At 36.5% G+C, this 71,255-nt stretch overlaps 6 protein-coding genes and 2 pseudogenes across 7 annotated transcripts; 3 read left to right on the plus strand and 5 right to left on the minus strand.

The window, feature by feature from the left end:
* The first annotated feature begins 1,276 nt into the window (after nt 1–1,276).
* On the plus strand, nt 1,277–9,031 carry LOC116107447 (transcription factor MYB26-like). The gene is given in 7 exon segments (XM_031393721.1): nt 1,277–1,518; nt 1,596–1,725; nt 2,236–2,890; nt 7,192–7,240; nt 7,348–7,627; nt 7,984–8,113; nt 8,774–9,031. Coding segments are annotated over 7 exon segments (1,455 nt in total). The 5' UTR covers nt 1,277–1,385; the 3' UTR covers nt 8,852–9,031.
* A 697-nt stretch (nt 9,032–9,728) lies between these two features.
* Nucleotides 9,729–12,343, minus strand: LOC116107520 (thioredoxin domain-containing protein PLP3B-like). Its single transcript, XM_031393792.1, has 8 exons — nt 12,250–12,343; nt 11,433–11,507; nt 11,300–11,347; nt 11,054–11,196; nt 10,862–10,934; nt 10,635–10,696; nt 10,190–10,287; nt 9,729–10,119 (listed from the first exon to the last, which is right to left on the minus strand). Exons 1-8 carry the CDS (start codon nt 12,331–12,333, stop codon nt 10,013–10,015), a joined length of 690 nt encoding a protein of 229 aa, XP_031249652.1. The 5' UTR covers nt 12,334–12,343; the 3' UTR covers nt 9,729–10,012.
* A 1,715-nt stretch (nt 12,344–14,058) lies between these two features.
* On the minus strand, nt 14,059–16,633 carry LOC116107489 (pentatricopeptide repeat-containing protein At3g53360, mitochondrial-like). The gene has a single exon (XM_031393752.1). The coding sequence runs from the start codon at nt 16,580–16,582 to the stop codon at nt 14,447–14,449; it is 2,136 nt and encodes a 711-aa protein (XP_031249612.1). The 5' UTR covers nt 16,583–16,633; the 3' UTR covers nt 14,059–14,446.
* A 443-nt stretch (nt 16,634–17,076) lies between these two features.
* On the minus strand, nt 17,077–22,310 carry LOC116107490 (heat shock protein 83). 2 transcript variants are annotated; one of them, XM_031393754.1, is made up of 5 exons: nt 22,010–22,305; nt 21,753–21,894; nt 21,502–21,638; nt 18,999–19,142; nt 17,077–18,666 (listed from the first exon to the last, which is right to left on the minus strand). In XM_031393754.1, the coding sequence occupies exons 1-5, from the start codon at nt 22,145–22,147 to the stop codon at nt 17,122–17,124; spliced, it is 2,106 nt and encodes a 701-aa protein (XP_031249614.1). In that variant the 5' UTR covers nt 22,148–22,305; the 3' UTR covers nt 17,077–17,121. The 2 variants fall into 2 exon arrangements, with proteins under 2 accessions (XP_031249614.1, XP_031249613.1); XM_031393753.1 differs by lacking the exons at nt 17,077–18,666; nt 18,999–19,142 and adding an exon at nt 19,433–21,024 and having other exon boundaries at nt 21,358–21,638; nt 22,010–22,310.
* A 2,353-nt stretch (nt 22,311–24,663) lies between these two features.
* Nucleotides 24,664–38,770, plus strand: LOC116107448 (annotated as a pseudogene).
* A 1,517-nt stretch (nt 38,771–40,287) lies between these two features.
* Nucleotides 40,288–44,812, plus strand: LOC116107478 (mitogen-activated protein kinase homolog MMK2-like). Its single transcript, XM_031393741.1, has 6 exons — nt 40,288–41,224; nt 41,772–41,901; nt 42,519–42,656; nt 43,002–43,334; nt 43,956–44,139; nt 44,242–44,812. The coding sequence occupies exons 1-6, from the start codon at nt 41,049–41,051 to the stop codon at nt 44,412–44,414; spliced, it is 1,134 nt and encodes a 377-aa protein (XP_031249601.1). The 5' UTR covers nt 40,288–41,048; the 3' UTR covers nt 44,415–44,812.
* Nucleotides 44,813–45,099: 287 nt separating this feature from the next.
* Nucleotides 45,100–47,827, minus strand: LOC116107431 (probable polygalacturonase). The gene is made up of 6 exons (XM_031393707.1): nt 47,558–47,827; nt 47,049–47,384; nt 46,405–46,528; nt 46,149–46,323; nt 45,981–46,051; nt 45,100–45,902 (listed from the first exon to the last, which is right to left on the minus strand). The coding sequence occupies exons 1-6, from the start codon at nt 47,591–47,593 to the stop codon at nt 45,202–45,204; spliced, it is 1,443 nt and encodes a 480-aa protein (XP_031249567.1). The 5' UTR covers nt 47,594–47,827; the 3' UTR covers nt 45,100–45,201.
* Nucleotides 47,828–60,848: 13,021 nt separating this feature from the next.
* On the minus strand, nt 60,849–63,385 carry LOC116107449 (annotated as a pseudogene).
* Between the last annotated feature and the right edge of the window lie 7,870 nt (nt 63,386–71,255).

Here is a 71,255-nt window from a genome sequence, read left to right on the forward strand (position 1 = left end):
ACACAAATAACATTATTTCTTGTTAATTAAGCGAAGACAAGAGTTTCAGTCAAACTAATTAAAGAGTATTAGACTCAATGTATTACTATTAAATCATAAACAACAAACTACTTGTCGTTTTTCCCTCTCCCTGTGTAATGATTCTGTTCTCTCTCTCTCAAACTCTCGAGAGATATCTATTATAATTAAATTCACTGTTCATCTGAATATGATTTGATGATATTCACTAGTTACGTGATGCAACCGTCACAAATATCAGCAAAAATAAATAAAAATTTAGGGTTTTTAAATTAAGTCTTGTCTGTAATAGTAAAAAGTTGGATTGATGAGTAATATATTATTATAAGTAAGTATTAAGAAAAATCCAGATTAAGTGATTTCATTTTCACGAGGTCTCCATATGTCCACTAACTGAATAAGAACTTTGTAGTTACAGATACAGTCATTAATTTAATTGCTTCTATGAAAAACTTGGTGTTACTGGGCCTTTAATTATGAATTAATTAACCCTAATTAAACCTTAACCCTCACGGCTAACACACCTTCACCTTCACCGACACAAATATATAAATCCTGCCAATTTTATACTTAAATTCCTCCCATGGTAGCCATCGTCGATAGTAAATGGCGTATGAGTACTAAATTATATGATTGGTAGCAATAAAGGCGCAGCCCATAACTTGATTGGAGGAAAATAGAGAAGCTGCATCATATATGATGATATATATAATGGTGAAAGCTTTGAGAAGAAGAAGAAGATCAAGAACGGCCCCAAGGATCTTCATCTGTATAGCCACACAGATCATTCCATACACATCTAGATTGAGACCCTTTCTTTTTTATTTAATTAAATAAAATAAAAAGGAGAGGACCTTTTCATATAAAAATCATTCCTACGCAATCAATTGATCCCGTGTTTCACTGATGAGCAGTACAAAAATCAAATAAAAAATAATAAAAAATGTACGGTTACTTCTGTGGATGACGTGTTACGTTTTAAACATCAGGCAGAGGAATATTAACAGTGGTGTGTGGAACAACCGGCAAGGTTAGGGTACGTGAAAAATGGTTACGTAATACAAAGTCTACGTAGAGAATGTAGTAACTAGTAACTTTCTATATGGAGAATAAAAAGCCGATGAAATGTCACTTTAGGGTTAGATGAAAATCCGGGTCCATAAGGGGACCCATCCGGTTTTAATGTCGGCTCCATTTGTACTTCTGTTACTTTTAAATGGAGATAGAAAGACCTTCACTGCTTGCAAAGCGTCCTGTTTCAATTAATTCTCTGTACATATATCAGGAAAATCAAAACAAACAAAACCGAAATATACAGAGGACAAGAACAAGAAGAAGAAAAGAAGAGAAATTAAGGTTAAGATAACATGGGTCACCACTCGTGCTGCAACCAACAGAAGGTCAAGAGAGGCCTTTGGTCTCCTGAAGAAGATGAGAAGCTCATCAGATACATCACTACTCATGGCTATGGCTGCTGGAGTGAAGTGCCTGAGAAAGCTGGTCGGTGTGCTCTCTCTCTTAGTCACTCTGCGTGTAATTAATTAAATTTATATATAATTTTGTGAAAACTTTTCCAGGTCTTCAAAGATGTGGCAAGAGTTGTCGCTTAAGATGGATAAATTATTTGAGGCCCGATATCAGAAGAGGGAGGTTTACTCCTGAAGAGGAGAAGTTGATTATTAGCCTTCATAGTGTTGTAGGGAACAGGTTTTAAGCAAACTCTCTTCTATATACATTCCATTTTTCAGTGTGAAGTTGTGTTAGACTATACACTAAATTAAGTATAAACTTAGAATTTATAAGAGTTATGATTAGGGTTCTTAGACTTGAAAAAATAAACAGGAAATTAATTAGACGGATTTGCAATCGATTTCAGAAATTTTAAACAAGCCTCAACATTAATTATCGAGGTTTTTGAATTTGAAAATGGCCAGAAATCTCTCACTGTTTTAGTAGTTGCTGAAGCAGCTATCAGAGGTTGTTAACATTAATACTCACATCTTTCACATTCTAAATTATAATATTATATATTTCTTCTTTTTTAGTTAATACTCAATCATTTAAATATTGTTAAATGTTCATCCCTTCTATATAATACTTTGCTTTGAAAAACAATCTATTTGTAATTAAGTTGTATACATTCTACTCAATACTCATTTTAGAACTTTGCATTTTCTTAAAATTGTTTAATTTCTAACGAGCACGAGGGAATTGTAGATGGGCTCATATAGCAAGTCATTTGCCTGGAAGAACAGACAATGAGATAAAGAACTACTGGAATTCATGGATCAAAAAGAAGATACGAAAACCCTCGGCGCCTCAGACGGCCATGTCGACACCTAGCACCACTACTACTGAGCATTCCCAAATAACTTATGCCTCAAACCAACTAGAGTTAGTGAATCAAGAATTAACAACAAGACCACCAGTTCATGAAACCCTTTTTTCTTCTTCGTGCCCTTTTTTTATGTTTGACCCAACTCCACTGGATGGGATTACTGATAATGTACGAGGGGAGCTGTTTCATGAACCAGCCAGCTTGAATAACGAAACATGGAATTCAAACCAGCATCAAATTCAATCACTTCCACCTTCAACTTCTTTCACAACTGGCATTGATGCTCATTATTTGCCGCCATTAATAGAGAACATGGAAAACATGGTGCCCATTGATCATCATAATCAAGTGCAATCTTGTAGCATGGATGATGAAGGAGAGATAGCACTTGACTGCTTACAGAGGCAAGAGTTGAATGAATGGGTTGAATCTCAGCACTCGAACTTTCTATTCTGGGATAATGTGGAAGGACCACTCGGTGGGGAAGACATTGCACCAGCTTCTTCAAATACGGGAACCACACTGTCTTCTTTCCCTTGATCTCTTTAAATTATTAATGACGGTAAAATATTATCCCTGACCCTCCCCTCTCCTTCTTTCCTTCATTCCTTCCTTACTTTGATTTCCAGGGTTGGGAGAGCTTTCAAAATCTTCCAAGTCTTTTGAAAAGAGTTTGTTTCTTTTTCTTTCCTTTCTGCTTTTTTGACTTTCATTGGTGAGATTGTGAAATGTGAGGAAATATGACATAAAGTATGCAAGCAATGTTTTCTTAATTGGTGTTTGTAAACACAAGAGGAACGAATAAAAGCGATGCAAAATCTAGCAAAGTTTGATACTGATGAAATCATTTAGTTGCCCCACTGTGTTCAATCATAGTACTGGATTTGTTTTAACTTTTCAACGATTTTGAATTATCTAATCGGGAAATTATCAACTGTGTTGACATTGTATGCTATCGGAGTGTAGATCATGGAGTACTATGAGGTGGTCATAACCAGTTGTTGTATATGGGTAATTACGCAACCCTCTATATAATTTTGGTAACTCAATAGAACAAATTAAAATTTCGTTGGTTATGACCACCTCATAATACTTGAAGAGTGATTAAAATTTATTCATGGATAGATCGATATATGGCAGTTCATGGACTATTTCAGTTATTAGTTTGATTGAACGGACATCTTTTGACAGAAACAAACATATGGTGATACGTTATTTGTTAAAGAATTAAATATTATATGGAATTGACATATGATTTGCGTATACATGCATGCAAGTTCTTTGTCATATTGGTGTATATTCAATTTAAATGAAGCTAATGATGAAGTTTTGCTTGTCAAATTTTCAAATCATGGCTTATAAAACTATCAAGTATCGCCTTCAATGGCTGATATATTTCATTTCAGTTATACTGTATATAGAAATACTATTGTCGTGTATATATATATATATATATATATACCCATACGTACAATTGCTGCTAATTGGTATATCAATTAATTTCTTAATTATCTAATTTATCCTATCGTAATCTGATAATAGTACAACTATCATAATAGTAAAACTAATTAGTTGATTTTATACTGAAGTAAAAAATGAAACAATATAAATGATTAACAAAGGCACATGCATCGTCCTATTGTTTTTTGTTTTAGTCCGAGCTATTCATTAATTTTTGTGTTGCTAAATTAATAAGCTCATCGAATGAAGGCTTTTTTAATTCCCTCCAAACTCTTAACTGATTTCCAAAAGGCCACCTTTTAATTGTAAATTAGAATGAAATTCATGCCTTCAATTCAATAATATAAATTAATTAGGACGGTTAGTTTGTCGTTAATCATGCATATAAATACACTAAGTTATATAGTTTTTACCATCTATAATTAGCAACCGAATAGACAATAAAAACTCTTAGGTGTATTATTCAAGAGGTTTTGAGTTTGATTTTCCTCAACTGCTAATAGGAGCGGTCACTGGTCATTAGAAGATTTATCCAATTGTTACCTTCAAGACTTCGGAGGATTAGTTATGATGCACATAAGTTAATCCAAACACCCCGTTAAAAAAAAAAAAAAAAATCTGACTATATATTGTTTTAGATTTTTGCATTTTTATTATCTATACAGTAACATAACTAATTATCTTCTTTTAAGGTATGAGTTAAACACATGCTTCCATAATAAGGTAATTAAAGACATCCTCTTCCAGATTCATGAACCCTAACAGGGATTAAAAAAATCATTTTTTATGTTCCCGCCGCCCTGCGGTTGCTTCTGGGATGTGACATAATGAAACAATTATGGATACAAAAACAAAACTCTGCCGTTTAAAAAATAGGTGAATGCAAAAGGAAAGAGTTGTTTCTTATTACAGATAACAATAACGGACCATATAATTATCCGCCAACTAGAAAGCCATAATCACTTTGTACGGGGGGTAACTGAAATGACAAAAGTTGCTTTTCTACCTGATTATCAGAAGGGGTTGTAATGATCCAATCAAACAGCCTAACTTTATTGAAATGGAAAGACTGTCTCATCGATCATCTTGTCAACCCGTCTCTGTGATTTCTACTCCGACGCCTTTGCCTCTTTCTGAAGCAACACTGCAACTTGAAGAACTATATATAATACATGTATGTTATGTTATGTGAAATCTCTTCACTAATATTATTCTAGAACGATCGCATCAGTCTTTTTCTCCTGATCATATATCAACTTTGCAGTTCTATGATTAATTGGTTTGGTAATCTATTAAGGGCAACTTGATTTAAAGGATGTCCCTACAGACACCAACATGAGAACTCCCGAAGAGATTATTGCTAGAACATTTATAGAAAGATTTTTCTTTTCTCTTTATCTCATTCTTGTCTCACGATCTGCTCATATCAGTAACATCACTTTAGGTGGGGGAGAGCGCTGTCCCCGGCCCTTCTGCATTTCCCGGAATTATATGCTTTAATTAGATCTCCATGTTGTGATGAACTAATGAGGAAGATACGGGACACCTGAATGTCATGAAAGAAATTGATCCAGCAAATGTAATTGATGGGCTACTGTCATTTCAGCTCATCAATTTTTTTTTTTTGTTTTTTTTTTTTAAACCCCAATTTTTGAACGAATAGAGAGATACGAAAATCAAACTAACACTAAACAAGCAAACTACAAACAATAAAGAGAAAGAATAAATATACGTGATTTTGCCATTATTCACTCGATTAACAGGATATGTCCAACTGAGTTAATATTATTGCATTAATGTTTCACCTTTCTTATTTACAATGAATGTAATTTACCTTATTGTTTGCTATCACACTCATATAAGAGAAAAATATGTTTATATATTAGGTTTAAAAGACTAAAACCTAATATTACAGGCTCCAATTGGTTCAATATTTTGAGAGGTTTTAGAATAGTCTTTTGGAAAAAATTGAGTTGAGTAGTATTAGAAGTTTTTTGTATATTTTTTAATAGTATTTTCTAAAAATATTTAGATTATTTTAACCTCCACAGGTTTCTTAATTTAACTAAACACCCCCAATAATAAAAAGTTTATAAATTGACAAAAACACCCCCACCAACCCATACTTACCAGATTTCAGCCACCACCCTTAAAAGGTGGTCGGAATCTGCCGTAATGGCGCACTACCGGCTGGATATGGCCAGTAGTGTGCCGATTTGGCCGGAAAAGACCAGATTTGGCTATCTTTGACAACCATATCTTGGTTGTCATAAAAAAAACAGATCTAGCCGTCAACGGCTAGAGCTGGCAGCCGTAGATCTGGTCGGAAAAAGCCATATCGACTATATCCAGCCAATAGTGTACCATTACAGTAGATTCCGACCACCTTCCAGTTGTGGTGGCCAGAATCTCGCAAATATAGGTGGGTGGTGATGTTTTTGTCAATTTATAAATTTTTATTATTAGAGTTGTTTAGTTAAATTAATAAACCTAGGGCGTTAAGAATAATCTAAATATTTTAAGTTGAATAGAATAATAGTGTCTTTTAAAGAGAATTTTGAATATTGAAACAAATATGTATTTAGATAGGATTGGATAAGATAAGATAAAAATAGTGAACCAAAGGAGCCCACAAGAATTTCTATTTTTAAACCCAAACCCAATAATACTGAAATGGTCGACAACTCCAACAATTTTATATATCAATTATTTTAACCATTTCTATCTAAACTCTTTCTAAACACATCAATGTAGAGCAACTCTTCAAAGGTGTATTCTTTTAAGTTCAAGTCCCCAGTAAAACTAAAAAAGAAAAAGGGCATCTTCTCATGACGGAACCACGGTATGTGCCCACACGGTTGACAAAAACCAGTGAATTTCGAAGTTCAGTTCAGAAGCCATTAGTGACAAAAACAAGAGAACTTCATATGACATTTTAGCTTGGGCCCAAAAAGTGCTATGTCCATTTCCACCCCATTATCAGAGAAGCCATTGTTGAAACATGTAAATAAAGTCCAAATTCGAAAATTTACAGGCTCTTTTTAAGCCCAAAAATTGCTAAATCCACCTCATTATATTAGTTCGCTTACGAAAATATGGGCCTAGGTTGGCCCAAAACACAGAATGAGATCCCGGGAGAATCTATAAAAAAACGAAACTAGAACTAGGGTTTATCTTCTGCGAGAGCGATAACAGAGTGAGATTAGCGCATTGTTGCCGCCTCCTAGTCCTTTCACTGCAATCTCCTCCTCTTCGCAATCATGGTAATTCTCTCTCTTTTTTTTCCAATATGTTCTCTTCTGTGCGAATCAAACAGGAAATTAAATAAAATATAAAATCCGCTGCTCTAATTGTTTAATCTTCTGTGCATTCAGATCATTCCAGAGAAGAACCGTCGTGAGATTTCCAAGTACCTCTTTCAAGGTATCGTCAATTGACTTTTGTGTCTTTTTTTTTTTTTTTTTTAAATAAAATTCTGTTTGCATTTTTAATATAGTGTATAAACATTTTACTTTTCATGTCATTATTAGAGGGTGTGTGCTATGCAAAGAAGGACTACAATTTGGCAAAGCACCCGGATATCGATGTTCCAAATCTACAGGTCTAATTCAACTACGTCTCGAAGTTCAGTTTCCTCATACAAGCACAGACCTTTGCTTGGATGCATTACTACTGGTACCTCACTAATGAAGGCATCGAGTTCCTCAGAGCTTACCTCAATCTTCCCTCTGAAATTGTCCCTGCCACATTGAAGAAGCAGGCCAAGCCTGCTGGTAGTAGGCCCTTTGGTGGCCCTGGCGATCGTCCACGGTATTTTTTTTTCCTTTTATTAATTGTTATTGCTTTGTTGTTTTGGCTTTTTAGTGTTACTGGTTTTGATTTATATGTACTCCTAGATGAGGTTAACTGTGAATATGGAAGTGGATGATTTTATGCTTGCAATGGAAATGTGTTCATGTGTGATGATTTGCAGATTTGTAGTTTTCTCAGCGGATTGGAATCGTAATTTCAATCTAGTTTTAACTGAATTTTTTTTGGTTTCTTCAAGTTTCAAATATTGTATCACTTAATTCGGCTATGGAGTAAATGCTGCTTCATTGATATTGTCTTATAGGTTCATTTCATTGGTTGCAATGTAAATTGGGTTATTGTTTACTGTATTATAGTGGTCCACCTCGCTTTGAGGGAGAGCGGAGGTTTGGTGATAGGGATGGCTACCGTGGAGGTCCCCGAGGACCAGGTGGTGATTTTGGTGACAAGGGTGGAGCTCCTGCTGACTACCAGCCTTCTTTCAGGGTAATTTTCTTGTTTTTACTCAAGAAGCATCTTATCGTTTTTTCTTTCTTGAATGGGTCATGTATGCTAATATGTATTTTTCATTTCATATATGTTCAATTTTAGTCATAGACACGTAACATATTGTTTGCATAGTCTGACGTTAGCCCAACATCAAATTGTTTGCACGTTACAAATACTGAAACAGCACTAGGGTTTGATTTGATTGGGTTGGACTTGAAATTTTGGACCATTGGTCACGCCAACACCAAGTATGAATGGGTTGTGCTAGCATGAACCAGCCTATTTGAGTTTCGTGCTTGGTATGACCTAAATGGTTTTGTGCAAAAGCATGATCCAGATGGTATTCATGTTGACACAGCTCAAATAAGCTTTGTAGTGACAACTCAAGTGGGCTATTTTGGCACGTCCCATTTAATATGTCATTGCTAATTTGTGTTTAAAAAATAGAAGTGGCTGAATATATAATAGCAACCTAGTAGGCAAGAAATGATACTTGTCAACAGGATTAGCTTAATTTTGCGATCTATATATTTTGATAAAGAGACTTCAAAGTAGTATGTTTCTAATTTGTGTGACATTCATTATAAACTGGTATTTTTACATTTTGTTGGCTATTGCTAGAGTAAAAGCATATTCATATGCTGGTTTAACTTGCAGGGTCCTGGTGGAAGGCCTGGCTTTGGTCGCGGTGGTGGTGGTTTTGGTGCAGGGCCAACAAGCTCAAATCTTCCTTGAGAGATGATTACTGCCTCACGAGAGTTTTTAACATTTTTTATTACAAGCTTAATTAAATGTGGTTATTCTATTTCATTAATAGCAATATTTGCTCTGCGCTAGTTTGAGACTGTTACTGTGTGGGAATTTTGTTAAATATTGAATTTTGTTGGCTCAGATCAATCAGTTTTCTTTCCTCAATCCAAAATCTTATATGATTTTCATGCAATACTTGTATACATAAGATGTAGGATTTCAAATGTTATTAACTTATTATTGTTTTTACAAAATGATTTGAAACTGGTGATACTGACTTAAATACTAATGGTCCTAATGGATTCAAAAGTGTTTCAGATTATCAGGTGGTATCCTTCTCATAATTAACTAAGAAATATCTTAAACTCTACTCACTGGAAGATAAAGTAACCCCATTCTGAAACCAGGTGCAATGCCTCGAACCAACAATTAAAGATGTACCAATCCCTTCCCCATATCAATTCTGAGATTCAGCCTGTTACTTCGTCTTTGAACACCCATATTTAAATGCAGTAAAGAACCACTTTCTATGAAAAAGATGGGAGCCCTAAAAGTGGACTGAAATCACTACCATGTGAACGAGCTTCAATCTATTATTAATTAACAGAATTAATCAGCATCCAAGCACGGTTTTAAGTTGTTGTTGATAATTAAGGTTGGAATGGGTAGCTAAATACTATAGATTAGAATCACAAATTCTTTTGTCAAGTGAAAATTCAGCTCTCTCTCTCTCTCTCTCTCTCTCTCTCTAGTTTGTAAGTTCGTTTGAGACTCTTGAATATATTACTAAAGAGGTCTTGAATTTGAATCCCCACGACTACTAATAAAGGATAACCACTGGAAGTTTACTTGACCATTAACTTCAAGACCTTGAAAGACTAGTTAAAATGCACATAAGTTACCTTGAACACCCCAGATACAACCAACAAAAAAAAAAAAAAAAATCAAAGCCACATTTTTCTACAAGCACTTGCAGTCCATTATCAATACTTAAGAACAGTCGTGGCTATTTTTCCAAGTTGGAAGAATAAATGACATTCTTGATATAATTGGCAAAAGTTCAATTTTAAAACAGTTACACAAGCTCCCATCTATTAGTAATTGCATTCTAGGTAGGAAACCACATTTTCATTTTGTGTTTTCACTTCAGTCAGAATCAGAGTCCGGATCTACAGAGGATCTCACTGTCCTCCGCTGATTTTCCTCATAACCATCCTCTTCATTGTCTTCGTCTTTCTTCTCACTGATTATACCTATAAAACAATAGGTTTAAGACTCTGCTTTGGGCTTAAAATTGTACTACAATCAGGACAAAAACTCTACCTTTATTTGTCAGAATAGCCTCAAGTGTCTTTATGGTGAAATCATCTTTTCCTCCTAAATCTTGAAACCCAACCAGCCTATCTACTGCAATACCTTTTCTGATATAAAGATAAATATTGTCAAAAAAAATAAAAAAATAAAGCCATTATAGCTTATCAAATTCAAAGATATGATACTAAACTATTTCTATAGTTCATTAAACAAGTATCCCCTCGGGCCAATAGTCCTGTGTATCAAGTGCACATTCTTTTCAGTATTTTGTCTGGTTAAGTAAATGGTTCACTTTGAGGCAGTGTGCTCATTATTATTGATTCGGTTATGAAGATAATAATCTTTTGTCTATTCCAATTTTCAGAAATCCAACAGAACAATACTAGTAAATATTTAAAAGATTGAACAAGATGGGCTTAAAAAAAGAACAATTAAAGACTATATAGAGACCAACCTGAATAATACCACACAAGGCAATGTTTTTACTCCAAGTTTAGTAACAAAGAAGGGTGCATTCTGCAATTCATTAACAATGACAGGCTTCTTATTAGCCACAGCAATTCAAATTTTATATTTGCAACAAAATAAAACAATATCTCAGTTTGCAATCAATAGCCTCAAGCTGAGTCCTTGAAAAATCTCAGTTCCATTGCAAGAACAGAACTGCTTGTGAATACTAACCTCTGCATCCAGCTTGATAAACTTTGTATCAATATGCTTTGGTGCAAGAGCCTTCAAATGCTTATCCATTATCCTAAAAGAATCAATTGACATGACCACATAAATCTGGTAATATGTTCTAATGCATGAGCACCATGCAGCTGTGTGTGTGAGAGAGGGAGAAAGACAGAGAGATATAGGCAGAAAGTTTACTTGCAGCGGTAGAACTCTTTATGATAGAAGTGACAAATCACTTTCTCACTTCCAGTGACTTCACCCAAGAAATCCCCTTCACCTATCTCTCTGTATTCTCCATGTCCTTTCATTTGTAACACTTGTCGTTTCTCAGCTTCTTTCTATTCAAATAAATTCAAACGTGAAAACCATATTTATAAATCTAAACCCTATTCTAAAACCAAATTGCATTTCAGTTCTAAACAAAAAATATTAATTTCAGACCTTGAGAGCAGCAATCCTGTCTGCGTGCAATTTTTCAAGCTCAGGATCCTGCATAGCCATGGCACTCCTATATGAATGAGAAACACATTGGACAAAAATGCAGGATCCAATACATATGTGCATAGTAACTTACATCCATCAGCTCATCAAGATCAACCTCCTCATTGGCAGAAGCTGATGCCTGTGCCTTCTCTTGAGCAAGAATTTCCTGTAAGTCCAGTATATGTACTCATTAAACACCATAAAATTGATCATAAGCATTATATTACTAGCTTCAGCAATTTAATGTTATGTTTTCGTATCAATCTTTAAGTGCAATCTAGATCAAAAAGTGCATGGAAACCAGCAAACTCATAATTTACCTATATCTTAACTACTCCTTAACTCCATTCGCAGTTAATATAAATCTTAAGACCGTAAAAAAATAATGAACAAAAGAAAAGCTAGACTCCTAAACAACTATATAACTGTAAGAGAATTTCATTTCCTATTAAGTAATTTCACAATATTGCTAGCATTATTTACCACCAAAAACAACTACAAGCATATAGAAAGTGGAAAAAAGTCTCATTCTCATCATCTTCTACTCTGTTACACCCTCCTCTTTGTATTTATACTTTTGTGTTTTTGATACTCTACATAATTATACTCTGAACGTCTAAATTCCATTTTTCCATATCCAGTAAGGTGTGCTAGCAAAACAATCCTCATGAATACTCATACACATCTATCAAGAGTACTCTAGAGGTTAGTGGCATTCAATTATACATTAAAAAGTAAAAAAATTGTTTTGTTACACGGGATGCCAAGAGTTTACATGAATGTAGCAGGATCAATTCTTTTCTCAATCATAACCGGAAGTATCATCAAATTTTCCCATTTGATTGGGATACCAAGTGATGATGTGTGTGACATTATAAAAAATGTTATAATACAAAGAAAACAAATACCTTCTGGTAGTCACGAGCAGCCGCCGCTATAACATTCCCAAATGCTAAGTTAGACAGAGTCGATTTCACTGAATCAGGATCCATATCTCTCTTTAGCTTCCTGAAGAATCAAATTTTGTATTAATAGTAGGTAAATTTGTTGGCAAGGTGGATAATTCTAGAACAGAACTTGACCTTCTCAAAAACAGTAAAGTGGAAAAGAACAGAGAAATGTGAGCTTCAACTTTCAATAGAGTAATAAAAACAATTTTTTGAGATCCTAAGAACAGAGAAACAGTAGGTGGACAAGAATAGAGAAATATGAGATCGTAAGCAGGACAGCAGCTCCTAAAGTTGGATATTCATAATTTGTGTTTAGAAAAGTGATGCAATTTGATTTTAGATCTGGGTTTAGATTCCTGGATTTGGTATTCAAGTTAGGATTTATTTGAACAGAAAGAATATGTGAAGCCACAAATGTTACAGTCTCAAATTCGGTACAGACTCCTCTTCTTTACAATAAGACAACACACATCTGAAAACTGATGTCAATAAATATACTCAAGCTGATAAAAAAATCCATGTAAATCACCAAACCGCGATTTCAAAAGATAAAACAAATACAATAAATGGCAGCTAGAACATAAGACCCAAAAAGAGATTTCTTACTTATTAGTTGGAGCTCGGCTTGGTGGTGGCTACTGGTGGTAGTCGGTGACAGATCCTGACAAGAAATGTAGCTAGATGATTATTGAATGAATGAAATTAAAAGCGAAAAAATATTAAAGAAATGAAAAATAAAGAGAAAAAAATGCAGAATTTTACCTGGTTAGAAACTTGTAGGTCGACAGCAGCTTCAAGTAGGAGACTCTGCTGGTGGCAGCGACAGACGGTGACCGGATTAGTGAAAGAAACGGCTATATGTTAGTCTGGTGGGAAGTAAAGCTGCGTTCTTCTGCGTATTAGGAAATTTGGGTTTTATGTTTTTTTAAACTGTGTCGTAGGTTGTAAATTGGTGTAATTACAATAAACTACTGTGTAAATATACCTTTTAGCCCTTGATCTGCAGAGTGGAAGGACAGAACTAACCCTACTAACTAGTAACTACTAAGTACAAACAAAACCCTTTGTCCTGCGTCTCCTCGGATCACTACCAAATAATTGGCGCTAAGGGTTCACAACTAAATAGTAAATTAGGCATGGCAATGTTCCCGAGATTTGGGGGACCCATCCCACCCTGCCTCATATGGGAAGGGGAAGCCCCAGTTTTTTCCGGGATAGGGGCAGGGGTGGAGGGTGTTTTAATCTCCGTCCATGGGAATGGGGCGAGGGTGGGTGATGCATGTCCCCTTGCCCGCTTCGTATATAATACATAAAATTAAAAAAATGTATATATATATTTAGTTTTTACTAATATCCTTATATTTCACCTAATTACACAATTATCCTACTTATATAAACCCATATTTTCCTAATTTCACTCATCCTAATCAATTGAACAAGAACAAACCCTGACCCATATTTATATATAATTAATTATGTTTAAACGATTAATTTAAGTGTTTGTCATGTGGACAAGAATTAATTATTGTGTTTGGTAATGCTCAAATTAATTTATGTTTATATAAAATTAACGGGGCAGAAACGGGCCTCTAACATTCCCCTTTGGGACGGGAAAGGAGAATTCCTGTCATCCCCGTAAAGGGGATGGGGCGGGGGTGGGGAATGATTTTGAGGGTGGGGATGGGTATGGTGAATGAGATCCCCGCCCTGCCCCGCCCCATTGCCATGCCTATAGTAAATAGCGCTAGTCCACCATTAGAAAGGAAATACACCATTTTCTTGTAGCCATTTTCTGGGATCTGCGTCAAGTTATTCTTGGCATATTGACATTATACTATAGAAGGTGAAATTTGTTCATGGATATTGGAAAAATTACTAGTTCAGAAAGTAACACCATCCATCTGAAACTCCCTAAGTTGGAGTAGATGGTTTTCTTTTCCATTCAAATGACACAAGTGCTTTACAACAGGTTTTACAAAAACCCCTGAAGACCTCTGCTTCGACGATTGACCCCAACTGATATTTAATAATGAAGTGCATTTTGAATAAATTCCAAGAGGAATACTTTGGATGATTGATGATGTATCTGCTGAAACATGTTTGCTGCCAAACTAACACTTGAAAGATCGTTTCCTGTATACATCTACCATAATTGTCATGCCCAAATCTCATCCTTGATATGTTCCGTCATTCTACTCAAAACTTGATAGATCGTTTTACCGTCTGGATGTCTTGTATCATTTACCATAAACTTGAACCTATTTCCTCCTACCTCGACGCTACTCCAGCCTCCCTCCTTTCCCATCCCTTTTAATCCTCTCATTTCTGCTCTCACCTTGGCTGCACTCTCCCAATTACCAACACTAGCATAAACGTTACATAATGCAACTCTCCAAATCCTGCTCTCTGGTTCCAAAGTTGAGAGCTGTTTCGCTGCTCTTTCAGCCACGACGACATCGCCAAAGAACCCGCAAGCACCCAACAGAGCACCCCATACTGCTGGGCCAGGCTTGACCGGCATCTTTTCTATAAAAGCTTCTGCTTCTTCAAGCCTCCCTGACCTGCCCAAGAGATCCACCATGCAGACAAAATGTTCCATACTCGGCTCAACTCCATCTCTATGCATGAATCTAAAAATTTCAAAACCTTCTTTGATCATTCCTGAGTGAGCACATGCAGAAAGAATATTGACATATGTAACTGCATTTGGTTTGTGTGTGCCTGATTTCTTCAGTTCCGTGAAAACCTGGAGAGCGGAAGTTGCATCTCCATTGACTCCATAAGCTGTGATTAGAGAATTCCATGAACCAAGATCTTTGACAAGCATTTCTTTGAAAATTTTCTCCGCCAAGTCCAGCTTGCCTGATCTTCCATACATATCAATAAGAGCATTCTGAATAAAAATATCACAAATTAAACCTGCTCTAGTTATGTATCCATGAATAACCTGGCCTAGCTGCAATGATGCTAAGTTTGAACAGGCTTGGATTGACGCTAACATAGTAATGAAATCAGGAGACACTGAACCATTTTCCTTTCTGCTGTGGATGCCTTCAAGCAGCATTAGGGCCTGATAAGATTCACCATTCTTCACAAGGCATGTCATCATGGTATTCCAAGAAACCATATCTCTGTTGTTCATCCTCGCAAAGAGCTGGTAGGCAGATTCACTTTCTCCAATTTCAGCGTACATGTCAATTAAAGAGTTTTCAATGACAATACAAGGAAAAAAATCATGTTTAATCAGGTACCCATGAATCTCTTTCCCCAACTTCATACCACATTGTTCCAGAAGGCTAGCCATGGTCTCTGGACTAAGATAACAACCTTCACCCATAAAAGAAAATCTACAAAATATTTGCATTCCTTCCTTTAAATACTCATTAAGCACGTACATTTCAACTAGAGAATTTACACTAAGGTCATTGCTACTCATCCCCAATTTTATGACTAAGCCATGAACCCACTGTATTTTCCACCATTGGTTAATCAATGAACAAGCATGTAAAATGCTCAGAACTGTTACCTCATTCGGTAGTGTCCCCGCACCCTGCATCCTTATAAAAATGACCAGTGCTTCATCCATCATTCCATTAAATACATAACCTGATATAACTGAAGTCCAAGATACCACATCTTGACAGCTAAATCTCTCCAGAAGCTTCTCTGCACATAACATCAACCCAGATTTTGCATACGCATCTATTAAAGAATTCCTTAAGAAATTATCGGACACAAGCCCCATTTTCACCATAATACAATGAATACACCGGACCAATACGGAATCATCTTTCTTTGCACAAGCTTGTAGAAGCGCGGCTAGAGTGAACTCATTGGGATACACATGTTTAAGCATCTCACAGAAAAGAGTTATTGCTTTATCAGCTGCTCCATTCTGGCAATAACCTGATATCATCGATGTCCAGGACACTATAGTTCTTTCAGGCATATGATCGAACAACCTGGCAGCGTCTTCGATATTCTTGCATTTTGTGTACATATTCAGTAGGGAGTTGTTGACAAACACATTTTCGTTGAGCCCGGATTTTAGAACTAAAGCATGAAGGCAAAACCCGAGTTCTATGTTTCTTGATGATGTGCATGAAGTCAACGCATCGACAGCAGATACCGAATCAACGGCTGTTGAATCATGGTTTACGTTCTCACGTAGAGCAACAGTCTGAACCCGGGAAGTGCATTTTCGGGGCTCTTTTGACCGTTGTGTTTGAGGATTAACTTGGAGACCACAAAAATGTGACGATATGGAAGAGGAAATCTGGGAAGTGAGCATCAGCGTTACTGGCGATAAGAAAATCTTACAAAGAATCGCAGAGGTCAATTCTACTTAATCGTTTGAATTTTGAAATTACAAGAAAATGGCTTGAAATTTAGATGCTAGAGGCGAACTGCATAACGCGGCCAGGTGTTTATAGGACTAGATTAGTTGCAATTACTTCTCTAGGCAGTGCATATTATGGTCCTGATTTAATAGACTCTTCGTTAGGCTACCTATTCCAAAATCTGTATTTTTGAGGTCTACAGCATTTAGCACAGTCAAAATACTAGACAAGGATTAATGGAGAGTAAAAACGAGAGGATACAAATTCGGTGCGATATAGTTTAATATTTAATTATTACAACACACAGGGTAACATGGATTGCGGACAGCAACAATCAACATAAAAAAAGACGAGAGACCATACAGCCCTAACGAAACCGAAAACTAAACACAAACGAGAGATTTACAATCCATGTATGACAGACAAACGAAACTGACTCTACTCTGTATTTGATGTTATGTTCACTGTAGTCCTGTTTGTCTTATCCTTCTTAGTCCACTTCCTCCATCTTGCTCTCCTCATTTCCTTCCTCTTCCAATGGTGGCATCTCTGTATCATCACCAGCAGTCTCATCCTCATCTATGCTGAGACCCAATTTAAGCATCCTGTGAATCCTTGCTGCGAAAGTGTTGGGATCATCCAGACTGAAACCGGAGGTCAAGAGGGCAGTCTCATAGAGCAGCAGTACGAGATCCTTCACTGACTTGTCGTTCTTATCAACCTCAGCCCTCTTCCTGAGCTCCTCCATTATACCATTATCAGGATTAATCTCCATGGTCTTTTTGCTTGACATGTAGCCACTCATGCTGTTATCCCTCAAAGCCTGAGCTTTCATAATCCTCTCCATGTTAGCTGTCCAACCATATTCGCCAGTGACCAAGCAACATGGAGAGTCAACAATCCTATCAGACACCACAACCTTCTCTACTCTGTCTCCCAGAATTTCCTTGATTGTCTTGCACAGGTTCTCGAAGGACTTCTTCTTTTCCTCCTTTTTCTTCTTCTCTTCCTCATCTTCATCGAGTTTTAGCCCTTCTTTGGTGGCCGAGACCAGCTTCTTACCGTCATACTCCTTCAATTGACCAACGGCATACTCATCGATGGCATCCACCATGTACAGCACTTCATATCCCTTCTTCTTGAGCTTCTCCAGAAAGGGCGAGTTCTCAACAGCTTTCTTACTCTCACCACTGATGTAGTAGATATCCTTTTGGCCCTCCTTCATCCTTGTAACATAGTCTTTCAGGCTGGTCATCTCGTCACCACTCTTGGTCGAGTAGAATCTGAGCAAGTCAGCAAGTTTTGCCCTGTTCTGACTGTCTTCATGAATACCCAATTTCAGATTCTTTGAGAAGGCGTCATAAAATTTGTTGTAATCTTCTTTGTTCTCCGCTATCTCGTTGAACATCTCAATGCACTTTTTCACTAAGTTCTTCCTGATCACCTTGAGGATCTTGTTTTGTTGCAACGTTTCACGAGAAATGTTAAGTGGCAGATCATCTGAATCGACAACACCCTTTACAAAACTGAGATACTCTGGAATTAGCTCTTCACAGTTGTCCATGATGAACACCCTCCTCACATAAAGCTTGATGTTGTTCATCTTCTTCCTTGTGTCAAAGAGATCAAATGGGGCTCTCCTAGGAACAAAAAGAATGGCCTTAAACTCAAGCTGCCCTTCCACAGAGAAGTGTTTCACAGCAAGGTGATCTTCCCAATCATTAGTGAGGCTCTTGTAGAAGGCTGCATACTCTTCCTTGGTAATCTCCTCAGGTTTTCGCAGCCAAATTGGTTTCTGTTTGTTGATTAATTGCCACTCATGTGTCACTTCCTTAACCTTCTTCTTACCCTTCTTCTCTTTCTCCTCATCAACTTCCTCCACATCCCCTTCCTCTTCCTTTTTGGTTTCCTCATCTTCATCGTCACTAACCTCTTTCTCAGTAGTCTTTTCAGTCCAGAGATAGATGGGGTAGCTAATAAACTCGGAATGCTTCTTCACGAGGTCCTTCAATCTCCTCTCCTCCAAGTACTCCAACTACAGTATTTAAAGAAAAAAAACACGTTTTATCAGTACCAACTCATCAACTACATTTCAAGAGCATAGTGCAGAAAAAATGCATTCTATTTAACTGGGGAAAACACCAGAACAACATTAAGCTCAAATTTTAGGTCTAGCAAAATCTGTTTAACAAAACACAATATCTCTTAATCAACTAATTTACATCAAGGTGAAATACGTAGTTTGTCGTTGCATCATGAATATATACATTTAGATTTGTGTTAAAAAGTAACACGTTTGTAAATTCTAGAAAGATAATTAAAAAGGTATCATACGAATAGTTCAGCATTTGCCATTGAAATTCTTACCTGATCCTCCTTGAGAAAGAGCGTGATCTTTGTTCCTCTGCCCAGTGGTTCACCGTTAACATCCCTAGTAACAGTGAAAGACCCTCCAGCCTGAGACTCCCAAACATACTGTTCATCGTCATTATGTTTTGTTGTCACAATAACCTTCTCAGCCACNTGCGTATTTTTGAGGTCTACAGCATTTAGCACAGTCAAAATACTAGACAAGGATTAATGGAGAGTAAAAACGAGAGGATACAAATTCGGTGCGATATAGTTTAATATTTAATTATTACAACACACAGGGTAACATGGATTACGGACAGCAACAACCACTAGCCATGACTTCAAAATTAAAGAAGACAGAGACCATACAGCCCTAACGAAACCGAAAACTAAACACAAACGAGAGATTTACAATCCATGTATGACAGACAAACGAAACTGACTCTACTCTGTATTTGATGTTATGTTCACTGTAGTCCTGTTTGTCTTATCCTTCTTAGTCCACTTCCTCCATCTTGCTCTCCTCATTTCCTTCCTCTTCCAATGGTGGCATCTCTGTATCATCACCAGCAGTCTCATCCTCATCTATGCTGAGACCCAATTTAAGCATCCTGTGAATCCTTGCTGCGAAAGTGTTGGGATCATCCAGACTGAAACCGGAGGTCAAGAGGGCAGTCTCATAGAGCAGCAGTACGAGATCCTTCACTGACTTGTCGTTCTTATCAACCTCAGCCCTCTTCCTAAGCTCCTCCATTATACCATTATCAGGATTAATCTCCATAGTCTTTTTGCTTGACATGTAGCCACTCATGCTGTTATCCCTCAAAGCCTGAGCTTTCATAATCCTCTCCATGTTAGCTGTCCAACCATATTCGCCAGTGACCAAGCAACATGGAGAGTCAACAATCCTATCAGACACCACAACCTTCTCTACTCTGTCTCCCAGAATTTCCTTGATTGTCTTGCACAGGTTCTCGAAGGACTTCTTCTTTTCCTCCTTTTTCTTCTTCTCTTCCTCATCTTCATCGAGTTTTAGCCCTTCTTTGGTGGCCGAGACCAGCTTCTTACCGTCATACTCCTTCAATTGACCAACGGCATACTCATCGATGGCATCCACCATGTACAGCACTTCATATCCCTTCTTCTTGAGCTTCTCCAGAAAGGGCGAGTTCTCAACAGCTTTCTTACTCTCACCACTGATGTAGTAGATATCCTTTTGGCCCTCCTTCATCCTTGTAACATAGTCTTTCAGGCTGGTCATCTCGTCACCACTCTTGGTCGAGTAGAATCTGAGCAAGTCAGCAAGTTTTGCCCTGTTCTGACTGTCTTCATGAATACCCAATTTCAGATTCTTTGAGAAGGCGTCATAAAATTTGTTGTAATCTTCTTTGTTCTCCGCTATCTCGTTGAACATCTCAATGCACTTTTTCACTAAGTTCTTCCTGATCACCTTGAGGATCTTGTTTTGTTGCAACGTTTCACGAGAAATGTTAAGTGGCAGATCATCTGAATCGACAACACCCTTTACAAAACTGAGATACTCTGGAATAAGCTCTTCACAGTTGTCCATGATGAACACCCTCCTCACATAAAGCTTGATGTTGTTCATCTTCTTCCTTGTGTCAAAGAGATCAAATGGGGCTCTCCTAGGAACAAAAAGAATGGCCTTAAACTCAAGCTGCCCTTCCACAGAGAAGTGTTTCACAGCAAGGTGATCTTCCCAATCATTAGTGAGGCTCTTGTAGAAGGCAGCATACTCTTCCTTGGTAATCTCCTCAGGTTTTCGCAGCCAAATTGGTTTCTGTTTGTTGATTAATTGCCACTCATGGGTCACTTCCTTAACCTTCTTCTTACCCTTCTTCTCTTTCTCCTCATCAACTTCCTCCACATCCCCTTCCTCTTCCTTTTTGGTTTCCTCATCTTCATCGTCACTAACCTCTTTCTCAGTAGTCTTTTCAGTCCAGAGATAGATGGGGTAGCTAATAAACTCGGAATGCTTCTTCACGAGGTCCTTCAATCTCCTCTCCTCCAAGTACTCCAACTACAGTATTTAAAGAAAAAAAACAAGTTTTATCAGTACCAACTCATCAACTACACTTTAAGAGCATAGTGCAGAAAAAATGCATTGTATTTAACAGGGGAAAACACCAGAACAACATCATGCTCAAATTATAGGTCTAGCAAAATCTGTTTAACAAAACACAATATCTCTTAATCAACTAATTTACATCAAGGTGAAATACGTAGTTTGTCGTTGCATCATGAATATACACATTTAGATTTTGTGTTAAGAAGTAACACATCTGTAAATTCTAGAAAGATAATTAAAAAGGTATCATACGAATAGTTCAGCATTTGCCATTGAAATTCTTACCTGATCCTCCTTGAGAAAGAGCGTGATCTTTGTTCCTCTGCCCAGTGGTTCACCGTTAACATCCCTAGTAACAGTGAAAGACCCTCCAGCCTGAGACTCCCAAACATACTGTTCATCGTCATTATGTTTTGTTGTCACAATAACCTTCTCAGCCACTAAATATGCTGAGTAGAAACCAACACCAAACTGCCCAATCATGCTCACATCAGCACCCGCCTGTAACGCCTCCATAAACTCCTTGGTCCCGGACCTCGCAATTGTTCCCAGATTGTTCACCAAATCTAGAATAACCAACAATAAAGATCGTCATTATTATCATCATCATTTAATCTTCTATAAACTGAAAAATCGCTGTTCAATAATTGGATGAACAATTTGATCATGTAATAGCATACCAGCTTTAGTCATGCCGATGCCACTATCAATAATTGAGAGCGTTTTGTTGACTTTATCAGGAACAAGCCTGATAAAAAGCTCTGGTTGAGCATCTAGCTTGCTCTTGTCAGTTAAGCTTTCGAATCGGATTTTATCCAACGCCTACATGGATTAAAACACGGTACATTCAATAAAAGAAATGTAAGAAAATAAAAATTAAACAATTAATTCAAATTGAACAAGAAACGTTAAGCATAGTTGAGAAGCGAGCACTTACATCAGAGGCGTTACTTATCAGCTCACGAAGGAAGATCTCTTTGTTGCTATAGAAAGTATTGATGATCAAGCTCAAGAGCTGATTAATCTCAGCTTGAAAAGCAAAGGTTTCAGCGTCTCCCATGTGCACCTCAGCCATTGACGATCAAATTAAAAACAGAACAAGAAAGTGAGCAAGCAATTAACGGTTGCAGAAGATCTAGCGACAGAGAAGCGAAAGTTGAAATATTTTGTGTTCGAAGTTTGATCGACGCGAATTTCGATTGATTGTGAGAGAGGACAAGGGGGGTTGTGATTTTATAGTGGGAGAAGTTCTGGTACCTTCTTTTGCCAACGAGTGAATGGAATGTTTTGGAATCGGCTTTTTCGCGGGATCTAGACTCTTCCGTTTGGATATTTCAAAATATTTTTAAATCGGTTTAGATTCTAGAGTCTTCCTTCAACGGTGTCGTTTATACTCCATTCTAACCCACCAAGTTGTGGGATAAAACATATTTAGTTTTTGTTATGGTTTTTTCTTTTAAAGACTTAATTTTTTGTATTTGTCTTATTAAATTTTTTTTTTTTTTAACTACATTGGCATCGATTGGATGAGAAAGTATCCAATCTAGACACAGGATAGATGGGCTCCTAGATTTCAGACAAACACATGGTAGATGAATTCTGGTGGCTTCCGATAGGTATTATCTACTTTGAGCTCTGAAGTTTGTACGGTTTTGTTTTGAAAAAATACTTCTAAGTGATAAAAGTGTCTTTACGTTCTATAAGACCTTCGTCTCCTAACTAATATGAGAATTTGACATTAACACATTTATTAAAATTTTATCACTTCTGTTTTAATTTTTAAAATTATTAAAATAAATAACAGTATTAATAATAAAAATTAATGTACATGTAATTTAAAAAAAAAAAAAAAATTGAGAACTAGAATCAGTTCAGATTTAACATGAAAACAAATGACATAATATTCAGGCCAGTTAGTATGTAACCGAGTACGTGAAACTGTGTAGTATTAGGTGAGTTCCATGAATGTTGTTTCTACAGCAGAAATAACATTCATTAAAAGACAAGGGACACAAATCGACCAGTATAATCGTGTGTCTAATAAATTAAACATTCTGTTCCATGCTGTAACAATAGGTGGTTTAATTCAAGACCCAAACGGTTAAAAATGAATAATAATTTTCGGAAAGAGGAAACATTTTCAATGGGCAATACTGATTATTTTTTATATAGTCTACCAAATAAAGGGAGAGTAACAATTGCCCACCCAAGGTTTAGCAAAATGAAATTCCCACCCAAAAGGTTTGAAAAAATTATTCCCCATCTACCATTGAAATCCATTAGTAAAATCTGTTAACTGATATGATACAGTTATTGTAAAGACAAAAATATCATTTATTATTTGACTTAATAAATTTTTTTATGATTTTTTTTAAATGTTTAATAAATAAAAAATTAATCAAAACAAAACTTCATCACCACAATCACCTCCTATCTCCGCCATCGTATTCATCACAATTTTTCATCTCAAAATCACCACCTTCACCATCTTTCATCTCATAATCCAGAACATCAAAAACAATATTTTTCTCAATCAGCAGCAAAATCAACCCACAATATTAAAAACAAAAAACGAAAATACAAAAACTATGGTCGGTTCCGGTTTCGGCCGTTGCACCCACAAACAAAACAAAAAGAAAAATCACATGCTTGGCCGCCATGTGAGGGCCTTGCAGCCGCCAAATTTGGTCACTGCAAGGCCCACACACCGCGACCAAACGTGATCAGCCACGTCCGTTGGCAAGAGAGAAGAAGAAAGAGAAAAATAAAGAGATGGAAGAAAAGAAAGAGAAGAGGAAAGAGGAAAATAGAGAGATGGAAGAAAAGAGAGGAGGCAGTGAAGAAACAGAAAAAAGGAAAGGGACAAGAGAATGGAGATATACGGGGAATAAAGGAACTGAGGAAGAAATAAAGAATAAAAGATACATAAAGGCTTTCAGTGAATTCACCATCCTGTTATTCTTCAGTTAACGTTAACAGACGGATGTTAACGATGGGTTGGAAATTGCTTTTTTCAAACCTTTTAGGTGCCAATTAGTTACGCCAAACCTTGAGTGGGAAATTGTTAGTCTCCCCCAAATAAAATAAAGAACCTGGCAGCGCTCTGAACTGTGGCCACTAAAGAAACAGAACCCCTTCTCTGTAATCGGCAAAATGCACTGCCTTTACCACAACAGGAATTTAAATTTATGGAATCTGGAGCAATAGCTATTCTAGCCATAGAAAGTAGCTTCAGAAAAAACAAATACTAAACCACTAAAAGTATGTAAAGGTGACAATGACTGAAAGTAAAGTGTTTGTACAAATAATAGCTCATTGTTTTAGTATTTCAGAACAAATATTTCAGAATCAAAGAAATTTCGTTGTGAATAGTTCTATTATTGATCTACAGTTTTAGAAAAATATTCCTTGTGCGTCAAACAGAAGAAATGTTAACTATACATTACTCTCTCCAAAACCTGGTATGGATTTGGTATCTCCGTGATCAGAGCTGAGCTCAGCCATTTCACATGATTTATTTCTTGATATATATGAAGCCTGATAATCAACCCATTCTTTAAGAGTTGAGGCTTCCACAACTTGAGAGATAAGATGTCTGATCCCACTGAAGAGAGCATGAAAGAAGAAAGAACAGATGAGAGTAGAAATGACTCAGGGGACATTGAAGCTCGAGAAGTTTCAGGTCATCGTCATGGCCATAACTCAAAGGTCTGCCCAGCCCCGAATGCTTTTCATTTTCATACCATTTTCTTGCTTTGATGGAGTTTCCTTTTGTTGATCTTGTTTGGAAGGTTATAAACTGGTCAATAATATTGCAACTAGCTTTCCAGAGCATCGGTGTCGTGTATGGAGACATTGGTACTTCTCCTCTTTATGTGTACTCGATCACTTTCAGGGGTGGCATCAATCATGTGGATGACATTTTGGGTGTGCTCTCCTTGATCTTCTACACCCTCAACTTGATTCCTGTAATCAACTACACATTCATAGTCTTAAGAGCTAAAGATAATGGTGATGGTAAGTGTTGTAATAATCACTATCAAGAAACCAGAAACATAAATGTAAGGAATTGATATGAAGAGGCAAAGAGTAGCAGTTCAGGATGTTGATACTGCCAAAGTATGCCGAGAGAAAGGAAAAGAGGAAAAGATTTCAGTATATTTCATTGTTGTATTAATCTGTACAGTGCTAATTTATACACCTTTTGTAATTGTAAAAATGGAAAACAATGAATACAATTAAATGTAATTATTCAATCAATCACATAAATTATGGATTGATTGAATGAGAGAATTGCTCCTTGATCACAACCAGCATGAATCAAGGAATTTGTGCATTCCATATTTCGTCACTCCCCCTCAAGCTTGTGGTTTGTAAATGTCAAAAACTTCAAGCTTGCTAAGTAAATATGAATGTTGTCTGCTGCACAATGGCTTTGTGAAAATGTCTGCTAGTTGTTCTGAAGTATGAATGTGCAAAGTCTTGATTACCCCTTCTTGTATCTTGTTTCTGACAAAGTGGCAATCAATCTCTATATGTTTTGTTCTTTCATGGAATACTGGATTTGCTACGATGTCATTTGCAGCTTTGTTATCGCAGTATAAAAGGACAGGCTTTCTTACTTGTACCTTTAGATCTTCTAATAACCCCAAAATCCAGATGATCTCACATGTTGTTTTGGCCATGGCTCTGTATTCGGCTTCTGCTGAAGATAGAGATACTATTGATTGTTTCTTGATCTTCCAAGAAATAAGAGCTCCCCCTAACTTGATATAGAAACCTGTAAGTGATTTTCTTGTCATTGGACATGTGGCCCAGTCTGAGTCACAATGAGCTGTGACAACTGATTCTTTGTCTTAGGGAAGGAGGAGTCCTAATCCAGGACATCCTTTCAAGTACTTTAGAACCTTTATTGCTGCATCCATGTGAGATTGTTTTGGCCCATGCATGAACTGGCTAAGAATGTGGACTGCATAACTAATGTCTGGACAAGTCATGGTGAGATAGATCAATCGCCCAAGAAGTCTTTGATACTTTGTAGGATCTTCTAGTGATGGATCATTTTCGGAAGATGATATCCCACTGTCATATTCTTCAGTAGTCAGCTTTGTATTATGTTCTACTGGAATGATACTTGGCTTGCATCCTAAAAGTCCTGAATCAGAGATAAGTTCCAAGACATATTTCCGTTGGCTAAGGGATATTCCTGCTGGGGATCTTGCAATTTCAATGCCTAGGAAATACTTTGGCTCTCCTAAATCCTTTATTCGAAATTGTCTGTTAAGATGCTCTTTTAAGGATTTGATTCTTGTTTCATCATTCCCTGTAATAAGAATGTCATCAACATATATGATGAGAGCAATAAAAGTTTTACCTTTGTTCCAAGTGAATAATGCATAGTCATGTTTGGACTGAACAAATCCTATGCCAGTGAGAGCTTTACTGAATTTCTCATTCCATTGTCGGGATGCTTATTTTAGCCTGTAGAGGGATTTCTGCAGACGACATATTGTGTTCTCCCCCTGTCTGCGTAATCCCGGTGGAAGATCCATGTATATTTCTTCATGAAGATCCCCATGAAGGAAGGCATTATGAACGTCCATTTGATGGAGAGGCCAGTCACGAACAGAAGCTACTGTAAGAAAAGTACGAATAGTGACATGTTTGGCTACGGGGGAAAAGGTGTCTTAATAATCAAAACCTTCCCGCTGAGTGTATCCCTTGGCCACTAATCGAGCTTTGTACCATTCTATGGAGCCATCAGTACGATGCTTGATTTTGTAGACCCATTTACAGTCAATAGGTTTTCTATGAGAGCGGCGAGGCACGAGATCCCAAGTATGATTCTGAGAGAGAGCAGTAAGCTCAGCAGCCATGGCTTGACGCTAGTGAGAGTGTTGAATAGCCTCTGAGTAACTAGTGGGTTCTCTTTCTGCGGAGATGTTACTGATGCAAGCTCTATATATAGGAGAGAGATGATCATAAGTCACATAGTTTGAGGTGGGATACAGTGGAGTTAAAGGATCTGAAATGGTGGGACACTCATAATCTGTTGCCCAGATTGGTAGTTTAGGCTGACGAGTGCTGCGGCAGACAGGAACAGTAGGAGCCTGAAGAGGAGAGCTGGGTGGAGGAATAAAGGGTTGATCCGGTGGATCTGCTGTAGTGTTATCAATGTTGGTTGTGTCAGGGTCAATAATAGGAGTACTAGGCTGAAGAACTGGTGGATTAGGAACGATAGTGAATAGAGGATCTTGAAGAGTATCATTATCAGGGAACACTTGAGGTGATGGTGATGGTGATGGTGATGGAACAGTGTCTTCTGTGGCAAATGGAAAAATGTCTTCATGAAATACAACATCTTGGGAGATCAAAAACTTGTTGGTAACTGGATCATATAACTTGTATCCTTTCTGAAGCATAGGATATCCCATAAAAACACAACGGGTAGCCCGAGTACCAAACTTATCATGTGATCCAAGAGTGGTAGCATAATAAAGACAGCCAAATACTCGAAGATGATTAAGAGATGGTTGCTTCTGGAATAATACCTCATAAGGGGTCTTTCCATGAAGGACTCTACTAGGCATGTGGTTGATTAGGTAGGTAGAAGTGATCACACATTCGCCCCAAAAAGAGATAGGTAGGTGGGCTTGGTGTTTGAGGGCACGAGCTACTTCTAGGAGATGACAGTGTTTTCGTTCGACAACCCCATTTTGTTGTGGAGTATAGGAGCAAGAGCTTTCATGTAGTATCCCGAGTGATGAAAAAAGGGAAGAACAATTATGATTAAAGAATTCTCTAGCATTGTCTGTTCTAATCCTTTGGACAGAAGTATGAAATTGTGTGTTGACCATGGCTAGAAAGTGTGTGATGTGGGTAAGTGTTTGCGCTTTGGATTACATGAGAAAAGTCCATGTACCCTGGGAAAAGTCATCAACAATGGTGAGAAAAAAACGAGATCCATCATGATTTGGAGTGTGATAAGGTCCCCAAATATCAAGATGGATTAGGGCAAAATGTTGTGTCGTAGTGGAAGTGCTATGTGGAAAAGTAATTCGGGCTTGTTTAGCTAACGGACAGATGGGATAATGAGGTTGGAGAATAGTAGCACTGTGACCTAACCTTTGATGGAGAATAAAAGTGTTTTTATTAATTGTTGCATTATAATTGGTAATTTTATTGGGTGTAATACACGGATGAAAAATTCTAGAAGACTTAGCCGGTGCCCAATAGTATAGACCTTTATGAACCTTACCCAAGCCCATCAGTTTCCCAGTCGAAGGGTCTTGAAATTCAAATGTGTTAGGACAGAATTTTACAGTGCAAGTATTGTCTTCACATACTTTGGATACTGATATGAGGTTAAAATGAAAAGTAGGGACACATAGGACATTTTTAAGGAATAAATTTTTGGATAATTAGACAGTGCCTATGTGAGTGGCCGGGGTTATGTTTCCGTTCGGCATGCGAATAGAGGTGGATGAGGTAGTGCAAATAGAGTGGAAAAATTTTGGATTACAAATGATGTGATCACTAGCCCTTGAATTAATAATCCACATGTCAGTAGTAATTAAATTGAAGCAGTAGGAAGTACCTGCATAAGATGCTGTAGGTGCAGTGGGAACATTATTCAGAAGCTGAAGCAATTGATTATATTGATCCGAAGTGAGAACGGGTGCTTGCGGATTGTTGGAAGAAACTGAATCAACCTGAAAAGAAGAAGAATTGTTATTTTTGTCTTTAGGGCGACCATGTAATTTCCAGCAATGGTCTCGATCATGATTGGTCTGTTTGCAATAGTCACAATATAATCGCTTCCGATTAGAGCGTGAATTGTCAGACCCATTAGACCCGTTTCTGGATCTGTTTGACCAAGACTTGTGCCCAGTTGACCAGTTGGTTGCTTGTTTGACTCTGATTGTGACGTGGCTCGATTTGAGTCGTTAGATGCATTTAAAAAACGCAATCAGCTTTTGACCGTCAGATCGCGAGATGAAATCTGGGCCTTTCATCTCTGCATATAAATTCATGCCCTTTTCTTTTGCAGGTTGCCCTAGCCGCGAGCGCCCATCTTCATTTTCCTTAAGCCCTGCAAAAACCAAAGAGTCAGTGAATGGCCGATCGGAGTTTAACTAGCGTTGGCTCTCATCCTGCACCGCCAGTTGAAAACTCCGGCGAAGGGAAGGTGGTGGAGAAATGGCCAGAACTTCGGTGCGAAAAGCATAAAAGCTTTCGTTTAACCCGAGCAAAAAATGCTACAGACGGTCGCAATCGCGGATCCGTTGGTATTGGTGGAGAGTTTCCAGCGGCCTTTCAAGAGCTTCCTCAGCAGCGTCCAACTCGTTCCAAACGGCAGAGAGCCGATTGAAAAAGTGGTCACCGAAGCGTTTCCTTGTTTGAGTTCGATCAATCGCTGCCGGAGGGTGTACGTTTTAGTGAGATCGAGTTTCCCATACATCTCTTTGATGTATGCCCATATATCGGTAGCCATCTCTGTTGGTGGGATTCCGGCCGAGACATCTGTAGAGATGCAATTACTGATCCATGAGCGGACCAGTGTGTTGCAGCGGTTCCAGTGGCGTTGGAGGTGTGGCTGTGGTGGTGGTTGGAAGTTTTTGTCTAGGAAAAGCTCTTTGTCTTTTGCGATGAGAGCTCACCGGAAATCGCGAGCCCAGGATGCATAATTGTCTGAACCCATAAGGGTTTGTTTGATGAGGGCCAATTCTGGTCCATCGAAAACCGGCGAAAACAGAACGTCACCTGGTTCAGGGCGACCGTTGCTAGTGGCTGGGATGAAGCGAAATGGATACGGGTAGGGATTTGGATCCGTACCCGTTTGTGAACCAGATTTTGGGTTGTGACCCCGTATTCCAAGAGGAGTTAGGTCGGTGCGGGTAAAAGAATCCGGTTCATAACCTGACATTCCATATGAGTAACAAGCTGGGTTAGACCTGGTTTGTGTGTTTGGGCCGATTGGGATTGAACTGGTTGGGAGTGAACTGGTTTGGTTTGGTTTGGGTCTGGGCCGATTGAAATGGGATTTGAATGTGTTTGGTTTGCTGCAGGATTTGCATTTGTTTGGTTTGCCGCAGTTGATTGAGTTTGAGTTGGGTTTGGATTATCTGCCATTTGCAGAAAAATAAAATACTAAAACGAGTTTTTTGTTTGATTGCAGGGACAGAAAAGAGAGGCTTGTTTGTGCAGAAGCGTGAAGATTATGGCTCTGATACTATGTAAGGAATTGATATGAAAAGGCAAAGAGTAGCAGTTCAGGATGTTGATACTGCCAAAGTATGCCGAGAGAAGAGAAAAGAGGAAAAGATTTCAGTATATTTCATTGTCGTATTAATTTGTACAGTGCTAATTTATACACCTTTTGTAATTGTAAAAATGGAAAACAACGAATACAATTAAATGTAATTATTCAATCAATCACATAAATTATGGATTGATTGAATGAGAGAATTGCTCCTTGATCACAACCAGCATGAATCAAGGAATTTGTGCATTCCATATTTTGTCAATAAACAATACCAAGCATCCACAAAATCAAGACACCACAATTTTTACCGTGGTTCACCTTTCCAAGAATGAGAAGGCTACATCCACATTGAGCTCTAGAAAATGATGAAGCTCACTGCACTAATTCATGAACCAGTTTACAGATTATAGACACAAGATCAAACGATCCAAGAGAACCCGAAATCACCCTATCTGGTAATAAGCAATCCTAGGAAACTAACACTCAGATTCCTAGCCCTAAGAGAGACAAAACCCCTTTATCAGAATGATAGACCCAATCACTCAACAAGTTAGATAGAATCAAGATTTCAGAACAGTAAAGATGAACCCTAGCAGAGCAAACCTAATACATAGTATCAATCAAAAGAAAACCCTATGAAAACTGAAGAAAAGTTTGCTTCTATATCGTTGACCAGGATAGACTGAACTCTGCCGTTGGATCTCTTAAAGACTGATGGTCCATATTCATTCTTGAAACGGTAGCGTATTGGTTTTAAGTAACATGACATCGTTACAGTCTTCACATTTACAATCTCCACTTTGAAGACTTGAAACCAACTCTCTCACCTGACTCCCTTTTAGTGCAGTGTGCCTCAATTGAATCCCTCATAGCTCTGTTGATATTTTGATTACTTCAGGTATAGCAAGTTCATGCAATGCTTGAACTTGGCTAGACTGACAATCTTTGTTCCCATGTCTGCTGGATTTTCTTCTGTGGGAATCTTCTTTAGTTCAATCAGCTCTTTGTTGATCAGGTCTCTGATGAAGTGGAACCTCACGTCCACATGTTTTGTTCTCTCATGGTAGATGGGATTTTTACTTAAAAGTATAGCACTTTGACTATCTGAGAAGATAGTTACTTTGCTACCAGTCAGCTCAGTTTCTATCAGTAAACCTTGCATCCATAGGGCTTCCTTGAAACCATCTGCCAGGGCCACATATTCTGCTTCAGTCTTTGATAGGGCAACTAGAGGCTGGAGTTGTGATTTCCAACTGATGCAGTTCCCTCCAAGGGTGAAGCAGTATGCAGTGGTTGACTTCCTGCTATCCCTATCACCTGCAAAGTCTGAATCCACAAACCCCACAAGATCAAGTGTAGATGTTCTTTTGCAATACTCTAAACCTATACATGCAGTACTGTTTATACATCTGAGTACCCATTTCAGAGCAATCCAGTGATCACTTCTTGGATTTGACATGAACCTACTCAACAAGGATATTGCAAAAGCTAAATCTAGTCTGGTGCTAATCATTGCATACATTACTGATCCTATCACATTTGAGTAAGGGACAGTCTCCATTTTTATGGTTTCAGCAGAATTTTTGGGACATTCTGACTTAGACAGTATAAAATGGTTAGCAAGTGGCATTGTCACATGTTTGCAATCAAACATTCCAAATTTAGAGACTAATTTCTGCAGGTATGGTGTTTGGTGGACTTTTAGGGTACTCCTACTTCTGTCCCTATCTATAATCATTCCAAGTATTTTCTTTGCCACTCCTAGGTCTTTCATATCAAATTTAGAACTGAGTCTAGCCTTTAATTCAGTTATTTTTTGTTTTGATTTACTAATCAGGAGCATATCATCTACATAAAGCAGCAGGTAAATAGGCATGGCATCTTTCCAAGCAAAGTAAAAACAGTTATCATATTTGCTCCTAGTGAATCATAGGTTAAGTATAAAGGTATCAAACCTTTTATAACACTGTCTGGGTGACTGTTTAAGTCCATACAAGGACTTATGCAATCTACATACATGTCCGGTCTCAGACTATCTACAAAGCCTATTGGTTGGCAATGAAGATTTGCTCTTCTAAATCGCCATGAAGGAAGGCTGTTTTAACATCAAGTTGCTCTAACTCTAGGCTTTGGTGAGCTACAATTGACAACATCATCCTAATAGTCTTATATTTTACTACGGGAGAGAAGACTTCATTAAAGTCTATATTCTCCCTTTGGGTGAACCTTTTGGCCACCAATCTAGCTTTGTATCTAGGTGGTTCATTTGTTACTACACCTTCCTTAATCTTATACAACCATTTACACTGAATAACTTTTGATTTTTAAGTTTAGGAACAAGGGACCAAGTCCCATTTACTTTTAGGGAATTCATTTCCTCTGTCATTGCTTGCCACCATTTGTGCTTGTCCTTTGAAGTAATTGTTTCTGAGTATGACTCTGGTTCTGTCCTTATTACTTCAGTTCCTGCCAGTAGGGCAGTGTAGATCAACTCTGCATATGAGTACCTTGTTGGAGGCCTAATCTCGCTTCTGGTCCTGTCCCTTGCTAGTTGGTATTCTTGCAACTCATCCAACAAGGGATCTTGGGCCTCCTCTGTTTCAGCCTCATATTGGTCAGGTCCATCAGGTGTTGTTGGTTCTTCTGGTACAGGATCATCCTCAGTTTGGGTGTCCTCTGGTTGCCTGATGGTTGCCTCCACCTTAATTGGTGTAGTGTTTGTTGTCCTGGTTAGGTTAACTTTTTGCTTGGAGAACCTGTATCAATGTTAGCAAACTTGCAAGGGAAATCCCCTTCATTACAGATTACATCTCTGCTAATAATGATTTTTACTCCTGGTGCAGTTCTATGCCATAACCTATAACCTTTAGTGCCCTCTTGATATCCTAAAAGTATACACTTTATGGACCTAGGCTCTAATTTCCCATCACTTGTGTGTGCATATCCAGCATATCCAAACACCCTTAGGTGACTTAGGTTTAAGTCTCTTCCTGACCATCTAGACTCAGGACAGTTGAATCTTATGAAGTTGTTAGGGCTTCTGTTTATTAAGTAGGTAGCAGTGGTCAATGCTTCTCCCCAAAAGGTTTTTGGAAGGCCTGAAGTGAACAGTAGCACCTAACTTTCTCTAACAAGGTTCTGTTCATTCTCTCAGCAACTCCATTTTGCTGAGGGGTTTTTCTAACTGTCTTATGCCTTAAGATGCCCTGATCCCTACAGTAGTTATCAAATTCCATATTACAAAACTCCAGTCCATTATCTGTTCTTAAGGCTTTCACTCTTCTGTCTATTTGGTTTTCCACTATAGTTTTCCAGGTTTTAAACTTAGACAGTGCCTCATCTTTGGACTTCAGTAGGTATACCCAAACTTTTCTACTGAAGTCATCAACAATGGAAAGGAAATAGGAATTCCCTCTATGAGATTTAATCCTTTCAGGTCCCCAAAGGTCAGCATGGAGGTAGTCTAAACAGTTTTTGGATAAGTGTATGCCTTTAGTGAAACTACCTCTATGTTGTTTTCCTAAAACACAGGTTTCACAGAAGTCTAGGGTTGTTATTTTATCTTTTCCAAATAATCCTTGTTCGCTGAGAATGCTCATACCCTTTTCACTCATATGCCCTAGCCTAAGATGCCACTTATCAGTAGTATTAAGATTGGTGGAGACCAAGGCACTATTCCCTTTCTCAGGGTGATAACTGCCACACAAAAGGTACATTCCATTCTTCTTCAGCCCCTTCAACACAATGTGGTTATTCTTAAACACATTTATACAACCCCTTTCAGCCTTACAACTACAGCCTAATTCATCTAGAGTGCCTAGGGATATTAGGTTCCTTTTTAGTTCAGGAATGTATCTCACATTTGATAACACAATAAGTTTTCCATCATCCAACCTTAGGGTTATATTACCTAATCCTAACACTCTGCAGGTGTTGTTATTACCCATATAGACAATTTCATATTCACCATCCCTAAAGTCCTGGAACCAATCTCTGTTAGGACTCATATGGAAAGAGCATCCTGACTCTAACACCCAGTCATGTGTTTGATCTGCCATAGACACAGTGAAGACTTTTGGATTAGTAATATTATTATCAGCACATGCCACATTGCTCTCAGTGTTTACAGATTTTTGTTTTCTAATCCAATCATAACAATTCTTTTTTAGATGACCTGGCTTATTACAGTGAAAGTACTTCCTAGTCTCCCCTTTCTTGTTAGTCCCTTTCCCTTTCTTTTTAATCTTAGACCAAGTGTTTCTTTGCATGCCATTAGAGGAACTTCTTAGGTCAGTTTTACCCTTAACAAACAGATTATTCCCACTTCTTTTCTGAACCTTCAACTCTAACTCCCTAGCCTTTAGTCTTGATACTATAAGATCTACACTAGGGACAGTACCAAAGTACTAGAAATCATTTTTGACTACTTGGTAGTCTTCTGTCAGTGAGTTTAGTAGGATCATTGTCAAACTCGTGTCTCCTAATTCTTGGTCAGTGCCCTTTAGGATTATGGTCATTTTCAAGAACTCATCAATATTATCTTCTATTGACTTACTACTGTCCATTCTATATGAAAATAGTGCACCCTTTAAGAAAGCAAGATTTGGTGCAGTTTGTAAGTCATACAAAGTTTCGAGTTTACCCTAGAGTGTGAGTGGAGCCTCCAATCCGTCCACTTTTCTCAGCACGTTGTCTGCCAAATTCATCACGATCAAGTTGTAAGCCTTCTCGTCTATTTCTGCCTTTCTCTTTAACTTGTCTGCTGGTTCAAGTGCAATCCCTACTTTATTATGTGAAAGTAGGGCCTTCATCTTCTTCTTCCAAGAGTTGAAGTCAATTTTGCCATCGTACTATGAGATCTCCATGCAGGTTGAACTCATGGTGCTCATATCAGAAAACGGTTTTAATTCTTGATGATTATTGGTTTGAAGATAGCCTACTGTCTCCTAAGAACCCTAGAACTCGAAATTTTAGAAAACCCCCAATTTCGATGAAACCCTAGATTCTAATTTCCTTAGATTCAGATCTCAAATTCATTATAGACTCTAAGGTAACAGGCTCTGATACCACTGTTGTAATAATCACTATCAAGAAACCAGAAACATAAACAATACCAAGCATCCACAAAATCAAGACACCACAATTTTTACCGTGGTTCACCTTTCCAAGAATGGGAAGGCTACGTCCACGTTGAGCTCCGGAAACGGATGAAGCTCATTACACTAATTTATGAACCAGCCCAATCACTCAACAAGTTACACAGAATCAAGATTTCAGAACAGTAAAGATGAACCCTAGAGAGCAAACCTAATACACAGTATCAATCGAAAGAAAACCCTATGAAAACTGAAGAAAAGTTTGCTTATATATCGTTGACCAGGATGGATTGAACTCTGCCGTTGGATCTCTTGAAGACTAATGGTCCATATTCATTCTTGAAACGGCAGCGTATTGGTTTTAAGTAACACAACATCGTTTCAGTCTTCACATTTACAGTAAGATTTTAATATTAGCTGCTTACTAAGGTTCCGTAAAAGTACACCGCACCCCCAAAGGTTTAGAAAAGTAACAAATGAACCCACATAGTTGGAAATATTATTTTATCCTCCATACCATTGTTATATTGTGAATTTGTAATCACTCAATATCTTCTCATCTCTTTCTTTTATGGTATTCAAGTATTTTATTTTTCTCCCTCTCTTTTCACCACTCTTTCTCGTCTTCCTCTAATAATGCTTCCAACTTTAATTCTTCTAAATTAAACTATATATATATATAAAACGCAGCTCCATTTGGTTAAAACGAATATTCATTATTAAAAAAAAAAAAAAAATACCCATGAACCTACATTACTCCAAGACCAAGTACAATACAAATATACACATGCCCATAGACACCTCCATGGATCTATAATTTAAAGTCCTTACTTTTAATCAATTTTTATACTCTTCCAATGGGTAAAGACTAATAAAACCTTAATCTGTTGAAGTAAATCACTGTAAAGTGTAAACTAACATCGTGGGTTCCAGTGCTAGTTTCCGAATTCTAGAGGTGTTGACGTTCTTTGAGCAAACCTAGGGAACTCAATGTTGATATACGCCAAATTAGACTATGCTTGTTGTCTTTTAATAAAGGAAAGGAATGCAACAATTCTTCTGGCTACAAAAACTCTTAAAACTCATGGAGTTATCGCAGAATATGATCTAATTAACCCGAGCAGCCATTGATTTATATGTTAGATTTAAATTTTTCTAAAGAGTAAGAATTTTTACAAACAGGGTTAAATTAAGAATTCAGTCTACATCATGACTTGATTTTCAGGAGGGACATTTGCATTGTACTCTCTAATATGCCGATATGCCAACGTGGGTTTGATCTCCACTCAACAAGCTGAGGACTCTAATATGACAAATTCCCAGGTTGAGTTGCCTCCGATCTCATCAAAACTAAAATCTAAGCTAGAAAAAAGTCATGTTGCCAAGTTTCTTCTATTCTTAGTTACTTTGCTTGCAACTTCCATGGTGATCGGTGATGGAATCCTCACTCCTTGTATCTCAGGTATAACCCGGCATGAATATTATTATAAAAATGATTTTGTATTATATGTCATTATTCTCATATTGATTATTTCTAGCTTATGGTACTGTGATTTGTCTGGTTACATCAATGACAGTTTTATCAGCTATGGAAGGCATCAAGGAAGCCTCAGCTGTAATGACGGAAGGTATATATATATCATAACTGTTGAATCTTATGTTTTATAATCTGGATATATGATTACTCCTAATATATCTACACACAGATAGGATTGTTTGGGTATCAGTAACTATCTTGATCAGCCTCTTCACCTTTCAAAGATTTGGAACTGAGAAAGTGGGTTATAGCTTTGCTCCCATACTTTGTGTTTGGTTCGCACTCATCAGTGGCATCGGAATCTACAATATCATAAAATTTGATCCAACAGTTATGAAAGCAGTAAATCCATTGTATATCATTCATTATTTCACAAGGAACAAGAAAGAAGCTTGGATTTCCCTCGCTGGAATTGTACTTTCCATAACAGGTAATAATCTCTCCATGCTTCCAAATTATAGTGAAAATAATATAATTTTATCTTTGATAAATTTGCAAGGTCTTAATGAACAGGATATGAAGCATTATTTACAGATGTCGGTCACTTCACAGTTGGGTCCATACAAATGAGCATATGCACAGTGGTGAGTGGTCTATCCTGCTCTGATTTTGGCATATTCTGGGCAAGCTTCCTTCCTGCGCAAACATCCTGAGCTCGTTGACAATACTTTCTTCAAGTCCATACCAGGTGAACAATATACAAATGACCCAAGTCTTTTCTCTATTGGTTTCTTTTCCATGTGAAATTATCTATTTTTTGATCAATTAATTTGTTTGGTGCATTGTTAAACAATCTAGGTCCTTTGTATTGGCCAATGTTTGTTGTGGCCATATTGGCAGCTATTACAGCGAGTCAAACCATGATTTCGGCAACATTCTCTATAATCCAACAATCGCTTTCGGTAGGATGTTTCCCTTGTGTGAAAATTATGCATACTTCGGCTAAACATCGAGGATAAGTTTACGTTCCTGAAGTCAATAACCTCCTCCTGTTGGCTACCTTGGGAGTCACTCTTGGTTTCAGGACTACTGAAAAGATTGGCAACGCATATGGTCATTTCTTGATTTATTTCATATAATTCAAAGGTTGAAGATGATAATATTACCACTGAAATTAATGAACTTGTGCGTGCAGGAGTTGCTGTGGTATTTGTGATGACACTGACAACATTCTTAATGGCACTCATCATGATAGTGATATGGAGATGCCCCATGCTTCTAGTAACCTCTTATGTTATTATCATTGGTAGTGTGGAGTTTTTCTATCTAACTTCAGTTGTTTACAAATTTGACCAAGGAGGGTATCTACCATTAGTTTTTGTTGCGGTTATGGTGGCTGTGATATATGTATGGAACTATGTGCATAGGAGGAGATACTATTATGAACTTAACAATAAGATTTCTGCTCAGAGGCTAAGAGGAGATCACCACAAATGTTTGTCGGATTCCTGGACTTGTTATATTCTACTCAGAGCTTGTTCATGGTATTCCACCCATCTTCCAGCATTATGTGGCAAGTGTACCTGCATTGCAGTCAGTAATTGTTTTCGTCTCCATCAAATGCTAACCAATGCAAAGGTTCCAGTCGAAGAGCGGTTCGTTTTCCAAAGGGCTGAACCAAAGGAGCTGAACGTGTTTTGTTGTGTTGTGAGGTATGGATACACAGATGTAGGCCAGAAGGAAGAGCTATTTGAGAGAATGTTAATGGTCAAATTGAAGGACTTTATCAGAGAAGATTATATTCTATCCTATGGAGATTTGGCTACTGGGTATGAGGATGAAGATTTAGAGTGGGAATGATATATGAGCTTTAGACTGAAATACAGTAAGACTGAGAATAAGTATACACCTGTGAATATATTTCTAAAGTTCATATATGACCATTCCCACTTTAAGCATCTTCTTGGAGTTAATACCAAAAACATTATCACTCCCTCTTAAATTATTCTTCAAGAAATTGTAAGCATAATCTATAATAGTTCTTTTACATATGCTAGATCCTTGTGCCGCCACCACCTCATTCTCACAAAGCAGTTGAACAAGCATATCTCTAGATGTATTACCTAAATGATTTTATAGCTTTGTATACAACTCTTTCTTTCATGTGATCTAGAAAATAATTTCATTTTCCTAGCGTAAAACTACGCTTATCGATTCTACATACAGACTCCCCATCTTGGCTGACGTTGAGTGTGACGTGGTCGAGGCTAGGGATTCCATTGTCGCACTCCATATCAGTCGGAATGGGAAATCAGTATACAGATTCGGTAAGTATAGTATTTTCCATAAAAAAAAAAAAAATTCTTTTTAATTTTACATGATTGACATGTGATTTTTTTCCTCTTTATTTAGCTTTTATTTCAAAAAAAAAAAACATATTTGCCCTCCCTAATATAAATTCATGATTTCCCCCTGACGAGGTGTGAAGTGAGAGAAAAGAGATTTCAGAATTGGGGTTTTGAATAAGATGACCTTTTCATTTTTCATTTTTAATTTTTTTTTTTATATTGTAAAAATAATAAGATAAGAGGTGTTCAACTTTTTATTATTGTGGCGTTGAGCAATTTTATTTAGGAAGGTGCTAACTCAACAAATTGAAATGATAAAAGCCTTTTTTTTTTTTTTTTTTAATCGGGATGTTTGAATCAATTTATGCATATCTCAATTAATTTTTAAAGTCTATTAAATATCTTACAAATTTAAATAATCAAATAAATCATAATATTATTATAGTAAATGATCTCAAAATTTGTAAAGATTACTACAGTTGTGCTCAGTGATGGTAAAATGGGGGGCGAAGCCCAATCACACTGAGCCGTCTGCGTGGGGATTGCGAAGCGCATCCACTCTGCATCCCCAGCATGAGGCCCCACGCGGCCTGATGCTATGCCAACACCTCAGGCGGCAATGCTGGGGCGCTAGTGGGCTAGGCTTCACACGGCCACCCTTTGTCGCCACCCAGCCACCTCCACCTTTGTTTTCCAGTTTTTCAATCTACTTTTACAAGCTAATATTCGTCAGTTCTTTCGTCGAAAAATCAACAGAAAATCAATGGAAAAGCACCATTAATACAATTTAATCTTTAATTGTAAGTTTTATTTGAATTTAATCCTAATATCAATTTTTTGTGTGGTTTGTATTAGTATATCTCGTTTTATGATCATACAATCATGGACCAAAAGCCCAATTGCTATCAAGCTAGCAGCCCAATGAGCCCATAGATGGAGAGGCTTCTCAAAGCATCTTACAGGAGAGACAGTGAGCAAACTTCCCGTGAGCTCAACCACCATTTCCCAAAAGCAGATGAAGATAACACCTTCTAGAGATCTGCCCTTTTTAATTACCATGCCAAATTGTTTACTTTCTCAAAACTCAATCCTGCAATATTTTATAAACACCTCCAACTTGGCCCTTCAAACGTATTTCTTAAAATCTTAACTACTAAATCAAAAAGGAAATAATCATGAAGCTCTGCTGAAGAAGAAAGTGGTGAAAGAGACATTAAAAAGCCAATACATGTGAGTCTGAAATAGGAAATGTAAAAGACAGAAATTTATTATCATAAATTGCAGTAGGTGGGCAGTTTTTTTTTTTTTTTCTTTTTTCTTTTTCGTCTGAAAAAATATTTGTTGCATATTTATTTCTCATTTGACTTGTTCAAATATTGAGTTGGAATGATCAAGAAGAAAATCAAATTCAAATTCAACAGAGATATTAACCCAATATTTTATTACTGGAACCACGAGGCGGGTTGTGATTTGGTGAGGAAGAGGATTATTCAGGGAGTCAAATGCAGGAAATTAAAAAAATAAACATTATTCAAATAAAAAAAAGTCGACTTCATTTCACGGACTTTCAAACAAATTTCAGATCAAAAGCTTTGGTTACAACACAAAAAGTTGCGTAGCATTCAAATTTTCACATCCACTCACTATCCCAAAATAGACTAAAACCAGACCACCAATGCTTCACCAAACAAAGAAAGCACAAACTTTGATCAAATTTATTTAGCCCAGAAAGCAAGAAACTGAAAAGAAAAGAAAACCCAGTAGACTCTGGGTTTCCTTTGTAGAAAATAATGGCTGCAACTGCGAAAGAATCAAGCTCTGGTGGCGAAACTAGCAATATCAAAGGAGTCCTCACACATGGCGGTCGTTACGTGCAGTACAACGTGTACGGTAACTTGTTTGAGGTCTCTAGCAAATATGTCCCTCCCATTCGACCCATCGGTCGAGGTGCTTATGGCATTGTTTGGTAAGTTTTTTGATTTTCAAGAGTTTTAGTGCGGTTTCTGACTTCCATAGGGAGTTTAATTGATGTAATTTGCTATAAGAGTAAATTTTGGTTGTTGGAAAGTTACATGTAAAACAAAAAAGTCTTTTTTTTTTTTTTTTTGTTCTCTTTCTATAATCTTACTTCGGTTGTTGGTACATGGCTTAGATGATTGAGTTTTGGGATTGTTTATGATATTTACTTTGATTTCTTGGTTTATTATCGAATGATGGGATGCCTCTTCAGCATAATTGTTTTATCTTATGAAGAAAACCGGCAGAAGGGGACAAAAATATGGTGTTTTTATTGTTTATTTATGTTGATTAGCCTCTTCTACAAGTTTGATGACGAATTAATTGCTATAATTTTTGCTTGCTACTTAAAATATTACTTATCTGCTCGGAACTTTTAATATGGGGACTGTATATTTGGTATTTGCTACTCTAGCAAAGATACTTTTTTCTTATTTAGTTGATAAGTTTCTTGTATCTGGAATGTTTTGGTGTATAATACATATCTTTCTTTTCAGTGCTGCTGTAAATTCAGAGACACATCAGGAGGTTGCCATTAAGAAGATTGGTAATGCGTTTGACAACCGAATAGATGCCAAAAGGACATTGAGAGAAATTAAGCTTCTTCGTCACATGAGCCATGAAAATGTAAGTTGTGTGTCTTTCTCATTGCCAAAGTTACATTTTTGGTTTATGCTTCAAGGTTATCCTCAACTCTCATGATGATAATTTCACACTGTACCCTTGTTTCATGATCTATTGTTTACTTATAAACAGGCTTCCAGGTGAGCTATAGTCTGTAGGCTTAAGATGATAAAAATGCTTATGCTTGAATTTTTGATTTGGTGGATGTGCCATAACTCAGTACATGAGTAGATCTCGTTAGAGTTGATAGTCCTTTCTTTGACATCTGCTCATTTTACTCTCAGCCGCATGATTAGTACCTTTTTCTGTATTTTATTTATAGTGGATGCCTTGAGAATAAGCCAGCGAGCAATTAGAGGTGCTGTATGGACCTCTGAATCTTATGCTCTGCATCCAAAGATTGATGATTACTGTCAAACGCCTGATACTTGTAACATGCTACATATTATAATTTAATTCCACATAGGTATCCTTTTATCAGAACCAGAGTAGTTGAAATATGCATTATCTATTATCAACTTCAAGTGGATTAGATTTATCTTCCTCTGGAAGTGGCTTTAAATGTATCACTCGCTCTATATGTGAGCCTTTATTTCTGACAACTTTTTGTGTATCGACAGGTCATTGCTATCAAGGACATCATACGGCCCCCCAAGAAGGATACTTTCAATGATGTCTACATTGTTTATGAATTAATGGACACTGATCTTCATCAGATAATTCGTTCTAACCAACCACTAACAGATGATCATTGTCAGGTTTGTCACTAACAATAGTTTTTGGGTTTACACATTGTCATTGGAACTACTTTTATCAAATTATTTTTCTTCTTATTTCTTGTTAAAGTTCTTTGACCACATAGAATGACTTTGTATCTTAATAATATACTTTTGATTCCCCTGTTTTTCTGATTAAGATGTGGACTAAGGGATGATTTCTAAGTCCTAGTGTGGAAAATTATCTATTTTTCAGAATTTTGTATTTCTGCACCGGACATTTATTCTACCTATGTAGTTTTTAGATGTGGGAGTACATTGACTTGTTTCTAGAATATGCTGGATTTGAAACCGAGCTTGACATTGAGTTTCACAAAATTTTTGCAGTACTTCTTATATCAGTTGTTACGAGGGCTGAAATATGTACACTCAGCCAGTGTCCTGCACCGTGATCTTAAGCCAAGCAACTTGCTTCTCAATGCCAATTGTGACCTAAAAATTGGAGACTTTGGGTTGGCAAGGACGACATCTGAAACAGATTTTATGACTGAGTATGTCGTCACTCGTTGGTACCGAGCACCAGAGTTGCTCCTCAACTGTACAGAATACACTGCTGCAATTGATATATGGTCTGTTGGTTGCATACTTGGTGAAATTATGACCAGAGAACCTTTGTTTCCTGGGAAAGATTATGTCCATCAGCTCAGACTTATCACTGAGGTATGATTATGGGTGGTTGTTAAGGTTTTTTTAAACTAAAGCTATGAAATTTCTTTGCTGCTGTTCTACACAATCTACAGTAGCTCATTATTACTGGTAAGTTATAACCTAAATCAAAAGGCACCACCCCTGTTTAGAAGTTGCTGGACCATTTCTAAGACTCTACACAAAAACACTCAAAAAAGACACATTTAAACACAGATAAAGACTCTGAAATGGTTCACTTTTGGTTACACTCTAGAGGGAATTCCCCTTTGGTAAGGTTTTGCACCTGTTAACACAAAATAACTTTAATTGCTGTTGAAGTATATAACTTTCTAGGTGAGGTGGAATGCCTGGGTGGACTTAGTTTTGATAGTCAGTTACAGATTATATCATACTGCCATTCTTGAATCCAAGACCAGACATCTTTGCTGATTCTTTAGGTCTCTTGTGCTTGTTATGGCTTATATTCGATTCTGGCAGAACCTTCCTAATCTATTCTTTTCATTCATGGAAGATATATATATTTATATATTGAATGCTGTCATTCTGGTAGTAAGAACAGAGTAAAATTCTTTTTCTTCTCAGTGTTCATGCTTATGACATCATCCCTGTGTTTTTTTTCTTCTTGTGTTAAAGTTAATAGGCTCACCTGATGACGCCAGCCTTGGATTTCTCCGAAGTGATAATGCCCGAAGATATGTTAGACAGCTTCCACAGTGCAGGAAGCAAAATTTCTCTACTAGATTTCCCAATAATTCTGCAGGGGCTGTTGATCTGCTAGAGAAGATGCTTGTCTTTGATCCCAACAAACGTATTACAGGTGCGAGGAAAGATACAGATTTCCAGCACATCATTTTTTTTTCCTCCCTGTCTAACCTATTAAAAGTTTTTCATATACTAATTCTTTTTCATCTGTTTGCAGTTGATGGGGCACTTTGTCACCCATATTTGGCGACTCTTCATGATATCAATGATGAGCCTGTCTGCCCCAGGCCTTTCAACTTTGATTTTGAGCATTCGTCATGTACTGAAGATCACATCAAGGAGCTCATCTGGAGGGAGTCGGTGAAGTTCAACCCAGACCCAACTTCTTAGGAGCATCCTTTGCTTGTGCTGTAGAAATTCATACAAAATAACCTCTTTTCCCCTAATACGATGGTCCATCACTCTTCCCTAGAGTGGATAGGAATAGGAACAGCATTGGAGTTTGTTTTCTTGTCCCTTAAGGCTGGAGTTAGGTAATGTGTAAGGAGCTGTACAATAACTTCTCTGAGGGTTGGGGATTTAAAAGTATGGTCAGGAGGACAATTGCATGTTAGTTTAGGTACTTAACAAATCTGTTAAAAGCTGCTTGAACTGAGTTTGATAAGAAACTGGCAGAAAACTTCTCTCTAAGTATTACTAGTTTGGAATTTTAGCGCTTCAAGCAAATATTGTGGATATATTGTTCATGGATCTGACTTCTCTCTTATTAGAACCTTTTTGAGTTAATATAATGACCTGTTTGCCTGTATCTCTGTGTGGTTTGGATATCTACCATTATTTTGTTGTTTGCTTTTTCCAATGTAGTTTACCGGATTCCAGGAAACTAAAATGCAAAGTGCTAAAACTGAGAAACTGTTGGGATCCCACATTGAAAGGGAAAAGGGTGGGCATGTGGGTTATAAAGGCTTGGGCACCCTCCCTTGGCAAGCCGGTTTTCCAAGGAGAGTTCTACCCAAGCCCATGAAAGACCCATGGCCCAACCCAAATTATTGAGTTATTAGAGTGGGTTCCTATCAGAAACATTTCCATCCTTTATATGGATTTTAGATATTCAATTATTAATCAACTTTTTGCATGTAGAAGTTTCCCTATGTTGACAGATCAATCTGTATCAAAACTACTTCTTGTAGTAACAAGTGCGTAATTTAAGGTTATCAATAGGCAAACTATCTTCAGGAAAATTGCATTGTTTGATCTTCTCTGGCCCTTGATCCGGCAACATCTCACATGGTTTGGGAGTCACGCCACTTGAAATCCCTTCAACATCTGTACAGTCCCATTGTAGTTTCTTTGGCTTTGCTGATAGTCCAATGGTCGCATTAGATATACAAATTTCAGAAAATTTGTCACCGGGAATTCCCTCCAATTTAGCAGCCATTGTTACATTCTCAGCAACGATATCACGATAATTGATATTTTGAATCACTGGAAGTGCTTTAGGATCATATTTATTATCAGGATGATCACCGTAATTGCCTGTCATCCAAAATACCCATTTCATGGTTTTCAGAGTCATCCCTCGGACGTATATGTCTTTTACAAAGCCTCCTCTTCCTACAGCAGATTTGATTCTAACCCCAGATTCAGAATGAATGGCTGTGATGTCTTCTGCCCTGACATCTTCAATCCCACCAGACATCTCACTACCCAGAGCAATCACCGCACTGAATGGAGAAATGCATGTTAGTCGCCGGATAACAAGCTGCTTTGTTGGCATCCCAAATGAAATTCCATACTCGTCCCAACCACTTTTAACTGCTACACAATCATCTCCGGAGACAATGTAACAATCCTCAATTCGGGTATTTGTGCAAGAATCTGAAACCAAAATGAAATGTTTTAACTCAGTGTTACTACAACTCTTTAAAGCGGTCATGGTACTTTCTTGATTCTCACCTGGATTGATGCCATCAGTGTTTGGAGATGTCACTGGTGCTAGGATTGTTATGCCTTGAACAATGACATTGCTGCAAAAATATGGATCAATATCTGTCTTACATTTTTTATTTCTCTTGTTTTTTCAACACAATCTTAGAAACAAGAATAAGCAAGCAAAAGAGAAACCTGCAATAAGTAGGGTGAATATTCCAGGATGGAGAGTTGATCAATGTGAGACTGGATATCTGAACATTCTCAGAGTACAAGATTTCAATAAGGTAAGGCCGGGTATACTTCAGCTGTTTTGCACGGAATTTTGTCCACCAGGGTTCACCCTGACCATTAATAGTTCCATTGTCCCCTGAAAGGAAATAAAACTCCATTTATCAACAATCCCAAGTACTTTTGGAAATTCAATTGTGATTAATGCAGTGATCTGTACCTGTTATGACAACATCAGTTAGGTTGGTTCCAAAAATTAGGCTGCTATACCTTCCACCTTCAGCATTATCCCTTCCTCGACCATATGATGGTAAAGGTTCAATAAGGGGCCATTCCCTTTCATCCTAATCCAATTGATAAATTGTCACAAATCATGAACAGAATTGAATAAAAATGTCAAGCAGATCATTTTCATCAATATCATATGCTCTTAAGGATGCTGAATATACGTCTCAGAATCAACTATAATTAAGAAAGTACAGCCCATTCTAAGTGTGCCTAAGAGTTTTTACTGTTAGATGACCAAAATTAAATTAAAAATACATCATATTGAACGCAGAAAAGTCCTTGGAAAAGCATCTTCACCGCCACAATTGAATGCAGAAACGTTAAGACTAGGTAAGCTTGCTAGAATAACTGAAGATCATGAGATAGTAATTACAAATTAAGCCGTTTCACTTTAACGGCTTAAAACAGTGCATTCCGGTTTCTATTAGATTTACTCAATGCATTTTTCCTTGAAAATTATGGTATGTGTGATCCATCCAATTCCAACCTCCCCACAAAATGCGGGTGTCATATTAGACATCTAGTTAGATGAACTGTTTTCTTATGGGCTAAGACTTTGAAATGTTGTTTACTGACCTGAGAACCAAGAAGAACAGCATCCTTGTGAAGATACAAAGTAAAATGGCTGGTGAGATTGAAGCTTCCGGTCAACCACTTTCCGGGAGGAATATAGAGTTGGGACCCGCCAACTGTTGCGAACTGGCTCAAATGGTCTATTGCAGCCTTAAAAGCCTTTGTGTTTGATGTAGTTCCATCACCAACTCCGCCAAAATCTTCCAACGAAGCACTGTGAGCTCTGCAACTTATAGCCGGATACTGAAAGGACACCAAATCATGGGCCCTTTTTCTACTCTCAACTCCATTTGTGTTCAACAAAACAAGTACACCAAGTAATCCGATGATATTAAGTACCTGGAAAAGAGATTGTGTGGACTGAATTATAAAAGATTTTTGTTTCTTTAAAAGAGCAAGTGAGACATGAATCAACCAACAAAAGAAATGCAAAGAACCAGACTGAATTATTATAAACCAAAGGGATGTTAAGAAGCCAGAGATAAGGCAAAGACTAAAGTAGAAGAATTTACCTGAGTTCTTCTGAGACTTGTCCATAATTCATCCATTGGAAAAAAAAAGTGGGGTGGATTGATGTAGCTTGTAAATAATAAAGAGTCCAAAAGACGGAGTCTTTGTTTCAGTATATATAGAGAGGGATGTGGGTTGTAACGCCAAAAATTCTATTATATTCCAACCAGTTTGTCAAGTTTCCCGTTTTTAATTCTAAGCAAAAGGAAAGTAAGAAGAATATGCAGATATCATGTAGACTACTAGTAGATAATACTCATTAAGAAATTTCTTATTATGTAGTAAAGATTATGGTATAATTGACATATATAGTTATAAGAAAGTTCAAATTCCATTAGCAAAAAGTTGGAAGTTATGATACATTGGATATTACCAGTAGCCACCCACCCCACTATTCTGGTTTATGGGATATACCTAACAAACTGCAAGTAGTTTTATAATTACACGCTTCACCCACGTGGCAAATGGATTCTTACAAGCCATTGGTTTATGAATATGCAATTTGTTTTCATTTCTGCCAACCAATAATAATGACTAACGTTATTAGAATGGTTGTATAGAGACTCTTGAATATATTACTTAAGAGATTCTATATTTGAGTCTCTCTTCTATTAATAATAAAGATAACTACTAAAACTATTATTCGATGGTTCCAAGGTCCTATGAGTTGAGATTAGTTGAAGTGCAGTTCATCAATGCTATAGTTCTGTCAGTAGAATGCAAATAAGGCCTTTTTTCTTATTTTCAAGGTTGGTATTTCTATTTTAAACAGCAATTAATTTTCAACAGAGTTGGTAAAGACAAACTACATGCGAGTTTCATTCTACAGTGTCTCTCTCATTAAAAATGGTTGAAATGAATTGATTTGGTCCGCATATCACGTTAACTCGTCAGCTTCTGTTTTCCATTAGCATCTCGTGACAAAACTCACAGCTACAGTGGCCAGCCCTTCTTCACGGACCAAAGTATCAACTCTACCGTCATCTAAATTAGTTAATCTTTGAAGTTGAAGTGCATTCAGAGCTCATAATTCTGGTTAGCCATGTGTGTAAAGCAAGGTAGTCAACCATAATAATTCTTCCATTGAAGAATAATAGAGTTCCCGTAATTACTCCTATAATTGAGATGTACATTAAGGAAAAATATATCCAGAAAATCAATTAGCAACTAACACCCTATAGGATTCCAAACATTAGGTATATCATGGACTTCTCAACAATGTGGGTCTCCATTTAAATAAACTAATCCATAGGAATCATTCTGGAGACAACATTTGGGAAAACAAGAGTATTTTAATTCCTAGTTTCTTTCGTGATAGTGACTTTTGTGGGTCTGCAGTAAGTATAAAATTGTTTTCTTGGTGCATGACTCCAGTCCCACTTCTGCCTTCTGGTTCTGGTATTGGCTCATAGTGGGCTTTTAAAATACACTAGATTTTGTCGTTTGATACTGAGGCTACCATTACCTATCTTTATTGTACTTTTTATTGTTTTCTTCTGAAGAAATGAATAAAATCTTGGAAATGGATAAAAAACTAACTTCAGTGTGATAGTAGCATGTGAATGTTCTGCTTCAGTTCTCCCAAGTTGCAATCCTGCTTGTCATCACAAGGATTACTGGCACTGCTTGTTACAGGATCCAGATAAAATTAATTAATTAACCAAAGCATTTGAAAATTAACAATTTGACATGCTTTAACTTCCAAGGCAGAAGCAAAAATAAGCTCTAACAAACCTTAAGAGTTTGACCACAGTCAAAAGGTTTTGTTTCTTTATTAGTTTCTGTGTTCAAACCTCGGGACTACATACAAGAATAACCTTTTAGCTTACCTGGTCCTTTGTACTTTAGAGTGTTCAATAAACCTCATAGATTAGTTGAGATTGAGGTGAACAAATGGGTCGGTTAGCGGGTCAACCCTAACCCAATCCGCAATGAAGAGGTTGAACCCGGACTGCCAATAAGGCGCCGGGTTGAACCCAACCCGGCAGCAACCCCCGAGCGGGCCGGGTTGCAAAATGGCAATCTGCCAACCCGCGGGTTGCTGTTTTGTCCTTTCTAAAGAAAGAACCGCCAACCGCGAGCTGGCTGTTGTAACCCGCGGGTTTGTGTTTACCACCAACGGCCAACTCGTCGGTTGACCCGCGGTTGGCCGAAAAAAATAAAAAAAATAGAAAATTTTATTTGTTTTTTCAAATTACCTATTTACCCTGAAATATGCCGTTTTATAGCATGGGAGGGGTCTTTTTCGTTATTTTCTTTTCCCATTTTTTTTCTATAAATTAGCCCTAAACTCCACATTTTTCTCACAACTCAAATTCTCTCATTCTCATATTTTCTAATCTCTAATCTCTCAATTATTCATTTATTCTCTTAATCTCTTTGTTATCAATTTGCTCATATTTTATTTTTATTAGTTTTTTTTGCAATTTTTAATTCATATTCCAAATTCCAATTCCAATTCTCTTTCTTTAATTTTTATTTCTCTACATCATTTTTTTTTTTCAACTATAATGGATAGATATTTCTCTCCCATCAATTACATGATGAAGAAAACTATATCCTAGTCCTAGTCCTGCTGATTTACTAACATAAATGCAAGAAAAGATTCAAATAGTCCCGCTTCCCTTCTTAGAATCTGTACACCTCAAAATATGCCCCTGATTCCAACAGCTCCCGATGGTTCTAAAAGTCGTCCTCGTAATCGTCGTCTCTCAACTCCATCTCAAGCTGAGGCGGGTTCATCAACTGCCGTCGAACTGAAGACAGAACCCCATCAAACGTTTGGGCGCATTTCGCATCGTTACGAGACGAAAATGGCGTTCAAGTCAAGAAAGAGAGATGCAAATACTATGGAAATATTTATAAGTTGATTTAGTAAAGTACTAGTACTATTATTAAAAAGGCATGCTAATAACAATATACACATGGAAATAGAGAAAGCAATCACTCAAATATTATGGATACTACTTGGCGTTATATTCTGATGTATATACGGAACAGTGCTTTATATATTGCTGCAACTGATCAACCTATATGGCTGAAGAAATATTTGAAAGATTTGTTCAAAACAATGTTTTAAAACCCGGCCCGGCCCGCCGTTCAACCAGTTCAACCGGGACCCGGCCAGCAACCGGGCCGGGTGAGCTTTATAACCGGTAGAATACTTCTGTCCTTTTTGACCCGCGGTTGACGGGGGTTCTGTAGCCCCGCCGTCCAACCGGTGACTTTAATAAACCGGTCATGCACATTAATACAAATTTAAAAATTAAAATTTAAATTTAATAAATATAAAACAGTAAACACTTGACTTGTCTCACTTTACAGTATCAACATTTCCCCCCATTTTGACATTTTCACCCTACTTCTTCCCTCCTTTCGTCTGAAAACTCTGAAAACCATTTGCATTTTCAATTTTTTTCATCATCCACGAGTCTCCCCTTCACCAATCATCTTCGACTCGTCGCATTAGCCTTCACCGCACTGTATAGCTCGCTCAGCTGGGCTGTTGGGGTACCGCGCGATCTGTTCTCATGCCTCCTCTCACCATCGATCTGCTCTGTTCTCTGTCTCGTCGATCAAGAAGCTACACCGCCGTTGTCATCTTCTCTTGCTCAAGAACTGACCTGTGGGCAGTTGCGATCTCTTCTTCTCTTCTGCAATCGTAGTTCTGCTCTGTTCAGTACTTCAGTCTTCAACTGTTCATCCATCACCGTCGAGCTCCACCTCCCAACGGTCAACCAGCCTCTCTTCATTCTTCACCAACACCAGGTATTGATTTGTATTTTCATTTTTAGTTTTTTACTACATGTTTATACTTACTTATAGTTTATAGTTTATAGTTTATAACTTTGCAAGTTTGCAGTTTATATTGCCGTTGATTGCTTCATTTGTGATGCTGATGTAAAGTGAAGTTGAAGTGTTGAACACATGTTAATAATTTGAACCCCAAATAAGTAGTACCGAGACAAGTTTTAGCCAGTTGTTCCACATTATTTCCTTGCCCTTGTTTGATTCAAAACACTCAACTCATTTGTGATGATGATTCTTGTAGTTATATTTTTGTTATCTTCCATAAGTGATTAAAGGAGGTGTGCCATTCGTACTTTCTAGCAATCTCATGTCTAGTGCTTGTCTTGTCGCCCAACCTCCTGATGAGGCTTAATAGTTGTCTCGTCTCCCCCACTCCCCCATTGACAATAAAATAGAACACATAATAAATACTGCAACTAAAATGCTAACGAGTGGTGATGATTAGTGACCCTAAACCTAAAGGACATCTAGCTTGCTTTTCAGATTTTAAATAGGGGTATATGGATATGGATTTGTATTATGATTCTTATTATAGTCAGTTTCTTCTATTGATTTTAAATAGGGTATTGGACATGTCAGATTTTAATAGGGGTATATGGACTTGTAAGTTGTAAGTTTGTTTGCTTCATTTCAGTTAGTCACTACATTAGCTTACATATATTTTTGATGTTACAGCCTGTCGCTTGAGATGTCATCATCTGGGTCTTGTCAACAATCTGCTTCCATGGATGTTTCAAAACTTTCGAGGAACAAATGAATAGCATGGGCACCTGTTAATGAGAGTGTGGATGAAAATGGGAAGAAGAAATTAACATGTCTTTACTGTGGCAAGAATATAGAGTGGAGATTTATCGAGTGAAATTGTATCTAGCGGGTATAAGGGAAGTTGGAAAGTGCCCTAAAGTTCCTTTCGATGTTAAATTCAAGATTGGAGAAGCACTAAATGAAATTGGGGCCAGAATAAACAAAGAGTTGACCTTCGTAAGAATGTCAATCCTTATGGAGCTAGTGTACAATAAGAAGAGAGTGATTTTTAGATGAAGTAAGATGTGAGAGGTTTCTCCATGTCCAACTCCAACTCCAACTTCAATTTCAAGCTCTAAGAAAAAAAATTTGGGATGTGTATTTTGCTCCGAGGACAAGGTTGGGTCTCAGCCCAATTAGGAGTGTTTTAGCCGGAAAAGAAGCTATGGAGAGCGGACATGGCTGTTGCAAGTTATTTTATGATTCTTGCATTCCAACTAATGTTATAATTCATATTTCAACCTATGGCGGGTGCTATAGCGCTATTGGTCCTGGGTATAAAATCCCAACTTATCATAATTTGCGTGTAAATTTATTGAAAGATGCAAGGAAAGAAGTGCATACTTTGTTGATAGTTCAAGAAAACTTGGGAGATTGGATGTACTTTAATGGTTGATGGTTGGACGGATAATTCACATAGGTCGTTGATTAATTTCCTAGTATACTGTCCTAAAGAGTGTGTTTTGTGAAATCAGTGGATGCTTCAAGGTTGTAAAGATGCTACAACATTGTGTAGCTTGTTTAGGAAATAGCTTTATGGGTTGGCCCAAACAATATTGTCCATCTTGTCACTGACAAGGAGCAATATAAAGCGGCTGGAGTTGTTGACGACAAATATAGAGATATTACTTGGTCCTTGTTGCAGCACATTGCATTAATTTGAAGTTGAAACATAGCTGAGATGGTCATATAGTCAACCTTTCGACACGGCATCTGAGGTTACAAAGTTTTGTATAATCATTCATTTGTGCTAGCTTTGCTGAGGAAAAAACAGGTTATATACTTTTACTTCATATGTTTATAATTTACATTGTCAAACATATTAATTGTACACTTTTTAAATTTATTAAGTACTAACATCTTTGTCTATCACTTGAATAGGGTTGGACAGAAATTATACGCCCGGTGCAACCCGTTTTGCCACCACTTTCATTGCATTGAGCAGCCTACATCAGCACAAACATGACTTGCAATCTACAGTGACAGATAGAACTTTTGTGGAGCCTCGATATGCAAAAACTAATAAAGGCAAGCCTTTATTTCCATAGTTCTAGAAACCGATTCTGGGATGACATTGGATATTTTCTAAAGTTGTGAGTCCATTGATGCATACGCTTCGGATTGTAGACTCATATGAGAGGCCTTCAATAGGAATATGTATGTGGCATGTCAGAACGGGATGGGATCAAGAAGCTGTTTGAACAGAAATTTGTACAAGCCTTATACAACAATTATTAAGATGCGTTGGGATAGGATGTTGCGCCGTGATATCATCTCAGCAGCATACTATTTGAATCCTGCTTTCAAATATGACGAAGATACTTTCTCCAAAACCTGAGGTCATGTATGGTTCTTGCACCTATTGACATAAAGCTGTGCATTCAAATGACAAGACAAGTTACTGGAGGAGATTAGATTATTCGAGACCGTCTGGAAAGTTTTTCTCGTGAGCTTGCTCTTCAAACTTGCAAAACTACACGGCCGGGTATGTAATATTATTAACTTTTTAAGTTTGAAATTGTTTTTTTTTCTAATGTAATTTATTTTATTCTCATATAGATGAATGGTGGAGGACATTTGGCTTTAGTGCTCCAAATTTGCAAAAGTTTGCAATCAAAATTCTAAGTCAAACTTCGACCTCTTCCGGATGTGAGCGAAATTGGAGTGTTTTTGAACGCATACATACTAAAAAGCAACAGATTGGAGCATCCACGGTTGAATGTTTTGGTTTTCACTCATTATAACTTGCGTTTGCAAAATAGGTATAAGCCTTCTTCATTTTTTTATTTTTATTGATGTCTTTCTTGGTCATAATTTGTATTTAATTCTTCTATTTCAGAGTTGTTACAAGAAAATTACATATGACTATTGATTTGAGAGTATTGATAAAATGGTGGATGTTGTGAGGAGAGAGGTGGGTGACTTATATAAGATTGACAATCATTAATTGAGAAAGCTTCCTATAGATGGTGGTGAATCGGGTGTTACCTCCTTATTATGACTCAGCAGATGCTTCAGAAGGTTATTTACAATTTTTAAGCAATTTCAATTTGGTAGATCTAGTTTATATTCAATTTAAATGGGAAAATTTAACTTATGGTTTTCCTTTTTTGCTAATTTTTTGTAGATGATGTCGCCGATTTAATAAGGATGATACCCTCTATCAGGTGGTGTGTGAATTTAATTGTGAATTTTAATTGGATGGAATGATGGATTGAAGACCATTCGGTGAAGATCATTTTTTGTTAGAATGTTGAGTGTTGATTTGGAAGTTGAAAACTTGAAAGTTGAAAGTTGAAAACTTGAAAGTTGAAAGTTGAAACAACTATTTGTTTTTGATTTTTCTTTCTTATTTTCTTGTTAGTTTGATTTGAAATTTGTTGTATTATTGATGTAAGATGTATTAATGCTTTGTTAAGGAGTTTTTATATTAGAATTTATGATTTGGAGCAAAATCTGGGAAATACAGGTTCTGTGAACAGTGTTTTTGTGACGTCATCATGCTGACGTCAAACCGGTAGCCCGGGACCCAACCATCTTGCCGGGTTTTGTCTCGGGTCGGTTTTTAAAACATTGGTTCAAATTCATTTTTTTCTAGATTTAAAGTTATTCTAAACTGCAACTAGAAGATTTAATAAATTGTTTAGAAAAATGAAATTAGATTAAAAATAATACATATTTGTCATGTTAGTGTGTCTCTAACTGCCGATATTGAAGTGGTAGAGCTAAACAAAGTTATTTGTGTGACTAGTCATTTTTTGATAATGAATTTAAATTATATAAATCTTATTAGGATTTAGATTAATGGATATGATCATAGTGGTCACACATTTATATATGTTGAGTTTAAGAAGATTTGATGTTCTTGATAAGTGATAATATAACTTTAGATAATCAAGTATTAATATAGCATAGATTTTTTAAAGTAATTATCATTGTAAAGTTTGAAGTTTTTTCACTAACGTTTGCATGTCACATTATTTTTAATTGTGAAATGGTATGAAAACAATTAAAGAAATATTGATAGAATTAAGGCTTCTTTAGCTTGGATGCAGTAGTATAAAGAAAATGCTGAATTTTAAGACCTTGTATAAATCAATATGTCTCCTAGAACTTTTGTTAATGCCTGTTAGATGGAATAGTATTTTTTATGCTTGATTATGTTTACCTATTCTAATAATATTATTTTTGTAGCAAATAATAGAGTCCTCATTATTTGGTAGAAAATGATTGGCAATAGCGATTTTATTCTTTTCTAAAATTTTTTACCATCCACTTTACAACTTTCTGGTGTGTATTATCCTACTTCCATTGGTAATACATACAATTATAAAATTTTGAGTTTATAAAAAAAACAAAGACAATGAAATTTTAAAGGTACCAATAAGGCAATGGATATTTTTTTTTTAAATATTGGGACCCCATTCTTTTTTTTTGTTTAGGTGCATGTTTGATCCTAGAATTAAATTAGCAGGTTAGAAAATGGTTTTGACAATTTGTGAAAATTACAAACCGAAGTATATGTCATCAAATGGAGAGGTAAATAGACTTTTCGAAGTATATTTCCATATGAAAACAGTATGGGAACCCGCAAAGAGGCGAACATCCAAGGAAGCTGCATAGAAAAACAAATGAAGACTTCTACTCTGGGGTGCACTGAATAGCCGAAGAGAACCCGAATCCGCTGCACAGCCTCCTCTTCAGAAGCACCACCACCAACACACACCACACTAATTGTATGTCCTCCATGCAGTCGCAGATGTAAGCTTCACAATATTTGGCAACCCCTGAAATGTTTAGTATCCACAATAGAGCCAACATTGATCTCTTAGACTATTGAGAGCCAGAAAATATATTTTCGGTATTATCAAGACTTCCTTAGGTGTTTTCGCTGTTCCTATCTCAACCGTCTCATTCGAACAAACATTTTGCAAGTGGAAGAATTTTAATGAATGAGGACTAAACTTTCTCCAAAATGATTGAAGTCCTCACATGTCTTTGAGACTGGGAACGTCGCGCCATCAAATCAAACGAGGTTGTCGACGATACTTTATAGAATCATTTCAATTTTGTAATAAAGATGATACAGATGAGGGAGGTCCTAGTGAACCACCCCCAAATAGTTTGTTTGTAAAAGTGTAATTTGTAAATTAATTGTCAATTATTGCACTCTTTTTCTTTCCCAAGTTTTTCTCTCATTGGTTTTTCTTGGTGAGGTTTTTAACGAGGCAATAATGTTGTAATTTCTATTTTATTTTTGATAAATAAATAAGTCTAAGTTTTCTTATATTACAATTTATGTATTAAATGTGATTAATTTTGAATGTTCCAAAAAAAATTAATTTTATTGAATTTTGATATTGAAAAGTTAACTAAAATTAACTTTAAATTTATCATTTATAATTGTTTATTTTAATTTGAAAAGTAAATAAATAAAAAATAAAATTAAAAAAAAAAGGGTTACCCGACCCGGCTCGCTACCTATTCGGGCGGTTAGGGTTGTGGACCGGGCTGGGCCAGCCATTTTCTCCAAAATGGCGGGCCTAACCCGCTGTCTTTGTTGGCGGGCAGGTTAGGACCGACCCGCAAATTGTGTAACCCGTCGTGGCCAGGCCGGACGGTTACTTTTCCACTTTAGTTAATAATATTGCAAACTAGTCTGGATATCCCGTAGTCTAACCACCCTAAGTAGTCTGTGAGGCGATAAACTCTTGAATGTATTACTCAAAAATCTTGAATTATTCCTCTCGATTAATAATAAGAGTGGCAACTAAAAGTTTATCTTATGTTACATCGTAACCCATCAGGATCTCTCCTCCTCCCTAGCGGAAATCATAAGGATCATTTCTCGTTATCCATTTCATCCACTTTTCTTGTATAACTAGTCTCATCATAATCGAGCTAAGATTTAATTTCTGAAAGATAAAAAAAAAAAAGTGAAATTCGCTGTTAAAATTGTACTTTTTCCAAAAAATTGTTTTTGATTTTATCCCTATTATTTTACTGTTCATATTCAGATTAAAAAGTTATATTTTAAAGTAAAAAATGGCAATGGCTAGGATGAGTCGACTGTGGAGAGAGAAAGCTTCAGCTTGAAGGTTTATAAACCCGGACGTCCGTTAAAACCGGTTTGACCGAAACCGGTGGCTAACCGGGTCGACAAGGTAGAAACCCGGAAATAGAGTTAATCATTTAATCTGTTTTGACTCGCGGTTGAACTGGTTTTACTGTAGCACAACTCGATTTTGTTACAACCGGTTAACTCAAATTCTTAAGATGAGCGGCTCCGTTTGGTTTATTATTGGATTTTTTTTTAGTAATCTTTTGAAAAAAGTTAAATTGGTGGGTGGGTATTACGAGTAAATTTTAATTAACCTAAGTATCCCTCATGTTTATTTATTTACTAATAGCCCTAAATAAAATGTCAAATTAAAAAAATACCCAATCCACTCATAAACACGGACAGCTGGCCACCACTTTCGGAGGGTGGCTAGAGTTGCCTTATCGATGTATAACTGGCACGATCTTACCGGTACGCCGATATGCCTTTTCCGACCAGATCCACTATGATCTGCCGGAAAAGGCCATATCTGCGGTAGATCTGCCATTGATGGCTAGATCAAGCGCCATTTGGTTGTTAATGACGACCATATCTTGGCCATCGTTGACAACTAGTACGGGCAAAGTCGGCTATTGCCGGCCAGATCTTTGGATCTGGTCAGAAAAGGCCAGATCGGCGCACTACCAGCAAGATTGTCACGTGCGCCATTACACGATATTCCGGCCAGTTTCCAATGGTGGTGGCTGAATCTTGTAAATTTGGGTTTTGTTGGGTGTCTTTTCAATTTTTAAAAAAAACTTGGGGATTGTTTAGTTAAATTAACAAATTTACTAGTTTTAAAGGAATTGAATGATTTAGAATATATTTTGAAAATAGGTGAACCAAGTCAACTTTTTTGGAAAAACTTTTGAGAAAACTAAATAGTTTTCCCATATGTGAACCAAAAGGAGCCGCATTTTTCAATTCCTAAATTCTTGTTTTTTTCGGTTTTTTTTTCTTCTTATCCGTTTTTTTTAAAATAATATCATTTATACCGATATTTTATATTATTTTATATATTATAATATGATTATATTACGATCACATAAATTTATTATAATATTAAAAATTTAAAATAATTAATTTTTATATATTATAACATACAATTTATAATGATATAATAAAAATAGTAAAAAAATAGTATAAATTAACTTACTCTGTTTATTTTTTGTTTTATTCTTTTAATGATGTCATTTTGTAATCCTCTGTTTATAATCCTCTTTTTAGGTATAGTCCTCGATCCCTAAATTCTAAGATTCAAATCCCTTTTACATTTTCGATAAAGACGAGGCTAATCACCCCCAAAAAAAAAAAAAAAAGAAAAATACTGTCACAAGCCACCAAGAGAGAAGGAATCCAATTCAAAGAGAGGAGAAAACACAGTGAGAGATTGAAACCCTAGGCCGTTGCTGCTACGGTGGCGATGGTGGTGGAGAATGGTAGAGGTGGATATATAGTGGCGGCAGACATCTAATAGAGAGAAAGAAATGAGGATTTGGTCAAAAAAGAATGTGATGTGTTTGTGTGTTTTGGTGTAGAAGGCTGCACATTTTGATTGGGAAGCTGAAGAATCGAAGAGCTTTAAAATTAAACAAAAGAATGAAAGAGTAAGACAACAAAGAGAGTTGAGAAGAAAGATTGTTGAACCTTTTTCTCTCTCTACTCTACTCTTCTTCGTTCCTGTATCTTCAGGTGGACAGACTGAAAATAATAATTTAATAATTTAATAAAAAAGATGTAGCTTTTAAAAACAATATTAAATGTCCTTTAAAAGAGGAAGAGTGTACTGTATTGCATTTAATAAAAAACAAACAAATAAAAGTTTTGTTTGTTGGTGGAGGTGAGGTGGACACGTTTCGATCATATGAGGCGTGGAGTTCACAGCTAATGAGATAAGGAGAAGTTGGGTGATGAGATCCAGAGATAATGTCACCGGTCCAACCGATAGTTAACTCCGGATCCAATTATCTGTCCGAGTCACTATGCGTCAGTTTGTAAGGGTGCGTTTTATTTTAGTATTTTGAATATATTTTTGAAAAAGTAAGAATTAGGTGGTATAAACGAGGTATAATTTTAAAATTAACACCACCTCTTAGGTTTGTTAATTACTAAACACCCAATAATAAAAACTTAAATTTAAAAACACACTCCACCCCCCAATATACCAGCATTGGCTCCCATCGTCAGGGTGGCTAAGCCGTCGTATCAACGCACGACAGACTGGATCTAGACATGTCACCGGTGATCTGCCTAGAAAAGGTCAGACCTACGACTAGATCTAGCCATTGACAGCTAGATCTGACCAGTTTGGTCGTCAACGACAGCCAAAGATACGGCCGTCATTGACGACTAGCTTGGCCAAGATCTGCCTTTTTCGACCAGATCTAAGGTGGATCTGCTAAAATGTTTATCAGCTCACTACTGGCCAGATTCAATTGATAGTACGCTATTATACTAGATTTCAGCCACCTTCGACGGTGGTGGCCGGAATCTGACAAATGTGGGTGGGTGGGTGGGTGGGTGTGTGGGGTGCTTTTCAATTTTTAAACTTTTTGGGTGTTTAGTTAAATTAACAACTTAAGGGGTTACAAATAATTGAATAAAACATATAGTATTTTCATCAAGAAAATAAATGTGTATTTTGGAAATAGAAATCGGATAAGGCAAAAACATTGGTTTTTAGTTTTTACCCCCTTCAAATTGATTTCTTTCCCACTTTTAAATATATTTTTGTTTCAATAAATTTAACGAGACATGGTAAGTATAAATACACTTATTCCTATTTTTTTTTTTTTAAATCTTTAATTCTTATATAAACCGTATATCTAAATTTTCTTAATCATTGAAACAAATTTTTTTTTTCAATTAATTCTTTTTGATGAAGAAATTATTAAAACTTGAAAGTAATTACACAGGATGATAATGTATCTAAAAAAAAAAAAATTTGAATTTTGAAATTGGGAAAAAGGGGTATAAATAAGAAAAACCTAATTAGAATTGGGAAAAGGTTGTAAACAAAACCTTAATTAAGTCTAAATTAGGGAAAAATGTACATAATCAAAACCCTAATTAAGTTTGCAATGTGTGAAATGGGTGCAATATAAAACCCTAATTAACCTGATTAAGCAGGATATTTTGGTATTAAATAAGGTTAAAAGATAATTTTTAAGATATAGAAGCCTATTGGTAATTGGTAACTATAAAAAACACTACCCTTTCCTTTTGCTAATGGATGACTGAGCCTCCATCAATTCTTAATTTGATCGTGGAATGTTCACACTTAACATACAGATTCCAAAGTTTACATCGTAGTTAACGTTCTGAGCAACTAATGGAGTTTCCCTACTGACAGATCAAAACTACTTCTTGTAGTAACAAGTGCGTAGTTTAACGTTATCAATAGGCAAACTGTCACAGGAAATTTACATTGTTTGATCTTCGCTGGTCCTTGATCCGCAACACCTCACATGGTTTAGGAGTCACGCCACTTAAATCCTTTACATCTGTACAGTTCCATTGTAGTTCCTTTGGCTTTGCTGTAGTCCTGGTCCATTAGATATACAAATTTCAGAAAAGGTATCACCGGGATTCCCTCCAATTTAGCAGCCATTGTTACATTCTCAGCAACAATATCACGATATTGATATTTTGAATCACAGGAAGTGCTTTAGGATCATATTTATTATCAGGATATCACGTAATGCCTGTCATCCAAATACCCATTTCATGTTTTCAGAGTCATCCTCGGACGTATATGTCTTTCACAAAGCCTCCTCTTCCTACGAAGTTTTGATTCTAACCCCAGATTCAGACTGATGGCTGTGATGTCTTCTGCCCTGACATCTTCAATCCCACCAGACATCTCACTACCCAGAGCAATCACCGCACTGAATGAGAAATGCATGTTAGTCGCGGCGGCAAGCTGCTTTGTGGCATCCCAATGAACTCCATACTCATCCCAACCACTTTTAACTGCTACACAACATCTCCGGAGACAATGTAACAATCCTCAATCGGGTATTTGTGCAAAATCTGAAACCAAAATCAAATGTTTTAACAGTGTTACTAAACTCTTTTAAAGTGGTTGTGGTTTTTTCTTGATCTCACACCTGGATCGATGCCATCAGTGTTTTTAATTGTCACTGGTGCTAGGATTGTTAGGCCTTGAATAATGAATTGCTGCAAAATATGATCAATATGTGTCACATCTTTTTCTCTGTTTTTTCAACACATCTTAGAACCAAATAACAAGCAAAGAGAACCTGCAATAAGTAGGATAATATTCCAGTATGGAGCATTGATAAATGTGAGACTGGATATCTGAACTTCTCAGAGTACAAGATTTCAATAGGTAAGGCCGTATACTTTAGCTTTTTTGCAAGGAATTTTTCCACCAGGGTTCACCCTGACCGTTAATTTCCATTGTCCCCTGAAACAAAAAACTCCACTACTCCTCCAACTCCCAAATAATTTGGAAATTCAATTGTGATTAATGCTGATCTGTACCGTTTATGACAACATCAGTAAGGTTGGTTCCAAATTAGGCTGATACCTTCCACCTAGCATTATCCCTTCCTCGACCATATGATGGTAAGGTTTAATAGGCCTTCCTCTCATCCTAATTTATCAGAAATCATGAACAGAATTGAAAAAATGTCAAGCAGCATATCATCATTATCATTTACCTAAGAATGCTGAATATACGTCTCAGACAACTATATGATGAAGTACAGTCCACTTTAAGTGTGCTTGAGAGTTTTTCTGCTAGATCAAATAGCCAGAATTAAATTAAAAATACATCGTATTGAACGCAGAAAAGTCCTTGGAAAAGCATCTTCACCGCCACAATTGAATGCAGAAACGTTAAGACTAGGAAAGCTTGCTAGAATAACTGAAGATTATGAGATAATAATTACAAATTAAGCCGTTTCACTTTAACGGCTTAAAACAGTGCATTCCGGTTTCTATTAGATTTACTTAATGCATTTTGCCTTGAAAAATATGGTATGTGTGAATGTGATCCATCCAATTCCAACCTTCCCCACAAAATGCGGTTGTCATATTAGACATCTAGTTAGATGAACTGTTTTCTTATGGGCTAAGACTTTGAAATGTTGTTTACCAACCTGAGAACCAAGAAGAACAGCATCCTTGTGAAGATACAAAGTAAAATGGCTGGTGAGATTGAAGCTTCCGGTCAACCACTTCCCGGGAGGAATATAGAGTTGGGACCCGCCAACTGTTGCGAACTGGCTCAAATGGTCTATTGCAGCCTTAAAAGCCTTTGTGTTTGATGTAGTTCCATCACCAACTCCGCCAAAATCTTCCAACGAAGCACTGTGAGCTCTACAACTTATAGCCGGATACTGAAAGGACACCAAATCATGGGCCCTTTTTCTACTCTCAACTCCATTTGTGTTCAACAAAACAAGTACACCGAGTAATCCGATGATATTAAGTACCTGGAAAAGAGATTGTGTGGACTGAATTATAAAAGATTTTTGTTTCTTTAAAAGAGCAAGTGAGACATGAATCAACCAACAAAAGAAATGCAAAGAACCAGACTGAATTATTATAAACCAAAGGGATGTTAAGAAGCCAGAGATAAGGCAAAGACTAAAGTAGAAGAATTTACCTGAGTTCTTCTGAGACTTGTCCATAATTCATCCATTGGACAAAAAGTGGGGTGGATTGATGTAGCTTGTAAATAATAAAGAGTCTAAAAGACGGAGTCTTTGTTTCAGTATATATAGAGAGGGATGTGGGTTGTAACGCCAAAAATTCTATTATATTCCAACCAGTTTGTCAAGTTTCCCGTTTTTAATTCTAAGCAAAAGGAAAGTAAGAAGAATATGCAGATATCATGTAGACTACTAGTAGATAATACTCATTAAGAAATTTCTTATTATGTAGTAAAGATTATGGTATAATTGACATATAAGAAAGTTCAAATTCCATTAGCAAAAAGTTGAAGATATGATTCATTGAATATTACCAGTAACCACCAACCCCACTATTCTGGTTTATGGGATATACCTAACAAACTGCAAGTAGTTTTTCAATTACGCGCTTCACCCACGTGGCAAATGGATTCTGACAATCCATTGGTTTATGAATATGCAATTTGTTTCCATTTCTGCCAAGCAACAATAATGACTAATAACTACCGGGGTGTCCTAATAGAGATTTTTAAGTGTATTATTCAAAAAGTCTTAAGTTTGAATCTCTCCTTGATTGTTAATAAGGATAATCATTGAAACTCTTACCCCGTTGGTAGTTCCAAATCCTGTAGGGTGGGATTAGTTGAGCTGCAGTTCATCAATGCTATAGTTCTGTCAGTAGAATGCAAATAAGGCCTTTTTTCTTATTTTCAAGGTTGGTATTTCTATTTTAAACAGCAATTAATTTTCAACACAGTCGGTAAAGCTATTGACAAAAACTACATGCGAGTTTCGTTCTACAGAGAGTGTCTCTCATTAAAAATGGTTGAAATGAATTGATTTGGTCCGCATATCACGTTAACTAGTCAGCTTCTGTTTTCCATTGGCATCTCGTGACAAAACTCACAGCCACAGTGGCCAGCCTTTCTTCACGGACCAAAGTATCAACTCTAACGTCATCTAAATTAGTTAATCTTTGAAGTTGAAGTGCATTCAGAGCTCATAATTCTGGTTAGCCATGTGTGTAAAGCAAGGTAGTCAACCATAATAATTCTTCCATTGAAGAATAATAGAGTTCCCGTAATTACTCCTATAATTGAGATGTACATTAAGGAAAAATATATCCAGAAAATCAATTAGCAACTAACACCCTATAGGATTCCAAACATTAGGTATATCATGGACTTCTCAACAATGTGGGTCTCCATTTAAATAAACTAATCCATAGGAATCATTCTGGAGACAACATTTGGGAAAACAAGAGTATTTTAATTCCTAGTTTCTTTCGTGATAGTGACTTTTGTGGGTCTGCAGTAAGTATAAAATTGTTTTCTTGGTGCATGACTCCAGTCCCACTTCTGCCTTCTGGTTCTGGTATTGGCTCATAGTGGGCTTTTAAAATACACTAGATTTTGCCGTTTGATACTAAGGCTACCATTACCTATCTTTATTGTAGTTTTTATTGTTTTCTTCTGAAGACATGAATAAAATCTTGGAAATGGATAAAATACTAACTTCAGTGTGATAGTAGCATGTGAATGTTCTGCTTCAGTTCTCCCAAGTTGCAATCCTGCTGGTCATCACAAGGATTACTAGCACTGCTTGTTACAGGATCCAGATAAAATTAATTAATTAACCAAAGCATTTGAAAATTAACAATTTGACATGCTTTAACTTTCAAGGCAGAAGCAAAAATAAGCTCTAACAAACCTTAAGGGTTGGCAGAATGTTTTTATGTGTTCAAACTTTGGACTACTTACAAAAATAACATTCTGACTAACTTAGTCTTTTGAATTTATAGAATGTTCAATAAACCTTGAGATTAGTTAAGATATGTACAAACTAATTTGGACATCCCGTAATTTAACCACTCTTAAATAATCGAGTGAAACTATAGAAACTCTTGAATGTATTATTTAAAAAACAATCTTAAATTACATTTCCTCTGTTACTAATAATGGTGACCACTACCCACTAAAGGCTTATACTATTGTTAACGTCTATATCCCTATCCTGATCCCTTCCTTCTCCACTATCAGAAATCATAAGGATCATTTTCTCTTATCCATTTCATCCACTCTTGTCTTGTATAACATTAGTCTCATAAAATATCGAGCTAAGAATTTAATTTCTGAAAGATTAAAAAAAAAAAAAAGTGAAATTCGCCGTTAAAATTATACTTTTTCCAAGAAAAAATTGTATTTGATTTTATCCCTATTATTTTACTGTTCTATTTTCAGATTAAAAGTTATATTTTAAAAGTAAAAAATTGCAATGGGCTAGGATGAGTCGGACTGTAGAGAGAGAGAAAGCTTTAAGCTTGCAAGGTTTTAAAACCCGGACCGCCCGGTTTAACCGGTTCGATCAGGAATTGGTGGCATTGCCGGATCAGCAGGGTAAAAAACGGGAAACAGAAATTAACCAGTTTTGACTTGCGGTTGAACTAGTTTTACTGTAGTAAACCACCGGTTCAACCGATTTTGTTACAAAACCGGGTTAACTCAAATTCCTAAATTCTAAGATTCAAATCCCTTTTACAATTCAAAGAAGAGGAGAAAAAACAAGTGAGAGAAGTTGAAACCCTAGGCCGTTGCTGCTACGGTGGCGATGGTGGTGGAGAATGGTGGAGGTGCATATAATAGTGGCGGCAGACATCTAATAAGAGAGAAGAAAATGAGGATTTTGTCAAAAAAGAAGAGTGAATGTGTTTGTGTGTTTTGGTGTCGAAGGCATGCACATTTTGATTAGAGGAAAGTTGAAGAATCGGAAGAAATTTAAAAATTAAAACAAAAGAAATGAAAGAGTAAAGAACAACAAAGACAGTTGGAGAAAGAAGTTGTTGAAGCTTTTCCTCTCTCTACTCCACCCTTCTTCGTTCCTGCAATCTTCAGGTGGAAGAGATTGAAAATAAATAATTTAATTTAATAAATAAAAAAGATGTACTTATATTAAAGGTGGAACAGTAACCCGCCCGGCCCGGCCCGCGGCGGGTTACATGCTTTGGCGGGCTGGGCTTAACCCGCCCGCCAACAAAGGCGGGCCGGGTTAGGCCCGCCAATTAAGGGAAAGATGCTGGCCCAGCCCGGCCCGCCAGCCCTAACCCGCCGGGTTAGGCACGGTCCGGGCCGGGTTAGCTATTTTTTTTTTTTTTTTTTGTGTTTTTTTTTTTTTTTTGTTTTTTTAATTTAACTTTTCAAATAAATAATTATAAATATAATTGTTTTTAGTTAACTTTTCAAATATCAATAATTCAATTCAATAAAATTTTTTTTTTTGTTAACATTTCAAATATTAATTCAATTTTAATACAATAAAATTGTAATATAAGAAAAATTAGACTTATTCATTTATCAAAAAATAAAATAAGAAATTACAACAATTATTGCCTCGTTAAAAACCTCACCAAGAAAAACCCAATGGGAGAAAAACTTGGTAAAGAAAAAAGAGTGCAATAATTGACAATTAATTTACAAATTACATTTTACAAAACAACTAATTTGGGGGTGGTTCACTAGGACCTCCCTCATCTGTATCATCTATATTACAAAATTGAAATGATTCTACTAAAGTATTGTCGATAACCTCGTATTGATCTTGATGGCGCGATCGTTCCCAATCTCGAAGACATGTGAGGACTTCAATCATTTTTGGAGCAAGTTTAGTCCTCCTTTCATTTAAAATCCTTCCACTTGCACTAAATGTTTGTTCGGATGAGACGGTTGAGACAGGAACAGCGAAAACATCCAAGGCAAGTCTTGATAATACCGGAAAAATACATTTTCTGGCTCTCCAATACTCTAAGAGATCAAAGTGACCTGTTGAAAACATTTCGGGGGTTGCCAAATATTGTTGAAGTTCATTACTCTGCGACTCCATGGAGGACAGCATATTAGTTGTTGTTGTTGTTGGTGGTGGTGCGTCTGAAGAGGAGGCTGTGCTTCGGACTCGGGTCCTCTTCGGCCTATTCAGTGCATTCCAAGAGAATAAGTCTTCATTTGTTTCTTCTGCTACAGCTTCTCTGGATATTTCGCCTCTTTGCGACTGCGGGTTCCCATACCTGTTTTCATATTGGAAATATACTTCGAAAAGACTATTTTTTACCTCTCCTATTTGATTGATATATGATTCGTTTTGTAAATTTTCACTTAAATTGTCAAGACCATTTTCTAAACGTGCTAATTTAATTCTAGGATCAAATATAGCACCTAAACAATAAAGAAAAGGAACGGGTCTCCAATATTTCAAAAAAAAATTTTCCATTGCCTTTATTGGTGCATGTAAAATTTCATCATCTTTGTTTTTTGTAAATAACTCGGAAATTTTTATAATTGCATGTATTACCAATGGACTAGTAGGATAATACACACCAGAAAGTTGTAAAGTGGCTTGGTAAAAACATTTGAGAAAAGAATGAAATACTTTAGCTATCTTCCAATCATTTTCTACCAAATGATGAGGACCTCTATTATTTGCTACAAAATAACTAATTATATTAGCATAAGGTAAACATGAATCAAGCATTAAATAAGTACTATTCCATCTAACAGGCATATCTAATGCAAAAGTTCTAGGAGACATATTTGATTTTATACAAGCTTCTTGAAATTCAGCATTTCTTTTATTACTACTAGTAATCCAAGCTAAAGATTCCCTAATTCTATCAATATTTTTTTTAATTGTTTTCATACCACTTTTCACAATTAAATTAATAACATGACATGCACAACGTTGGTGAAAAAACTTCAAATTATTATATAAAAGATAATTATTTTGAAAAAATTCTATAGCTTTACTATTAGAACTTGCATTATCTAAAGTTAAACTTATCACTTTATCAATAATATCATAATCTTCTAAAACTTCAATAATTTTATTATAGATTTCTAAACCACTATGATCCACATCCATTAATCTAAATCCTAATAAAGATTTATTTAATTTAAATTCATTATCAAAATAATGACTAGTCACACAAATATAATCTTGTTTAGCTCTACCACTCCAAATATCAGCAGTTAAAGCCACACTAATATGACAAGTATGAAATTTATTTTTTAATTCTAATTTCATTTTTTTAAACAATTTTATTAAATCATTTCTAGTTGCAGTTTTAGAATAACTTTTAAATCCTGGAAAAAATGAATTTTGAACAAATCTTTCAAAATATTTATCTTCTGCCATATTAATAGGTTGATCAGATGCAGCAATATATAAAGCTAACTGTTCCCTATATACATCAGAATTATAACGCCAAGTAGTACCCATATTAGTTATTTGAGTTTGATTGCTTTCTCTATTTCCATGTTGATTAATATGTTTATTAGCATGCCTTTTTAAAGTACTAGTACCATTACCTGAATCAGCTTTATAAACATTTGCACAATATTTGCATCTTGCTTTCTTGACTTGAACGCCATTTTCTGTCTCGTAAAACTTGTCGAAATGCGCCCAAACGTCTGATGTGTGTCTGTTTTCGCTTTCGACGGCAGTTGATGATCCCGCCTCAGCTTGAGATGAAGTTGGACGAGGACGACGATTACGAGGACGACTTCTAGAACCACCGGGAGCTGTTGGAATCGACGGCATATTTTGAGGTGTATCGGATTCTGAGACTGGGATTGGGACAGCGGGACTATTTGAATCTCCTGCATTCATAGTAAAATCAGCGGGACTAGGACTAGGATAATAGTTTTCTTCATCATTGAAATTGATGGAAGAGAAATATCTATCCATTGTAGACTTGTAGTTGAAAAAAAAAAATTAAAGAAAGAGATTTGGAATATGGAAATTGGAAATTTGGAATTTGGAAAATTGGAAATATGAATTGAAAATTGCAAAAACTAATAAAAATTAAAATAAGAGCAAATTGATAACAAAAATATTAAGAGAATAAATGAATAATTGAGACTTGAGAGTTGAGAGAATAGAGATTAGAGAATATGAGAAAATGAGAGAATTTGAGTTGTGAGAAAAATATGAGAGTTTAGGGTCAATTTATAGAAAAAAATGGGGAAAGAAAATGGCGAAAAAGACCCCTCCAACGGCTATAAAACAACTATATTTCAAGGGTAAAAGGGTAATTAAAAAAATAAAAAAATTTACATTTTTTTTAATTTGTTTTGGGCCAACCCGCCTGCGACCCGTCGGGTTGCGGTCCTCTTGCAGAGAGGACAAAATAGCAACCCGCGGGCTGTCGGGTTACCATTGTGCAACCCAGCCTGCCTGGGGGTTATTAGCGGGTTGGGTTCAACCTGCCCCGCCATTAAGGTGGGCTGGGTTGAGTCTTCTTTTTTATGGGCTGGGTTAGGATTGGCCCGCCTAACTTGGTCTATTTTTTTCACCTCTAACTTATATTACATTTAATGAGCTTTTATTGAAATAAAAAACAAATATTAAATGTCCTTGAAAAAAAATTAAGAGTGTACTGTATTGCATTTAATAAAAAAACAAATAAAAAGTTGTTTGTTGATGGAGGTGGAGGTGGACACGTTTCGATCATATGAGAGATGTGGGATTCATGAGCTAATGAGATAAAGGAAAAGTTGGGTGATGAGATCGAGAAGATAATGTCGCCCGTCTGACCCACCGCTATCAGGTCGGTTTTTAAGGGTGCGTTTATTTTATTATTTTAGATAGTATTTTTAAAAAAGTAAGAATTAAAAAGTAATGATGAGATAGATTTAAAAATTAATAAAATCATCTCTTAAGTTTATTAATTTATTAAACATCTTTATAATAAAAATATTAAAAATTATAAAAATATCTTCATTCATCCAATAAATACTGGTAGTTGGCTATCACCTCTAAAGGATAGCTAGAGCCATCATATCAATGTACAATAGACTGGATCTAGACATATCTATTATAGATCTGTCTAGAAAATATCAGACTTATGATTAGATCTAGTCATTGATAGTCAGATCTGGTCATATTTGATCGTCAACGATAGTTAAAGATATGATCGTCATTGATGACTAGCTATGGCCAAAGATCTAACATTTTTTGATCAGATCTAAGGTGGATCTGGCTAGAAAATGTTATATCAGCATACTACTGGTTAGATCTAGTTGATAGTACGTCATTATACCAGATTTCGACCACCTTCTGGCTGTGGTGGTCAGAATCTGATAAATGTGGGTGGGTGAGGGTGCTTTTGTTATTTTCTAAACTTACTTTTTTTTTTTTTTTTTATGTTTAGTTGAACTAACAAACTTAAAGGGTTTAACAATTATTGAATAAAGTATAATAGTATTTTCATAATAGGAAATAAATGTGTATTTTAGAAATGATAGAAATAGAATTGGACAAAAACATTGGTTTTTACCCCGAAAAATACTATGCTTACTCACCACTTGTACTAACTGTCATACAACCTTTGTTAAAATTTTACATGGTACCCGTACTATGCATATAGTACCAGTACTATGCGTTATATTTACAAAGGATAGTAAGATGGTTAGTAAGATGGTGAGTAAGTATAGTATGTTTTTACCCCTCTAGATTGATATTTCCCACTTTTAAAATATTTTGTCCACTTTTATATTTTTGTTCAATAAATTTAACGACATGGTAAGTTATAAATACACTTATTCTCTATTTTTTTTTTTTTTAAATCTTTAATTCTTATATAAACCGTATATCTAAATTTTCATAATCATTGAAACAAATTTATTTTATTTTCAATTAATTCTTTTTTTGATGAGATATATATTAAAACTATGAAAAAAGTAAATACAACGGGATGAATATGTATCTAAAAAAGAAAAAAAAATTTGAAATTTGAATTGGGAAAAAGGGGTATAAATAAAAAAACCTAATTAAGAAATTGGGAAAAAGTTTGTAAACAAGAACTTAATTAGTCTAAAATTAGGGAAAAAAATGGTACTATAATCAAAACCCTAATTAAGTTTGCATGTGGGAAATGGGTGCAAATAAAAACCCTAATTAAACCTGTAAGCAAGGATATTTTTGGTATTAAATAAGGTTTAAAGATAATTTTTAAGATATAATAGAGCCTAATTGTAATTGGTATACTAAAAAAAAACACTACCCTTTCTCTTTTGCTAATGGATGACTGAGCCTCCATCAATTCTTAATTTGATCGTG

This window comes from Pistacia vera, unplaced genomic scaffold (assembly GCF_008641045.1).
Source record: "Pistacia vera cultivar Batoury unplaced genomic scaffold, PisVer_v2 Contig539, whole genome shotgun sequence".
NCBI classification, from domain to species: domain Eukaryota; kingdom Viridiplantae; phylum Streptophyta; class Magnoliopsida; order Sapindales; family Anacardiaceae; genus Pistacia; species Pistacia vera.

Bases quoted from the DNA above. Each gene is read 5' to 3' on its own strand.
- LOC116107520 (XM_031393792.1), bottom strand. From the start codon at position 12,333: ATGGATCCTGATTCAGTGAAATCGACTCTGTCTAACTTAGCATTTGGG. The intron at 10,935-11,053 runs GTAAACTTTCTG...TGATTCTTTTAG, and splicing joins AAAGAGTTCTACCGCTGCAA to GATAATGGATAAGCATTTGA. The intron at 10,120-10,189 runs GTAGAGTTTTTG...ATTGTTTTATAG, and splicing joins GGCTATTCTGACAAATAAAG to GTATAATCAGTGAGAAGAAA.
- LOC116107490 (XM_031393754.1), bottom strand. From the start codon at position 22,147: ATGGCTGAGGTGCACATGGGAGACGCTGAAACCTTTGCTTTTCAAGCT. The intron at 21,895-22,009 runs GTAAGTGCTCGC...TAATCCATGTAG, and splicing joins TGATAAGTAACGCCTCTGAT to GCGTTGGATAAAATCCGATT. The intron at 21,639-21,752 runs GTATGCTATTAC...TGGTTATTCTAG, and splicing joins CATCGGCATGACTAAAGCTG to ATTTGGTGAACAATCTGGGA.
- LOC116107489 (XM_031393752.1), bottom strand. From the start codon at position 16,582: ATGCTCACTTCCCAGATTTCCTCTTCCATATCGTCACATTTTTGTGGT.
- LOC116107478 (XM_031393741.1), top strand. From the start codon at position 41,049: ATGGCTGCAACTGCGAAAGAATCAAGCTCTGGTGGCGAAACTAGCAAT. The intron at 41,902-42,518 runs GTAAGTTGTGTG...GTGTATCGACAG, and splicing joins GTCACATGAGCCATGAAAAT to GTCATTGCTATCAAGGACAT. The intron at 43,335-43,955 runs GTATGATTATGG...CTTGTGTTAAAG, and splicing joins AGCTCAGACTTATCACTGAG to TTAATAGGCTCACCTGATGA.
- LOC116107431 (XM_031393707.1), bottom strand. From the start codon at position 47,593: ATGGATGAATTATGGACAAGTCTCAGAAGAACTCAG. The intron at 47,385-47,557 runs GTAAATTCTTCT...TCTCTTTTCCAG, and splicing joins CAAGTCTCAGAAGAACTCAG to GTACTTAATATCATCGGATT. The intron at 46,529-47,048 runs GTCAGTAAACAA...CAATTGGATTAG, and splicing joins CTGTTCTTCTTGGTTCTCAG to GATGAAAGGGAATGGCCCCT.